General features: G+C 40.1%; 6 protein-coding genes across 9 annotated transcripts; 4 read left to right on the forward strand and 2 right to left on the reverse strand.

Moving 5' to 3' along the window:
• Positions 1-3,246: 3,246 nt before the first annotated feature.
• sona (SON DNA and RNA binding protein a) lies at positions 3,247-15,754 on the reverse strand. Its single transcript, XM_083921316.1, has 10 exons — positions 15,621-15,754; positions 13,771-13,862; positions 12,914-13,121; positions 12,338-12,414; positions 10,469-12,217; positions 8,210-8,537; positions 7,472-7,983; positions 6,806-7,293; positions 6,565-6,657; positions 3,247-5,345 (listed from the first exon to the last, which is right to left on the reverse strand). The coding sequence occupies exons 2-9, from the start codon at positions 13,796-13,798 to the stop codon at positions 6,583-6,585; spliced, it is 3,465 nt and encodes a 1,154-aa protein (XP_083777442.1). The 5' UTR covers positions 13,799-13,862; positions 15,621-15,754; the 3' UTR covers positions 3,247-5,345; positions 6,565-6,582.
• A 1,749-nt stretch (positions 15,755-17,503) lies between these two features.
• ercc1 (excision repair cross-complementation group 1) lies at positions 17,504-21,317 on the forward strand. The gene is made up of 9 exons (XM_083921422.1): positions 17,504-17,617; positions 17,704-18,102; positions 18,353-18,456; positions 18,708-18,807; positions 20,212-20,288; positions 20,546-20,645; positions 20,824-20,895; positions 21,029-21,097; positions 21,178-21,317. The coding sequence occupies exons 1-9, from the start codon at positions 17,558-17,560 to the stop codon at positions 21,238-21,240; spliced, it is 1,044 nt and encodes a 347-aa protein (XP_083777548.1). The 5' UTR covers positions 17,504-17,557; the 3' UTR covers positions 21,241-21,317.
• A 1,017-nt stretch (positions 21,318-22,334) lies between these two features.
• prmt2 (protein arginine methyltransferase 2) lies at positions 22,335-27,824 on the forward strand. The gene is made up of 7 exons (XM_083922135.1): positions 22,335-22,578; positions 22,676-22,885; positions 24,248-24,409; positions 24,750-24,914; positions 25,035-25,210; positions 26,862-26,991; positions 27,081-27,824. The coding sequence occupies exons 1-7, from the start codon at positions 22,498-22,500 to the stop codon at positions 27,219-27,221; spliced, it is 1,065 nt and encodes a 354-aa protein (XP_083778261.1). The 5' UTR covers positions 22,335-22,497; the 3' UTR covers positions 27,222-27,824.
• A 40-nt stretch (positions 27,825-27,864) lies between these two features.
• Positions 27,865-50,804, forward strand: sacs2 (sacsin molecular chaperone 2). The gene is made up of 8 exons (XM_083922126.1): positions 27,865-28,228; positions 33,967-34,012; positions 34,585-34,672; positions 36,922-37,033; positions 37,658-37,804; positions 37,913-39,344; positions 39,614-39,702; positions 39,815-50,804. Exons 2-8 carry the CDS (start codon positions 33,984-33,986, stop codon positions 50,740-50,742), a joined length of 12,825 nt encoding a protein of 4,274 aa, XP_083778252.1. The 5' UTR covers positions 27,865-28,228; positions 33,967-33,983; the 3' UTR covers positions 50,743-50,804.
• LOC310953178 (uncharacterized protein) lies at positions 28,225-30,591 on the reverse strand. Its single transcript, XM_083922134.1, has 2 exons — positions 30,454-30,591; positions 28,225-30,084 (listed from the first exon to the last, which is right to left on the reverse strand). Exon 2 carries the CDS (start codon positions 30,021-30,023, stop codon positions 28,917-28,919), a length of 1,107 nt encoding a protein of 368 aa, XP_083778260.1. The 5' UTR covers positions 30,024-30,084; positions 30,454-30,591; the 3' UTR covers positions 28,225-28,916.
• A 2,461-nt stretch (positions 50,805-53,265) lies between the features above and the next one.
• LOC310952983 (THAP domain-containing protein 6-like) lies at positions 53,266-60,644 on the forward strand. 4 transcript variants are annotated; one of them, XM_083921870.1, is made up of 9 exons: positions 53,266-53,297; positions 54,099-54,212; positions 55,952-56,144; positions 56,317-56,418; positions 57,766-57,867; positions 58,165-58,372; positions 58,722-59,136; positions 59,336-59,481; positions 59,578-60,644. In XM_083921870.1, exons 2-7 carry the CDS (start codon positions 54,133-54,135, stop codon positions 58,817-58,819), a joined length of 783 nt encoding a protein of 260 aa, XP_083777996.1. In that variant the 5' UTR covers positions 53,266-53,297; positions 54,099-54,132; the 3' UTR covers positions 58,820-59,136; positions 59,336-59,481; positions 59,578-60,644. The 4 variants fall into 4 exon arrangements, with proteins under 4 accessions (XP_083777996.1, XP_083777997.1, XP_083777994.1 ...); XM_083921871.1 differs by having other exon boundaries at positions 58,722-58,865; XM_083921868.1 differs by having other exon boundaries at positions 58,722-59,481.
• The last annotated feature ends 1,389 nt before the right edge of the window (positions 60,645-62,033 follow it).

A 62,033-nucleotide genomic window follows, 5' to 3' on the forward strand; every position in this document is an offset into this window, starting at 1 on the left:
AATCTAGTTTAATCAAAAAGCTTTTGTGTGCTCTTTGGGTATAGGTGTTATTTGGCCATATCTATTAATGTGTGTGTGTGTGTGTGTGTGTGTGTGTGTGTGTGGCTGCCTTGTGTATCCTGCGTTGTTGTGGGGGAGTGTTGGTTGTGCATTATTACCACGTGTCCAATGCAATCACATGGACAGCAGGGGGGACTGAAGAAATTGCATAGAAACTGTGTAGATACCGTACTCCAAGCATTGTCACAACATGCTTGATTTAGATGCCTTACATACCATACCACTGTCACTTTTTCTGCTGGGAGTTCATTAACACTAAAGTATCCTCCTCAAGAGTCGCCATGTTTATTGTTAACATCATGCAAAACAAGTGGAATCTTCCAGTGACATGCGTGGTACATATGCAGGTAGACAGTACATTGGCAAGTGGTTAAAAAACAAGTATAGATCTGGCTTCAGGGCGTTATTTGTCTCATCTCATTATTTGTGTTTTCCCATTTTGTTATGTTTTCCATAAATATATTGTTTTGAGATCTTGAAGGAACCGTATTGTGATGGGGATTTTGAGAGTCCAATGAAAATATCACTTTTATTTTGCACATTCAACACTCCCTCTAGACCCCAATAATTTATACAGTATAAACCCCCTTGTTTTTCCTATAATACTATACTATACTATACTGTACTATACTATACTATACTATACTATACTATACTATACTATACTATACTGTACTATACTATACTATACCAAACATGTACTATACTATACTCAGCAACCAGAGGAGCCTGTTAAGTGGAAGGCTGCTCCTGCCCAAGTGTAGGACCAACAGGTTCAGGCCATCACACTTTACAACTCCTCACTCGGGGGGAGGAGGAAATAAAGAGGACAGAAGGGAAGGGGTGGGAGCCGCTCACTGTGCAACTAATAATCTACTCTTACATACCTGGACACTTATCTTCTTCTTTTGTGCGATGACTTTATCCTGCTTACTGCTCATTTCTGTCATATACAGTCGTACATATTTTATCTTATACATTTCCTCTACATTTAACTTATCTGATTTCATTTTCCGTGAATTTTATTTGACCTGTATTCTTACAGAATTGAAGAGTTTATTGTATTTTTTTACACTTTCTGTATTTATTTAGCTAAGAGTATATTGGTTATCTTATACTGTATTTTTATACCTCCCTTGTGTTTTTGCATTCACCTCTTAATCTTACATAATATTGTGAACGAAGAAACACGTTGCATGCACAGAGTTGGATTCACAGAGTTGCATTCACTGCACTTCACTTCTATTTCTATAAGAGATTTTAAGAAAATGTTGATAATGATTAACGTGGTCTTCCAAACTTGTTAAATCTTGAATACAAAAAATGTTCTGCAAAAGGCACAAAATTGAATCTTATCCTGGTTTCAACCGCAGAATAATCTTACACGTGTTAATCACCATCAAAACAAGCAAACCAGTAAAAAAAAATGAAAGATAAAAAGGGCTGAGGCATAGTTATTTATTATCTATTTGTACTTTTCTTTGGTGCTTGTTTGAAGAGTATAAACTGCTCTGGTCAAACGCTCATTTACTCAATATGGTAATGAATGTATTTTTCATCTGATTGTAAGCCATGACAATTTGGATTTTAAAGCCCATTATGAGAACTAAGGCGAAAACTCTCCCTCCAAGTCAGTAAGCAAATCTACAGATTAAAGCCGCCTTCATGAAGACTACCCGGGTCGCTCCTCTCTGCTCGATATCTGAGTAAATCAGACAACCTGTAAACTGGAAATAAAGTGTTTAATGGGTCTAAGCCCTAATACTTTACTTACTTCACCATTGTTCCTACACAATCTGTTAGAGCTTTACATTGTGGTGTTTTAAGGACCTTTATTTTGATGGAGAGGTTATTTATTTAGGGCTCTGACCTCGATAATAAGAGTACAGTTGAAACAAGGAGAAAGTGCACCACTTGTAGGAGGGTTTCATTAACTGCATTTGTTTTCTAGCATTTTCTGAAAGGACGTTTTCATTATCCAAGCACACAGAATGGCATGGTGATAGCCCACCTTAAACCCTGAGATAAAACATGTACGTATATTTATCCAACTTTATATTTCCCTAACACGGGCAAACGCATAAACTGCCCACACACAGGCACACACAGTTTTGCAAATCGATAAATTGTACAGCACATGTTGTGCTGTTGAGCTCCATCTCTCCTGTGGAGGCTTTCATTATAGACATGAAAGCTGGTCTCCCACTGCTGAGCAATGCACAACTGGGCCAATGTCACTGCACTTAACATTTATTCTATGACCCCCTTCACACCTGGCAGTGCAGTCTAATTTTAAACAGAAAAGTCGTGCACTATGTCACACAGTAGAAAAGCTACTTTATAATGTGGATTCAAACTGACTTTGGGGGTGAAATGGGTTGTGTAGTGAGCTTGGGTTCCCACACATCCTTAAACATTAAATTGAAGGACTCTTCGAGCCAATTCAAATTTAAGGACCCAACGCAGTTTGAGACACAGATCAAAGTTAATTACTGTCACAACACTGTGAGAATTTTTTATAATGAGATAGCAGGCTTTACAGAAGCTCACAGACAATTAAAGAGAGAGGGGGGATTTACTGTGTGAACACTTTTCAAATGTGTTGAGTTACAGCGATGGCAGACTGTGGTCTCGCACAACAAAACAATATATTGTGTGAGTGATAGAGACAGAGCTGGAGAGATGGAACGTAGCATTTACTAAAATATAAGTACTTATACTGCTATTCTTATACAAAGTGCATAAATTCAAGCACTATCAATGACCCATGTCTATTTATGTTTATTTTCTTAAAAACTTTCACTGACCCCTCAGCTTAATACTAGTAAATTATAGTTAGGTAAGTTCTGATTAATCATTTACACTTTTACTTAAATTGTTTTTATATGCTTTCCTGGGTTGGTCGTCTTGACAGACGGCTAGGACCTCCTCCAAAAAAACAGTACGGGATGAAGAGTGAAACACATTTTGGTCTTAAAATACACACACACATTTCAACATTCTAATGTAATTTGAAGCAATGTACAAACTCATCGGTCGTCAAATTATGATTAAAATTGACTTTCAAAATACAGTTTCGGTCACTCCAATGGTTTAAGCCGTAAAGTGCAGTAATGTATTATGAGCCTGATTAAAAGTGAACACGGCACATAAAAGCACGAGTATATACAGATCATTGAGGTTTTTAATAATCATCAACACATTTATGTACAAAGCAGGCGACATCATATTCAAATGACCCAAAAAAAAGAAAAGAATCCTAAAATGCATTTTCGTATTCATTAAAATTGGTAAAAATTACCTCAGGGAATCAATTCAACAGTTCAACAACGCTTTTGGTACAGTTACAGTTTCATAAAACCTTAACAGATTATCTTTCACAGTTAAAGAGCCCTGGGTGTGGGAGGTCAACAAAGGAGGGATCCAGCGTTATTCCCTCTCCAATGAAAATATATGAGCGATGAGGGCAAGATTCCTTAAAAACCTCATCCCTGCCAGACTTCCCAAAAGCACCAAGTTCGTCTTTGTTCTTCAGTTATCCAACGGGGCAAAAGTATTTAGTGAAACATGGATGCAGCTAACACAGAAGACCCACTGGGGGCTAGAAAACATCATATACATGTAAAGCTTATTTTAAATGTGTCAATGGATTAAATGAGTAGGGCTTGTTGGTTTTTTTGTTTTTTTTAATCATGTTTGCAGTTATCCATCATAATTCTCTCATATCTGTCACCAGAATATTATGCCACAAGATGTGTAAATATTTGCTTAGTTTCTTTCTTCCAAAAAAAAAAAAAAAAAGCATCTTAAGACAAAGAATCCGATTGTCGAATACAAACATTTTTAACAATAGCACAGTTCTGGGCATGCTCGACTTTCTACATTCAACTCTATAAGGACTTAATTTGTCACCCCCGCACATTAGCATGAATTATGTTCGAAATACATGCTTCTATAAAAGCCCCCAACAGAAATTGTTTTAATAATGTAAACAGCAATTGAAAGGCAAAAGCACATCTAAAGCATTTTTAAAAGGCCTATTGTTTATTACGTATTCAGTCGTAAAGTGAATGAAAACCTCCATTTACAGTGACGTTTAAGGGAAGTTACATTTTCACCAATATGGTTTGTTATCAGGCAAAGAAAAAAAAATGCTACATTGATATAGCTAAAGCTTGGTGTCTCATGTGTCCAGTCAATCAAAGTTGTGATCTGAATCTGGGAATTATGGGTATTATGGTAGGATTACTTTTGTATTAGTTCATACATTGTTTTTAGGATAATACTACATGTTCTACCTTTAAATAACATTATAATGTGCTGCAAAACACAACACTGCATGTCAGGATATAGGTGTTAAACTTGTGGCATGTGAAATGTATACTTTAAATATACAACAAACATGTTTCCCAAAAAAAAAAAACCCAACAAAGCCCAAATGAAAGGTTAGAGTCAAAGATTAAGATGAGGTTGGTGCCATTTAAAATTTGGGGGGGGGGGGGGGGGGGGGGTCCACACCCAGGACAGTGCTAACTGAATTAGTTGAATTTTTTTGAATGAAGACGATTCTCTCTGTCATAGCCCAAGAACAAACCTCTTTGCAGTCAATATATTGAGTTATCAATTCCTTCAAAATATATCAGATCTGGCAACCTTACCCAGGAGTCACAACATGTAGTCACTCTCTTACACGCTTGTGAAAAGAAATCACACGTGAGGATCTACCAAAACTTTCTCTGCATTATTTTTTATATATAAAAAAGGGAATAGAGATAACCAAGGGGGGATACAGCAGAACAAGGAAGTCTCCACTTAACACAATTCTTTAAGAAAGCAAAAAAGTAAAACAAATTTAGAGAAACTAATCTTTTACAAAAACACCTGCGCCACTAGTTAGTTTGGTTTGTTTCCTCTTCAGTCAGTGACCGCATAAATGAGCAGCAACACTGAGGTGGTGAAAGTCACTATATACACACACTAACAACTGACGCACAGACTCAGACTCACTATACAGTCATTCAACTGAGCACACGTCAGTGTGTTCAGTTTACTCAGTGGTATCACAGGTGAAAGTCTGCCAGTCTCTCTCTCACACAAACAGAAACAAACTAGGGAGCTGGGTGGGAGAGGGGCGTGTGTGCCTATATTGTAACTGTGACAGCTCAAGTGTTCTTTTTCTTCTCGGTGGTTTATGATGCTCAGTCAGCTCATCTGGCCGCAAAAGGGAACTGTGGGAAGGAAGTTCCTCCTGTAAAGCGTTTTTTACATTTTCCTTCAGGGAGTGGCTGTGTGCAGACAAAGAAAGAGAAAAGGTCAAAGTTTGTTCACCATTTAATGTCTATAGAGAGCATTTGGTTTAATGTAACTACACCATGTCCATTTAATATCATGGGGAACAATACAGTGAGGGGAAGGCTGAGGGCATTTTCCCTGTTAACTGATGTTTTCTTTCGTGTTTTCTGTGTATATCTATATATTTTTCTGCATCCGCTAAGCACAGAATCACCGGAGGGCTGTTATGGGCTGAATTAAGACATCCAGGATAAATGAAAAGGCTAGCCTTGAACTAGTCAGGTCTGATCATACTGGCTTAATCGGTTGCACGTACACCAAGCCAGGATGAGAAGCGGCGGCTACGTCAAGCAAGGTGTAAGTAATTCTGTTGAGTGTGCGTTCACGGATTTCAAAAGGGAGGCTGCAAGGTCGAGCAAAGATTCACTGATGCAGACACAGAAAAGACACATGCAGCGTTCTTGTCTGCATTCAAACAGCAAGAACTAATGCAAATTTATGAGGAAGTGAGGCATGTCATCAGTAAAAAAGAAAATGCAGCCGCTATTATTGAACAAGAAGAGGGGTGACTGACAATATCGGACTGACTGAAGCTGTTTGAATACGTTCGACTGAACGCCCCAAGCTAATCAATGATAGCCACGACAGGCTGTTAGCGTCTCTCAGGAAAATCGACGTTAATAGTCCATACAGAAAAAAAAATGTCTCAAATGGCTTATTTGATGACCCAATTTGCCTGAAAAGACCCTGGGATGATTTTACACCGGAATTTCACTTTAATCGCCAATGGAAGAACAAGGAGGAATATTTCATATTTTTTCATATTTCATACATGAAATGTTTTCACAATTTCTAAAATGTGGACTGAAAGGTAAAGCAGAGGACTAAGCCCTTAAGTGATAATAGTGTGGAGGAATACAGAAGTTGATATCATATTTAGCAAACAAGTATGTTGCTACTGGATCAATGATCAACTGGACAAGGTTACCATTCATTTAATAAGCTTAAAAATATAAAAGACAAATGTATAAATCAGTTGCTAAAAAAAATATCACTCAAATTTTGATCAAATAATATCAAGTTTGGAAGCCATGCTAAGGGGCTTTTAATATCAGTGATTAAAAAACAAACAATTTCCAATAACAGACTCACTAATATAAAGACAAGGACACAGACAGAAAAAAAGGGAAGAATTAAGATTCAAAACTTTACAGTGAGGACTTGGCGGTTTTAGCTTTCGTCATCTGAGACATGGGGTCGAGCAATGGCCATCTCCTCCTTGCTGTTTGCAATCATCTTGCACTTCTACAAAACCAGAGAAAAACAAAATCAGTTCATTTGAGGTGGCACAGTTGTACTCAAACATCCTGTAGAACACAACCACATGTTATTGTTATTATCAAACATGTGCACTCAAACAAAAAACACACTTTAACCTAGTCCCCCAACTTACCTCAGTAAGCTCCTTGATGGTGTGTATGTTAGCCTGCTGAGTGACCTTCCTCTTTGCTTCCTCGATGTGGTCCAGGTTAAGGGTTGGCGTTGGAGGGGCGAGACATGGGGGAGGCTTGTTGGTGATGGTAGGAAGCGGGGCAAGGGGAGGCATGGCCGCGAGGGCACCCATGTTGGTCAGGGCAGCTGTCATTGTAGCTGCTGTCATACTTGCCATAGCGGCGCTCATGGTCATGTTTGACATACTGGGCATTCCTGGAATACCGGATAACCCCATTGGACCCATGTTAGGCATATTCGGCATGTTGGGCATCCCCATGCCCATTGGGAGAGGTAAAGGTAGAGGTAAGGAGAGGGGTGTAGGAGACGGAGCGGGTAGAGGGAGCTGGAGGATGGCTTTCGGCCGAAGACTCTCAGGAATGGGCACCCCTGCCTTAGCACACATGGCAGCAGCATTAGCTTTGGCTATCTCCAGTAACTGATCCTTATCTGAATATGGAGAGGGAGGGGTAATGCAAAACAGGGAAGAAAATGCAAGATTAAGCATATGAGTTGTATGTATAAACTGAAAACAATTCCTACAAAATTTAAACCGTGAATGTTCATAAATGTAATGGTGTGTTTAGTTTAACAGTCTTAATTAATAGTTACTATCAATATGCTTTACCCAGTTCAGTGAGGCGTGGAGGAGTCTTGCTGGTGCTGCGTCGTGTCCGGGAACCTGAGCGGCGCTGTTTGCGCAGAATGAGAACTGGAGAGTGACTGGGTTCCCTTTTCCACCTGTCACGTCTATCGAATGAACGACTGCGAAACACCGGGCGTCTCCCTCGACCCCTCGACCTAGACCTGCGCCTGCGATCAGATGAACGAGACCTTGATCGCCTGCTTCTGTCACCTGACCTTTTCTTTCGGCCTGTGGAGCGGCTCTTGGATCGCTTGTTTCGGTCTGTGGACTTGGACCTCCTCCTCCCACGAGCATTGGGGGACCGGGATCGTCTCTTTCGAGTCGGCGAGCGGGATTTGGATCGCCGGATCCTGGTTCTTGTCTTGGAGTGTGATCGCTTACGCCAAGCGGGGGAGCGTGATCTCCGTCGCCGGGCAGGACTCCGAGATTTAGACCGTCGTTTCTTCCTTTCTGATGGAGAGACAGATTCTTTTTTCCTCACAGGAGACTTGGACCTGTGAAAAAGTGAATGACACAACTGATGAATAATTGTAAATACGTATACACAATTACACCTCCTAGTGCGGGATACTGTTAGCATTGGGTCTGGCCTTTCCAGTCTCTGTTTAACAACGTCTTTAACATTTTAGTTCCTTTTAAGACCTAATTACATTTTATCTTTTTTGGACCAAACCAACCACAATTCGTGACGTGGGATAGGTACATATAAACACAACAAACCTGGACTGCTTCTTTCTGGATATAGACTTGGACATCGATCGTTGAGGTGAAGGAGTTAAGCTTCTCTGTTGTTTAGAGACAGTTTTAACTGGAGAAGAAGAATCCTCTTCTTCATCTGAGCCTTCTGAACAATCTGACCCATCTGGGCCAGTGCTAGGCTCCCTGGAACCAGACCTGGAAACAGCATGTTCATTGGATGAGCTGGCAGGCTCCTTCTGTTGCTCGTCATGGTTAGGAGAAACCGTCTGAGGCTGGTCTTGCAATGTATCTGAGGAGCTTCCAGCATGAGGGCTGGAAGCAACTGATGAGGACACAAGTTTCCAGGCACCTGCATGGTACATATTAAGACATGTTAGGCCATTTCAAGGCAACATAACACAAACTATTGGGGATTTGAATTTACATTTTTTGGAGTTGATACTTTAAACTCTGTATACACCAGAAGTACATTAAAAATAAATATACAGTGCTTAATAAAAATAAACAAGTTAGGTCTATTTTTGGTTTTACCAGTCCGCTCTACAAGCCTTAAGTGGTTTGATTTTATGCAAACCGGCATTTTTCATTATGACACATTCTAGCAAAGTACTACTCCCACTTGGCCCAGATGATCTGTGCCGTGATCATTTTTAAATGGCTTTATAAAGAGTTGTCAAGACCGCCTTTTTACGCTCGTACATGTGCAATTATGCTGAAGCTCATCGGGGCCGCCGCAGGTCTAGGCATGGTACAGTTGCACTCATATTAGTCAAACGAACTAGACTTTAACCATGAATCATGCTAGGGCTGGGTACGTATGGTACATGTGAGTAGACCCTAATCCCTAGAGTTTTGGCTTAAGTGCCTCTATCCTGGAAATTACAAAAGTATAACCATGGTTGAGTGCAGTCCCTATGCACATTTATAACAAGTGTGTTAAATTAAAATACTTTGCGCTAAAATTTCAATATTTGGAACTGAATCCATCAACACTCCTAAAATACCCATATATCAGGGATGTAACAAATCAAAATCGGTACAAATGTGAGACGATTCACACCGGGTGACATAAAAATTAATCTTGAATGCGAGAGAAGTAGGATAATACTTTCTCCTTTAGAAATAGGTTTCGTTATCTTAAAAGAAAAAGGGAGAAACCAAGGGAGGACTTGGTAAGTGGCAAGTAACATTACTTCCAAGAAGACCCATTTTCTGCCGTCCCTAAGTCGACCGTTTGTGATTTTGACAGAAGTGAACTGGAAAAAAAGCTGTATTTGGTCCAGCTGTATGTTGGCAGAGAGCAACCTACTGTAGCGGAGGTCAAGTTACTTTTCCCATTAAAGCCCTGATCATGTATACGAGGGGAACTTCAATAATCCGATCATTCCCTAAACCGGGGTAAGGCCAATTTAATGGCATTTTTGACTGTCTACCACAACCGACAAGTGGACATCTACATCCATGCAAAGTTATATCAATAGAGATTTTATGTTTTGATGTTATTTTGATGTGGGATTTGTTATTACTTTTTTTTTATAAGACAAAACACTGTTTGACGGTGTTTGTTTCTTTTTTTGGTCAAGATTTTATATTCTTTTGTTAATTAAGATAATGATTTACACAAGTTAACTTGTGAGACTGTTTCTAAAGAAAGGAGGTATTTTTTTGTTTAAGATGGCCATTGAAGTTGCTTTTTAATCTGAGGACACAAACTGAAAAAGAGTTTCAGTAAAGAACCTCTAAAAATGTTTTTCTTACGTGCAAAATATTCTTTTATTTGGTGACAATTTGTCTGTAGCTCATTTTGATTTCTAAAAAAAAGATTGTGAGAAAATCATATCAAATCATGAGTTGAGTGTATCGTTACATCCCTACCATATACGTATTTATTAGTTTTTAACTGAAAAGAAGTGATTTGGGGGTTTAGTTACCCCATAAAGCAATTCTTTGCACAGCACGTAGTAAATATTTGAACATGTACAACGTTGCCCTGCTCAGATGTCTCAACCACTTTCCCCTGCCTGACACGCCCCTCTCAAAGAAAAGTATAAAAATGCCAGAAAGGTAAAAATTGCTTTAAATGTAGCCTAATGCTAATTCATCATTCAGCTGATTTATCACTGGTTGGGTTTTTTTAGGGTGATTTATGTCATTTTATCTTGCTTATTTTACAGTCTGCCTCTGAAGAACAAAAGTGAGCTGCTGCTCAGCGGGCAATCATCACAATATCAATAAGTTTTTGTAGTTTGCTTAAAGACAAAGCAATGAAAATTGCCTGACCTGCTTTAGCTGAAAATCCTCCACTTTCTCCAGCTGCTGCTGTCTGCTCTGCCTTAGGAGAGGAAGGCTTCATCTCTTTAACAGGAGAGGGAGATGCGGATCTAGCTGGGGAGGAGTTGTCTGACCGCCCATCACTTGACACAGACCTGGAGACGGATTTAGACTTCTTCCTAGGAGATTTGGACCTCCTCTTGACAGGAAGTGGTGAGTGCGACTTTGACCGATGCCTTCGAGACAACGAGCGAGATTTGGAGCGCCTGCCAGACCTTGGTGGAGAACGATTTTTCCTAGCGGGGGAGCGCCGTCGGATGGGAGGGGTTCTTGATCTGGTTCGTTTGCGGGGACTCTTGGATCTGGAGCGTCGGGTGCGTTTAAGGACTACGACAGAACGTGACCGAGTCCGCCTGCTCCTGCGGATTGACTTGGAGCGTGAGCGCCGGGATCTGGGGGGTGGAGACCTCTTACGTCGAGACAAGGATCGACTCCTGGAGCGCCTACCTCCTGTACGCCTTGCCTGTGACCGTGACCTGGAGCGACGAACAGGGCGTCTTGATCTAGAGCTCGAACGACGAGTTCTAGTGATGGAGCGTGATCTTGAACGCCTGCCAACTGCACCACCTCGTCTAGGTGAGCGGGCCCTGGAGTGCCTTGTTCCTCCACGGGGACGTGACTCTGACCTTCGACCTCTCCTTGGGGACCGAGATAGAGAGGGGGACCTTCGTCCCCCGCGTTTGGGGGATCTTGACACCTTTCTTTTAGGAGAGTGGGAACTTCTGCGCCGTTTTGGAGAAACAGACAATGAACTCCTCCGACGTTTAGGAGACTTGGACTTCCTTGGAGACTTTGAAACCTTCTTCTTAGGGGTGAGTGAGCGAGAGGTGGAACGGGACCGACGTACAGCTCTCTTGGGAGACTTTGGGGACGGGGAGAGTGACTTTCTTCTAGATTTAGGGGACTGAGAGCGAGACTGAGAGCGGGACAACTGCAAACTCTTTAGAGGAGTTGAAGACTGTTTTCCCTTTGAGGTTGACCTGGAATGGGTTCTTGACCGTTCCTTCATCGCGGCTGCTGTTTTCCCATCAGACAGCTCCCTACTAGGACTAGGTGTTGGTGAACGACTACGACTTGCCCCAGACCTCTTAATGTCTAAGGCCCTGGGAGGGGAAGGAGACCTGGACCTGGATGAATCGCATTCCCTGACATTTTCCTTCTGAACTGAGTTGGCCTGATCTTTCAGGCCTGCGTCATCTCTTGGGTTAGCACCTTCCTGTTTAGGGATTATGTCAGGGAGTTCCTGGGCATGGCTGAATGTACCATCAGCATGACTACCCTCTGTCTTAACCTTAACTGTTGCTGTTTGTATTATCTCATCCTGGGCTGCAGAGGGCGACATCATATCCTTCTCTGACAGACTGGTGTTATTGTCTTTCCCTCCAGATGCGAACATGTCCATATCCGACATCTCCTCTTTCTTCACTCCAAGCAATTCAGGTTTCTCCACTCGTTTGCTTTTTGAATGCTGTTTGAACACTGGTTCTTGCAGATCAGACGCTGCAGCTGGAGTGTATTTGCCATCACCAGCCCCTTTCCCTCCTTCACCATCAGACTCAGAGCCTGAGGCTGAGCTGCTTTCAGATGGGGAGCGGGACTGAGATTTCTTATCCTGCTTTTCTTCTTTCTTCTTCTTCTTTTTCTTCTTCTTGGCGGCGTGTCTTTTGTGTTTTTTGGATTTTGTATCTCCCTCTGTATCTGTACGATTTAAGAGGAGAAGTGATATTAAAAAAGTGAATAAAATATAAAAGTCAATGGATTAAAACACTTACTTTCAAAGAAAATGTTAAATTATGTTTGTGTGTGAGAGTCTCCTACCTGTAACTCCATCTCTTTTGCTTTCCTCCTTCAGGCCAGCTTGGTCTCCACCATCTGTAGCTGCTGCCAGCCTGGCACTACAAACAAGAAAAAAGGAAAACATACAGTTTTTTCTAGTTAATGTATAAAATGTAAGTTCCCAGTACAAACAAAATAGTAGGTCTCATCAGTTTGAGGAACGTTCAAATTCTTGTTTAGGCATATAGTAGAATATGGTAAATTTGGATTTCAAACCATATTCCAGACCATTATGTGTGTGTCAAATATGGTTTGGTGCTACACTATGTTAACATTTTCTGTTTAATCATCATAACATCCAAAGATTCCATTGCAGCGTATTGTTTGATTTGTTTGATAGAAATGCATTTGTAATGGTAATTTAATCTGAGCAGCAAAAGATATAAAATATTGAATATACAAATATATATTAGTAACACATTAAAACAAAGTTGTGCGTACTATTAAATATCTTATTTTGTTAGTTACTTGTATTTTACAAAAAAAACATGAGGCTGTAGAATACATCTACCAAGACAGATTTGATCTGCACAATGCATTCAATTTAGTTCTTCTGACCTGGCTCTGGTGGTCCTGACAGGCCTCTGTGGCAGTGGTGGCTCTACTTCCGACTCAGCGCCAGATTCTGAACTGCTCTCCTTCTCCCCCTTCCTCTTTCTCTTCTTCTTCTTGCTCTTGTGTTTTCTGTGCTTCTTGTTCTTCTTGTGGGGTGGCTCATTCCCTTCCTTGGCATTCATGTCTTCTTTCTCAGGTGCCTCATCTTCACCTGCACAGGGCAGCCAGTAATTCAGATTACACAAGTATTTGGCAAATCCACATGTACGAAACTTGCACATACCAAATCCCCTTAGTGTATAAAATGTTCAAGGAACACAAAGCGCAAAGCAATACATGGCTAAGGGGCATTTGGCAGATACTGGTTAGCCTATAAAATGCAGTTTTTTCGTCACAGATGGAATACCTATAATCCGTCGCATTTAAAACCGTACTGTTATATTTGTGACTTGGTTCTCTAATGAACCTGGCTAATGTAGTTTATTTCTCCTATCAATATAAACATGTAACTGAATCAAAAGAGAATGCCTAGCGACATCTGTCTGATAGAGTTCAAAATATAAGAAACCAAACCAAAGTGGGTAAAAATTGTGAAAAAAGCGAGACATTAGATCGATTGTATTCCTAATGTATTCTTTATCCATTTTGAAATTTAGAGTTTCTTATAGCCAGACAAATTAGTTATGTGTTAAGGATGTCCTCTTACCTTGTCTTAGCTGACAGTGAGGAAGGGTAGAGTACAGCCGAAACTGTCAGCTAAGAATAGGTAAGAGAACATCCTTAACATATAACTAATTTGTCTGACTAGAAGAAACTCTAAATTTCAAAAAGTGAGACATTTATTTGTCTTCATCACTCACCTGAGGGGATGTCTACTGCACATTCCATTGCTTCTTTGCCCCTGATTTTTTAAATGCCCTTTTTCACTGGCGTGCCGCTCCCTCGCTCAACACTGGTGAGGGAAACAAAGGTATTGTTATTTTAAAGCCACATAGGCATCAACACAAGAGGATGTATACTTCATAGCCATGCTACAGCAAAGTGTAAGTAACGGGTAGGGGAGCATCTAAAGCTGGCTGCCAAAGACAAAAATACATGTCTTACCAACACTCACTGAGATATGGCCAGAGGTACAATCATACTGCCCTACAAAGCCTAAGTGCAGTAACTACAAAATCACTAGTAACATTAGTTCTGCACAGTTTTGGCCCTGAAAGTATGGAGGTTCGAAAATGAATTCAGATAAAACTCATACCATGGCAAACCAGTCAACCATCTATTTGTTGGGAAAAAATGTTTTGTAGTTAATGCACTTTGGCTTTGTAGGGCGACATAGTATTTATGGGTATGGCAGACATATAAGAGCACTTGTAGTACAAGTCAATGGCACAACCATCTAGGATCGAGCATAGCTGGATTGCTAAAGCAAACAAAGTTCGTACATAACTAAGTTAGCCAAATTTTCTCAACTCCAAATCCACAATCTCTCAAAGATATTTTATTAAATCAATATTTATTTTACTATTAGCCCTAAGCCTACCATGTAACTACATACTGATATGACTTTGTTTTTATCAAGATTTAAAAAAAGACCTAAGTCTGAGCTTGACTGAAGAAGGTAGTACTTCAATGGTAAAATTTCCATACAGCCAACATTGGCTCTGCTATTATACAACCTGACAAACGAGAAGCGCCGCTACTCAAACATTGGCAATAACGCAGTTCTCAAACCACGTAAAAATATTTACTTGCGAAAACAACTGCCCTGCACTGAACAATAGTTACTTATTCGAAAACAACAATACTTAAAATTGTAAGACTCTCGAATGAGGACTTGTAGGCAAATGTATGCATACCTCTGTATGTACTGTGAAATCTTGCACACCCCATACTACCATACTTTTAGCATATCCTGCACAAAACTGGACAACTTTTATTTGTTTTTAACTGTTAAATTGCACATTTTTTATATATGTATTAGTATCTTTTTTATATTTTGATATGGTGCATTTTCTATTTATGTTTTTAACCACAGTGCTTTGAGTATTGTTTATTTCTTCTTAATTGATGTACGCACTGAAAACGTACTTGGCAATATACTCCTTTCTGGTTGTGGTTGTGATTCTGAAAACCTCTAGCTAACCTCTAGCTAACGTTAGTGAGCGTGACCACTTCAGTTAATGCTAAAGCTACCGTTAGCCATCAAAGGTTGCCGACCTGTATTCTATAGATCGAGTAACGTGAGCTAACATTAAGCTAGCCCATACTATAAGTGTTCAATTACACTTATAATAACTATCGATGCGTATTGTGAGGTCAAAGCTTCGTGGAAAAAAGAAGCAAAAAAAGTTTCCAGCAACAACAGAGATGAGCTAACACGTTAGATAACGCTGATCAATGTCAGGCCTGCACTGCCGTCATTATTCATTCACAAATCACTCACGTTACAGCTAACTTACGATATCTTAAGTTAATATAACAATGGATGGGATTTATTTCACTTAAATCGTAATTGTTTTCGAACGCTTACCACCTCGGAAAACGTATAAAACGAAAAAAGCCAAACTGATGCCTGCACGCCGCCACACCATTACCGCTAGTCACATTAGCATGCTCGTAGCTACTCAACTAGCACATTTAGCTGCTAATTGTTTCAACAAAGCGAGCTCCTTCGGTCTTCACAGCTGTCGACCTTGTAGCATGTATTTACCCAGTTTATAGTCAGTGGGTGCAGTCTCCGTGTAGAAAAAAATGCCAGATAGCTACAGTCCTCTCAATGTGTGAAACCAAAACAATGGTTGAATGTGCTAACCCGTAAAAGTTAGCCAGCTACCTTATCCGCCATGACGGGAAAAGGTTTCCCAAAATGCCATGCTGCGCGGTTTGAATGGCGGCGTCACCGTCTCCTAGGCAACTACGTGCTACATAATGTATTTTTTATGACAAGAAAGTCTTTGATTGTAAAAAACTGTACATTTTGTACCTATTCATTTTATGTGTAAAATTATTCATTCACAAATTCAAATGTTCTAAAAACAAGCCACGAATAAATCAATTTAAAATAGAATTCGGACATTAGCCTATATTCAAACATAACATGGACTTAAAATAGCAAACCAAGGAAAACAACTGAAATTTGTAATGCCTTACATATTTTATTTTTCATGGTACCCCTATGTATATAATTTTGACTTGTTCCGTTCTTCTCTATTTCTGTATTTATGTGTGAAAATAATTGTATGGTGAAAACAAAAATATTTCCTGTTTTTTTGTCTTTATGTGCACATTCATATGTACTGTATTTCAAATCAGATCAGATATAATACATATTTTTGAAAACTATATCAAATTTGACACTAGCCTACTTAATAAAAACACTAACTACTTTTTTTTTTATAACAAACTAGGTAAATCCTCTTGTCACGGTTGTGTTCAAATGTGTGTAAATTATATCTCATTTAATGATTTTGTATTTTTGCACTAATGTCCCGTACTTTTCTTTGTTTGTAAATCCTGTTGTTTCTTGCGCCAACGTTTGACAATTTGAATGTATCTGACAAGTGAAGGTACATTTGAAAGACAGTTAATGAAAAAATGATCATATGTATTATTCCATGTGATAATATATATGATCTTATCTCTTGTACATCAGGTGTTCGTGCATGTTATACAATATATGGTGCACCTAAAGTTGCTTTTGACTTTTTTCATATACATAGACTGCATGGGTTTGCTGTTTTTCTATATCTAGTGGTAAACATTCCTTAGTTCAGCTTTATTTCTTTAAGTTGAAATTCGGCTATAATTTTTTTTTCTTCGAAATTTCACTCCATGCCTGAATTTATGGATCTGTGTTTATTGCCCCCTTTATTCATGCCTAGTTGATTTGTAAAGATTTGTAAAGTTAAGGTTACAAGATGTACTTTTTGTGATTGGGACACTATTGAACATGTTTCTGTAGATTATTTTCATGTTACTTCTTTTTGGTTTGATTAACAGAAGTACCTTTCAAACTATTTTGTAAAAAATGTAATACTAAAAAAGATGTATTTATTACTAATTAACAATCCCAAATATTCTCCAGATGAATTTACATAATTAATTTGATCATTATCTTAGCAAAAATACCATATAAATAAAAGGTTTTAACAAACTACCCTCCTTTTTATTTTTAAAGATTCAGATTTAAAAAAAAATCCACTATGGAAACCTAGAACTCAAAAATAATAAATTGGCAAAAACTATTAGATATTCTAGGCATTTTCAGATTTATTCCCTTAGTTTATCCGGTTTTGTTATTCCCACTTCCCTTTCTATGTTTTCGCTACTGTCTTTGTATATTTTATTCATGTAATTTCTATTTTCTCCATTCAGAAATGCATTGCATTGTATTGTGTACAACAACCTGTATGAAAAGTAATGTTTATATTGAATCTTGAACAAAAATTAAAAATGAAATAAATAAAATAGAATTCTGATCCACACTCCATTTCAGAAGGTGGCGGTAATGCGCACTAGAAAAGTTGTTTGCCCACCGCCGTAAAATAAGAAGTAGTAGAAGAAGAAGAAGAAGAAGAAGAAGAAGAAGAAGAACGTCGGTTTGTTTTTAATTCTCAGTACTTGGAAAGTCTTCATCAGCTCAAAGACATGAAGAAGAGGTTTAACATCAACCTGGACGACTCTGCTTTCGCCAAAGAAAGAACACCGGTGGGTATTTTGCTAAAGACGCGAGTGTTTGACCATGATTTATCTAATTTCTCGACTCTCAGATCGGTTTCCCATGTGTATTCCAGCCAAAGCCGCAGTTTCAACCTTCATCTAAAGGAGGACCCGTTACCTCAGCCTCATCTGCAGCAAAGCCCGTGGACCAGCCTCTCTCCTATGCAGAATATATCGTCCAGAGTAAAAGCAGTGTGACGGCTGCTCCCGCGCAGAGAGAGGGTCCCTCCGAGCCGCTCAGGACTGTAGGTGCTGGAGCTCCTGATCTGAGGCAAAGCGAGCCGGATTCAGTGTCAGGAACAGTTCAGCACTGTGATGAAGGGACTGAAGATGGATCTGGAGGGGCTAATAAGAGCGTGGAGACACAGGTGGCTGGCACAGACCAAAAAGAAGGGAACTGTCAAAGGACGTATACAGTCCAGGGTCCAAAACCAGTGGGGTCCGGGAGCAGCATCATTGTCAGTCCTCGACAGGTAACCACCAGCATGCATGCGCCTCTTGATTTGGGCGACATAACATATTATGTTTGAGCAAGAAACCAGGAGTTCTCCCCATCCATACATCTATCCTCTGCACATTCTGATTCTCATTCAGTTACTAGGTTTACTTGGTAACTTAGATGGTTAATGCTACCGCCCATGTTTCTTTGTTTTCAGACTTGTTAGACTTGCTCAGCAGTTGATATCTCATTGCATATTTTGTTTCCACATTACATTTGTTTAGAGGGGAAATCCCATCCTGAAGTTTGTGAGGAGTGTTCCTTGGGAGTTTGGAGATGTTGTACCAGACTATGTCCTGGGCCAGACAACGTGCGCTATGTTCCTCAGGTGGGTTTTTGTGCCTTGGGAGTAGTGTGTATGTGAGATCCAGAAGGGTTGTTTGTATGTTAACGTAGTAGAGGAGGAAAGGATGTGTGCTCTGTTTAGTTTTCGTAACAGCGTGTCATGCACTGTAAATCATTTTTGATGAGCACAGATTTGTTTAATGAATATTTGATTTGCAAAATGCCCTCTCTCATTTGCTTACCCCCCTCTTTTTTTGTTTTCGCTGTGATGTTGGTTGTGGTCGTGTCCTAAAGTCTGAGGTATCACAATCTCAATCCAAACTATATCCACGACCGTCTCAAGCAGCTTGGACAGACTTTCACCCTGCGAGTGTTACTGGTACAAGTAGATGTGGTGAGTTAAAAGGATGATTCAGGATCAAATCTTTATATTATCTTTTCAATATTATCAATTATAATAATTACTCAATAATATTTATCAAACTCTAAAGATGGGGAAGACCCGTATCAGATCTACAGGACGCTTATTTGCATTTAAAAAGGCTTCATACATGCTGCATCAAATCAGTTAAAAAGAAAACACATGTTCTAAAATCAAATCGAAATCGGATTATTGTTCCATTTATCAATTTGCCTAGAGAGAAAAAAGTATAATTACTATTGTGGTACACTCCAGATATTTCAAAACCTTTAAATACTGCTCTTGTGAAATCTACATCTGAACTCCTTTTATGCCAGGAGTGAAGATCGGCTTCTAGATTCTGTTTAAAGTTTCCTGCTAAAGCAGTTAAAGACTGATTCTTAAAGCGCAATACCAGCGTAAAAGCATCCCATGGTCTTTGTCGGCATTAATATACATCAAATATGCCATTGAGACATTTTCTTTCGTTGATCACCTATTAACAGAGAAATCCCGGAGCGTCGGTAGCAGCGAGACATGATACTGCTAATGCTGAGTAGCTCGGGCAGAGCGCTGAACCATCCAAAACGGCCTTTTTAAGCACTAATATTGCTCAAAATAGCACCAAACCTCTGCAGTAGCATTATAATAGTCCCTACACAAAAAAATCAAGCACCAACAACCTAGTTAGCCAACCCGGAGTTTATTAAAAAACTATTTTACAATGCTACACCCTTTAGCAGCCGGCTACATCCTTATTGAGAGGCAGTCTATACAAGTCGATTACCGAATACACTGGAGTCCAAGGTGGAGAGTTGAAGTGAACTCCAGTGCATCCGTTTGCATGTGTGAAAGGGTTTCTGGTAAACTGATAATTCTGGTAGCAAAATCATAGAAGCAAATTGATAACAAAAATTGAGAAACAAAAATACGCCTAAATTTCTGTTGGCTTGTTAGTTAGCCATACCAGCTCTCGGTTCGATAACGTCATTTTCCATTCCAAAGTGCTGACAAGGATCAGAACAATTCAGCAACATTATATTTAACAAAATGAAACAGCCCATACAACACACTATACTGTTGAAGGAGAGCTGTATTGTAAGCTATCCATGCAGAACAATTAATTTGTAATGTTTCCTTAATGGGATTTGTTTCACTAACAGTGGTGTAATTGAAGTCTGCAAAGTGCAGCTGGAGGCAATCTTAGCGCAGAATGTAGGGAAATATAAATGCCAGAGTTGACAAATACTAGATACTGTATGAGGAAAAACTCAGATGTTGTTAAAAAAAAAATCTTTTCAGGACATATCTACGTTTGTGCAACATAGAGATGTCTCTAGCCCCAAGTTCCATTTATAAGGCTTCAAAAGTAACTGCGTTTTTTTCTCACTGACATAGAAAGATCCTCACCATACGTTGAAGGAGCTGGCTCGCATCTGCATCATGGCTGACTGCACACTCATCTTGGCCTGGAGGTGAGACCTGCAACAGTTGTGTTAAATGTGTTATTCAATGCATATTTTGGTTTGTAATGTATATTTAAAGTCTTTTCAAACTTCAGGCATCTAATTGTAACATTCATAAGATATGTTGTTTTATTCTGACTTGGATCAACAGATCTTTTTTCTTTTGATCAGGCAACATTGTGCCTGATAATGAACTTATAAACCAAAAATGAAATACATATAATGAATAAAACCTAGCTAATATTTTCCTCATGTTCATTTGACAGTCCAGAGGAGGCAGGGCGTTACCTGGAAACGTATAAGTCATACGAAAAGAAACCAGCAGACTTACTGAAGGAGCAAGTCGAAAAAAACTATCTGTCAAAGGTGCGTGTGTTGTTAATGTGATCATTTTGCCAATTTGGAACATATGGAAGTCATTTAAATGTGATTGACTGAAGAGAGTTTGAAGCAGTCACAAATAATGTCAAGGAAAGAGTGGGAGATTAAAGTGTTTTTCAGTTTTTGAGCAATACAATGCTCATTTGGATGGGTTTGTTTTAAGGTTACTGATTGCCTGACCACTGTGAAGTCTATAAACAAGACCGATGCCATCACCTTGTTGTCCACTTTCTCAGTGAGTACCACTACAGCGAGAATTCTTCCTCGTATTGCTGTTATACTATCGTCAGTGGATATGCACAGACATATCCACAGGCTGTTTTCATGGCGTTCTCTGAGATGATGGATTTTGTGCTTTTTTTTCCCAGTCTGTTGAGGGAATCATCAGTGCCTCTAAGGAAGACTTGGTTCTCTGTCCGGGCCTTGGACCACAAAAAGTGAGTAAAAATACATGTGCACCATATGAATATACAGAAAGTAGATGGAACATTACCATGTTGTCACTTTGTGCTTGCAGGCGCGGCGACTCTATGATGTGCTGCATAAACCCTTCCTCAAGTCAAAGACAAAAGACAGCTGAAACATCTAACCAAGGGTGTGTGACATGCTGAGTTGGTCACTGTGTAGAACAGCATGCAAACACACACTTCAGAGGAGTGAAACAAATGCTACAAACACTCTTGATTTACTGCGATGAAGAAAGAAACGTGTCCGAGACTGAGAATTTACTGGGGATTTAAGGTCTTCAGGTGTGAACTCTTTTGCTGTTAAAGCTGCACACTGGTGCTACGCTGTGATTTATTGTTTGATATTGTGAATTGTTGAATTCATTTTTTTATGAAAATAGATATTTGTGATATTTGTATACTATGAAGTGTATTGTTAAGTCTTTCTTACAGTAACTGTGTTTTCAACAACAGACAACCAGTGGGTGTTTAAATGTGTTGCTTTTTTTTGAAGAAACTAGGGATAAATTATAAAAATAATAAAACATGTATTTTTTATATGAAAACTTTTAAACTAAGCTCTTTGGTGGGGGGATGATACCATGGACTGTATAAAAAAGGGTGATACCCCACCTTGGGCTAACACTAAACTGCTGAATGTCTGTACTCAGTATACATATGTACTTGAATGACTGAGGTACCTCTTTAAATATGAAGAAGATCGAGTAACGAGTAAACTAAAAGCAGTAGTGCTTGTTTTTAAGTACCGGTAGGCTAAGTCCCATCTATTGGAGAGCGCCGTGCTGCCTTTAAGTGCTCCTTTCACCATTTTACTGTGAGTACTTTGAAATAAGCTGTAAATTGGGCTGTAGCAAAGAATGTAGCCTAACGGATGCTATATGAAGACTAACAGAGAGGACAGCGTGTCAAAAAATGACAATGGTGTCAAAATATTGAAGAAACTACTTCATACGCGTGATTCTGGTATTATAATGAAAGCCAAAAGACTATTAAACAAGTTAAAACAAGAACAAACATTTAACAGCAAACATTTGATTTGCCATTACTGTGTGACACACTCACGCGGTCGCGTAAGCTACGGAACATCTCTTTTGGACCGTTAATACACATCCGATTTATAGTTCTGATATTTCCGACAGCACGTGAAGGTGCGGTCACGGCACCTGACGTCAAAGGAGGAAGTGTTCGTCGCAGTTGAAGTGTTTGGTTGTAAGCGGTCTTTTGTAGTGTTATCATCATGGTTATCATGCATTTCCTAACACGATAGATGCCCTCTCAGCTATCCATAACTGTACCGCTCATTTCACAAAGGTTCTTTACACATATTGTGTTCAGCTAGTTTCTTTCAGTGAACCAAACAAAACAACAGCATGCAGGCAGAGAACCAGGATGATGCATCTGTTGAAGAGTATGTAGCCCTGTCTAGTTTCAATGGAAATGGCAGCGACCAGGTTAGAGACCCACAAGGAGGCTCGGCGAGGCTAATAACCGCACACCTTTCTCCACCGGAAAGTTTGAGTTTGTAAAACTTCTGTGTTTGTTCCGCAGCTTAGTTTCAGCAGCGGGGACAGGCTGCTACTTCACGCCAAGCCCACATCAGAGTGGTGGTGGGCAGAGCTGCGTGGGGTCGTAGGTTATGTCCCTGCCAGCTACCTGCGCCATGGCCAGGATGCTGCTGCTGCTGAGGTAGAGGAGGAGGACACCTCTCTGGAGGACCCATGGCAAGATGAAGAGTACTTCGGCAGTTATGGGACACTGGTTAGATCTTCGAATTAGGGGTCGACCTATGTGGGGTTTTCTATGGCCGAACTTCTATAAATGAAGTCAGCTGACATGGATTTTTTCTCTTTTCCCTCTATCTGATACAATATAACAGTTTAATAATACAAATTATACCAAAAAATGAATAAGGGATTAGATTTCTCAGCCATTTTAGCAACTATTGAAAAAATCAAAACAAACAAAAGTACGAAGTTGGTACATTTATTTTTTTAGATAAAAAAAAGGACATTCAGCCTCTTTACATGGGGCGGTATATTATATTTTTTGAAAGTAATTTATTCCATTACAATGTAATATATTTTGCACAAAAATAGTTTATCAAGATAATTTGGGGAATCGTTTATAGTAGCCTATGATAGTTAATAGTAGTAATCAGAATGTTTTAAGCATCCACCCAAAACTGTCCTAAAGCATGTTTTTTGTTTGTTTGTGACACTGTCACAAGGCGAATGGCCATAATCTTAGTGACTGAAAAAATAAATACTAGTAATCATAATAATAACGACTTTGTTTACTCATATTACACAGTCTGTGTGATGAGCGTGCACTAAACTAAGCAGATAATCGGCTTAATCTGCTCATGTGTTAGTTGATGCCGATAATTTAAAAATAGCAAAAATCATCACTGATTAATCGGCAGGTCGGTCTACCTGCACCTTAAATTATATTTTTTTGCATTTCATCATAGATGTATTGGCATATACTTTATTCATAGCCTAGTTAGTCTCCAAGTTTCGCATGCTGATAATTTAAAGGGGGACTGTGGCTCAGGAAAGTCAGGCAAGTCCATTCACCATCACCAAAGTATAAAACCCCCACACAGCCATGCATTTCAGGATGGTAGTTAGAAAAGATGAACATGTAGAGACCTGAAACATAAGGCGATATTGAGTGGTGAGAGAGAGATCTGAGTGATTCAAAGAATATCTAGACTAGAAATGTTGGAAAATCAAACCTGGAATATGTGAATTAGATGTAAATTTGTGCCGTTCAGCTATTAATCTTCAGGCTAACCATGAAGTGTTTGTCTGTTTTGATTTCACAACAGCATTTTTCTCAGTGACCTTTTCATCTGATAATTCCACTTTTCCTCACTCTGTGTTTGCCTGTCAATCAAAGCAAACTAGGAACATACATGGATACGTGATTGGTTGTTGATGAGTGGACAGCCTACTGCATTTTAAAACAATTATTGAACTATTGGATTATTTCAGAATGTATTTCATCTTTATTTATTATATTACACCTGGGTCTTTATAAAAATACATGCAAAACTGCCTGTACCGTGTAAAATATTGTACAATAAGTTACGGGTCATGACGTTTTTTTATCACACAGAGGCTTCACTTAGAGATGCTGTCAGATAAGAGCCGCACCGAGGCGTACCGCAAGGTTATTCTCTGCAACAGTGCTTCTCTGAGGAATAAGGTGGTGATGGACCTCGGCTGTGGGACTGGCATCATCAGCCTGTTCTGCGCTCAGTTGGCACAACCCTCAAAGGTAAAATATATCTGATATATACTTTCTTAACAAAAATGTTGTTGAAATTAGACCACATTTGCATAAAGAAACACCCAACTTTAATGAAAAAAAAAAAGATTTTTACCCAGAAATGTAGTTTAAAGCTCTGAGTACATCTCAAATGTACAAAAACCCCAAGAAAAATAACCTGAAATATGACAAATGTGATCCGAATCTCTGTATAATGTACCAAACTGCTCTGTTTACTATCAGGAACACTGTATATACTTCCATCTGCTGGACAACGTGTGTTGCTACATGGTATAAACAGCATGGTGTATATAGAGTGTCTCAGTTTACATGTGGTATTGTACTATAGGTGTATGCTGTGGAGGCAAGCTCCATGGCAGAGTACACCAGACAGCTGGTGAAGCAGAATGGCTGTGAGGAGGTGGTCACGGTGCTCCAGGGACGAGCCGAGGAGATCGAGCTACCTGATCAGGTGGATGTCCTGGTGTCTGAGTGGATGGGGAACTGCCTGCTGGTAATAATGACACTGCTGCTATTACTAATAATACACGTATTTGTGTGAAGATTTGTTCTACTTGATCTTCACTCTCAGTGATATACCACATTATGTTTCTGTCTCCTTCTTTTGGTCTAGTTTGAGTTCATGGTGGAGTCAGTTCTACTGGCCAGGGACCGCTGGCTTAAGGAAGGCGGAGTGATGTGGCCCTCATCTGCGGCTCTCACCCTCGTGCCATGTCAGGCCAACAGCTATTATGCAGAGAAAATGGCCTTCTGGGAGCAGCCCTATGGCCTGGACTTCACTCCTCTTCAGTAAGTCACATGTTCTCACTTATGTACAATAAATCAGAATCATAGAAAGCCTGAGCAGCAGATTAAAGCCCACTGACACCCCTACACTAATTAACACAAGGTGTCTCGATACACAAAGTATATCTATCACCACAAATACAACATTACAATAAAGGTTTAATGTCATAGGACTTTTTCTTATATAACCTTTTTATTTTGTATTGTTTGCACAATTTAAAAACATTCATAACAATTACAACAACAAAAAAGAAACATAATAGACTGTGCAGGACGAGGAAAAAAACCCAGGGGGCTAATTTAATCCTCCACCAAAAAACAATTCACAAAGTTATTGAGGTTTCACAATTCAGCAGCACGCAGAAAATAATAGAAGTGATGGTAAACTTATGACAAAATAAGTTTGGTAGCAAAAACAAGAAAGAACAATAATAATTTCCATTAAAAAAAAAATATATATACACTTTTTTTTACTGTACATCTGAGTAAAACATAGACAACAATACATGAAGTAAATAATTTACAAAACAGCAATTAGATGCTTTTTAAGCATCTTTTGTAACACTCTATCAACATACCTTTATTAGCCAAATAGAAAAAGTCATTCCATAATTTGGTTTCCCGAAATCTTATTGACAATTGACCTCTATGAGTGAGAAATTTAGAGGATGATGAATATGAAAGTAACTGAGTTTGCTTTAAAATAAGACCTAAACTGGTCTGGAATATTCCCTTCACTTAAATGTATTTTGTAAATATAAACACATGTTTGAAAAATATTTGTCATAAAGTTTCTGAAATAAAGGGGCAGATGAAATATGCGACTCTGATCGGGTTGCAATCCGAACAAAACGTTTCTGGAGGACCAAAGTTTTGTGAAGAGTAGTCGGGAAAAGTACTCCCCCAAATGATATTACAATATGAAAGACAAGGATAAATCAAGCTGTAATATAGTGTGTGGATACATTTAGTCATGACGAGATGACCAACCCTCCTTATTATACCAATAGATTTATTAATGTTTTCACTAACCCAGTTAGTAATTTTTCACAAGGACATGTCAATGTAAATGATTTTATTGCATGATATTACTCCTCTGATTTGTATTATTAAATCTGTGGGTGTTTGAACCAAGTTTGCCTAGTGGTGTTGTATTGTGCACAAGCTCTGCATTTGTAATTTCCATCAGGGATTGATATGATTGCAGGATCACTAACGTTAGCTCCATGGGTCGGAAGCCCGGGTTCTGTGACCGTCCATCCACCGGTGGGGCGCCAGGAGTTGCACATGCCTTAATGCAATGCAATGCAATGTTAAACAAAATATTTTAAAATATCATATCAGAGTAATCCTCAAAGCAATTTCAGTCAAAAACAACTGGACTGGTTGTTTGTCTAGGAAGACTTTTCACCTCTCATCCAAGAGGCTTCATCAGTTCATGTACGCATCTGACCGTTTTTTGACTGAAATTGCTTTGAGGATAACGATGACCTGGACAAATGAGAACATTCACAGGCTCATATCAGAGTAGTTTTTTAAGTGTCTGGAGTGGGAATTTGAATTCTATTTCACCTTTTCCCTGTTCACTCATATAAGATATCTGTGGCAGCAACTTCATTTCCCCATGGTGCTGAATAACGTTTCCTCTGTGCAGGCCCTTGGCACAGCAGGAGTTCTTCACCAAGCCTAAGTTCAGCCACATCACTGAGCCTGATGACTGCCTCACTGCTCCCTGTGATGTCCTATGCCTTGACATGTACACTCTGCAGGTCAAGGACCTGGAGGTATTGGGTGTGACTTTTTGTAGTAGGGATAGGTCCACCCACACAAGTGGGATGTGGTAACTAAGAGAGCCCTGTGTTTCATTTCTCAGGAAATAAAGGGTCAGTTTCAGTTTTGTGTGAAAAAGGCTGGAGTTTTCCACGGATTCACCGCCTGGTTCACTGTTAATTTCGAGAGCCTGGAGACGGGAGGTGCAACAGTGGAGCTAAACACCGGACCTAACTCTGAGTAAAACAGCAAAAACACTTTCTCACACTGTTGTGCAGTGACAACATGGATTATAATGTGCTCCTGAGCCCTTAAAGCACATTTTTAACAGCTCATTCAGATAGTTCAAATGATAAGAAATTTGGGAGAAAAAAACGATACGTTGGACTATATAAACATTGTCTGAGTATCTCTACTTTGTCTTAAAAAAGTCAGAAACTGGGGTTTCCCGGTGGCTCAGTGGTTGGAGCAGGAGCCCCATACTAAAAGGCTCAAAGTCCTTGTTGCAGCAGCCCAGATTCGACTCTGACCTTTGGCCCCCATGCCCCCCCCCCCCCCCCCCCCCCCATTTCCTGTCAAAATACTGTCCTATCTCAAATAAAGGCATGAAAAATCATTAAAATAAATAAAAAAAACAACTCAGAAACTGCAAAGTATGACAATATTAGGTAGACTCTTTTCTCTCCAGGCCAACACATTGGAAGCAGACTCTGTTCATGCTGGACAGGCCAGTTAGTGTGTGTGCTGGAGACTCCATCAGTGGAACCATTCTCCTGGGCAGGAACCCTGTCTGGAGACGCCACATGACCGTTACCCTGCACTGGAGCATCAACAGAGGCACACAGGAGACAGACAACTGCCAGGCAAACATTTAATCTTCACTTTGTACTCTCTTTATCTGATTCATGTACTAGTGATAGTTTCATTATCTTTTACAGCATTGTGGTTACATTTGTGACTCTCGTGCAATGTGATTCTGTTACATAAACTAGCCTCCCAAGAGTCCCAACTTCACCTTAGACGGGTAAAGGATGTCCTTAAGAGTTGTTCACTTGTTTTTTTCTCTCTGCCCATAGGTTGGGAGAAAGAGTTTCCCCATGTGGAGGTGACAAATTCTCAGTGAGCGGTGGAGATTCACTGGAGAACAGTGATGCATCTTCTGTTGAGTTGACAGACAATGAGGTATCAGCTGGGAGCTGCTCCTGACCTGGAATGAAGTGAGACGCTCCAGCCTGATTACTTTGAGACCAGGTGATCCAGCACAGTATGAATAATGTTATAATAGCAGATTTACTAAGAAGAAGTTACATGCCAAGATTGAATTGTAGAGGATTACTATAACTCAATGGGCTAGATGGAAAAAGACACTTAGAAGACAATGACTGATGACTGAAACAACAAACTGTGTACGACCAACGTTTGCGGTCTCAAGGTGCATCAAAGGAAATGTTTCACTCCTGCATATTATGCTTTTATTTTTGTTTATACTCTAAGTCCATATTGTGTTAGGCATTTGATATACATTGTTTGTAGTTTTGTTCAAGTACTTTGCATGAAAATAGGTTTGTATGGGTTTAAGAAAACAACATGGACATAAATTAAAATGGTTAGAGATATACTTCATTCAAAGATCGGACTGAACATGTATACCAATGAATAGCCTCATGAGCAAAAATCAGTATTGACAACATTGTGGTACTGAAAAAAACAATGAACCATTCCAAATAAAATAACTTATTTTACACAAAATAACTACAATTAGTAAACTTATGTTTCTATAAATAACCATTTTGCTCTCTGCCCCTCATCTATGATCATTTGTAAACGTGTAACTTTTCAGTAATTGTGTTTGTTTGGGATTTATTTTTTAAAAGTTTAATCAACATGACACCTCTGTCCTGCATTTATTATTACGTCTCTGTGAATGCTCTCCTCTGGGTCAGGGCTCTGTTTTACTCTTTGTTTTTGCTCTAGAGCGTGTGTTGACCTCTGAGGATAAAGGTTGGGTGGGTAAGGATTCAGGAGATAGAGGTCTGGAGAGTGGGACAAACAGGGGAGCTTTAACAACTTTGTCTTTAGCCTCCTTTACCTTTAATACACTTTTATCCCTTTTCTGCCTTAAGTGTTTATCGCAGTGGTTCACAAACGTGTCCAGCTTGACAAAGGTCTTGTTGCACACTTTGCAGTGATACGGCCGCTGGCCTTTGTTAAGGCGTATGTGCAGTCTGATGTATGATGAACGCACAAAGGTGCGGCAGCAGACGCCACACTTCAGATCCTCAGGGCTACTCTGGGTCTGGGTAAGTGCCGGTGCTGACACTGGTTTGGACTGAGCAGACACTGGTTTGGGCTGTGCTGACACTGGTTTAGGCTGTGCTGACACTGGTTTGGGCTGTGCTGACACTGGTTTAGGCTGCCCACATGACTCCTCAGCCTTGTGAGAAAGCAGGTGTGACATAGAGCGAAAACCCTCACCACACTGCTCACACTTGTAGGGCCGCTCCCCCGTGTGAATTCGAACATGTGCCAGGAGCCCAGCCTTCTGCGTGAACGACTTGTCACAGTAGGTGCACTTGAAGGGCTTCTCTCCTGTGTGGAGCCGCTGGTGGGTCTTCAGATGAGAGGCGCGGACAAAGGCCTTACCACAGTCCGGGCATTTAAACGGCCTGTCCCCGCTGTGGATTATCTTGTGTGCCACCAGGTGGGAGGACTGGTGGAAGTACTTGCCACAGGTGCTACATCTGAACTTCCTCTCCTTGTTGTGAGAGACCAGGTGAAGGGACAGGTGGGCGGAGGAGATGAAGGTTTTGGAGCACAGGCTGCAGCTATGAGGGTCCAGGCGGATGCGGCGGTGTTGACGCCCGTTTGGAAGGCTCCTGGCTGTCTGGCAGGATGGACATTTAGAAGGACTGGCTGCTTTTTGCACACCTTTCTGTTTGGGAGGGGCTGGAGCTATGTTTGAATCAGAGTCAGGCTGTGGGAGGACACATCCGCAGTCTGAGCAGCGCCCAGCCTTTTGGTCTTTATCACTGGTTTTATCCAACATGGTGCAGTCTACAACCAGAGTGGGGGAGGGGCTTTCATTCTTTGACACATCAGAGGGACATCTGAAAAGTGATAAACACATGAAGTTATACTTTACAGTAGTGTAGCTGAGGGTAGACGTTTTATTACAGCTGATAGTACTCATACTGATTTGTATAATGCGCAACTAAATCACGGGGATTTATCTTTATATTACGGGCAGTGTATCGCTGCTGACGCCATACTGTACATCAGTGCACGATAACACCAAAGCTGAGCTGGCCAAACAGGAGGACGATAATCAACATGCAAATCTCAAAAAACGAAACAGAAACACATTCGCTTTCTTGGCAACCGATCAGCTGTATTGTACAGTAGTAGGCCGTGCTTCGCCCTGAACAATGGCGTTATCCGATGCGAGGAAGAGCACACAAGCAAAAGACTTTACATACCGTTTTCATGCTTCCGAAAACGTTCTTAACGTAATTCTCTCGTAAGCGCAGTTAAGCATGATAAAGACACGGACGTGTAACTGGGGATGGTGGGAGGTCGCACTTCATGTCCTGTGTTTTCCTCCCACACCGTGAGCCTGCAGGGTTTTCCTGCAAGAAGCTGCCCGTTTTTGATACTGTTGACACAGGCTGCAGCATCATCTAGCGAGTGGCGGAATAACTGTCTTATAAAGACACAGTCCTTACACACCAAAACTAAATCACCTCTGACAAAGCACTGCTTTAGTTATCCAACATCAAACCCGTGTGTGCATAAATCCCAATGATACGGTGGCCTGTAGTGCATTTAGGTGCGTAGATTTGATTGTTGGTTGTAATAATGTGGGAGTATAACGGGCAAATACTTTAACACCAACATAACTCGTAACTCAGAAGAGTTTCGTTTCATCCAAGAAGAGCCGACCCGTGATTAGATTTTTCCGATCTAAGTTTCGTTTCAGCAAAACTGGCACTTCGGTGGAAAACGAAAGAAACAGTGTGTGTGTGTGTGTGTGTGTGTGTGTGTGTGTGTGTGTGTGTGTGTGTGTGTGTGTGTGTGTGTGTGTGTGTGTGTGTGTGTGTGTGTGTGTGTGTGTGTGTGTGTGTGTGTGTGTGTGTGTGTGTGTGTGTGTGTGTGTGTGTGTGTGTGTGTGTGTGTGTGTGTGTGTGTGTGTGTGTGTGTGTGTGTGTGTGTGTGCCTGGAAAGGACGCGCTGAGGAGATGGGTTGGACATCGGCAGCCTTTATAAACAGCACTACTGCTGTAACATCAGTTTCTTTGGCAAACTTGGAAACAGCGGACTTGAGGCGACTCTTTACAAATATGACTGAGGTAGGCCTGCTGCTTTTTAGGGTTAGGTTATTTGATCCTGTGTATATAACTCATTAAATGTTGATTTTGTATTTCTTTTAAACTATTGAGCCTCTCTGTAATGTATTTATTTGTACAGTTGACAATATGCTATTTTGCTATGTATTTCTATTTTTCCGTACCTCCATGAATCATGCATAAATGATGATATTGTAGGATTAATGCATGAGGATGATCGATCACTTGAATTAATTTTAACCAAGATACCGGAATGCGTGTGGTTCTTGTCATCGCCAACCAAGCGTGGCGGCTCAACGCAAAAAAACTTTTCTTACTGCAGAATATACTGTGCCCTGCTGTAGTGACTGGTTGGCCGTAGTGCTTTGTGTTTTGTTCCGTTGAGTTTTGATGTGTTCATTATTATCAGTAATACTGATGCTTCTTGGTGTCATTATACTCAAACTTCTTGAACTATTAGGATATATATTTTTTTATTTATAGGTAACTTTTAGGCCTACTTGTGTTCTACTTGTTAACAGTCATCAATTGTTTGTACAAATAATGCTAGTCACAAAATATAGAGTAAATAGATTTTTAAACACAACACACAACATTTATCTTTATTTATTATTGGGGGGGATTTGTCACAAATCATCAAATAGCATAGTGAATTTCACAGTTCTGTCTTGTTTCTGATTGACGATTGAAAATTGAGAGTAAGACTGGATGTAGAACACCTAAGTTAAGCCTAAAAACGCACAGTAAATCATTGTTCTGTCTATGTTACTATGCACTTGGTTGTAGTTTCTATTATACTGTTGTGTGACTGCACAATTACCTCACTCCCCCCTCAGGGTTTTCCAGGAAGCTCTGTAAACCGGTCTTATTTGTTTTTGCATATTTTACTGGTATGAATAATGTTAAAGATAAACTTTACCCAGTTTAATCCAGGTCTGTGTCAGGGAAATGTGTGCATTGTGTTCAGTTGAACTAATTATCATGACACATGGATTGAGATGGGTAAGAAAAGATTAGGCTACTTGTCGTCTGTGTGATAGAAGACTATAAATCAGGGCGGATTTGGGTACATAAATTCATCTGAGTAAACTTTGAAGTCATATTGTTAAAGGGTAGTGTGTCGATGGTCTTAAGGATGTGCACAAAAGGCAGTTGTGAGGCAAAAATTAGATCATGATGCGATTCATTTCTCCACCACCAGGTGTATTTGGACATCTGTGCAAAAATTATGAAAACATGTAAAGAAAAGGAAAAAAATAAAATAAAATAAACTTTTTATACAAAGACTAAGGTTATTATAACCCAAACAAAAACACTTAAATAACCATGGTTTTAAGCAACAATGCTTTACATAATATTTCACTCATCTGCGGGTACAGGAGCTCCCTAAAGAGAGCCCCCTCACAACTAAAACACATCCCTTTTATATGGTAGACAGAACAATCCCTAATGGGTAGATATCATTATACTGATTACAGAGAGGGGTTTGTACACATAATCCAACAAATATGCATCAAACAGAGTTAAAAAGTTACCTACACTAAATATTAATACATCAGGCCTCAAAGTTAATATACATGAATAGATACATGCCACTACAGTCACAGTTCATGTTTAACCTTTGTGTCTTGTGCGTTTCTCCCCCCTTACTTTGGTGCTCCCGACCAGCCTATTTTTACATTAACGCAAAAACCATTGACCATCACCAAATAATATTTAACTACCTTTTAAGCTGTAAACAATGTCTAAGACTACTGGTATACATTAATAACTGCAGTTAATATCGGTAGAATAGACACAGAAATTGTAAATTGTATCCCAAATAGGGGGTCTGTGAGAAGATATGATACATTTTAAGATAAGATACGATACACATTTGTCTTGGACTCCAATGCTGTCACATAAAGCTGCTTTACTTAAAATAAATAATACAAAAACAGACAATGCATATATATAGGCCATGGGCCACACACCGTCCCTCCCTACTCGCTGTATTACACCATGGGTCATGGTCAGTAGAAATATTGCACAATTTGTTTGGCCCTGGAGGCATTTGGGATCCTGATTGAGGTGGGCAAAGATTATTCCTAAAGCGGTTCAGCCGGCAAGTGGGGACTCTGTAGCATCGTAGAAGCTGATATTCTGTGTTCTGAACATGTCTGATCAGATAGTATTTTGTATTGGAAAGTGTGATTCACGTAAGGTGGATAGGCACATAAGCACAGTAAAAGTGTGTGTGTGTGTGTGTGTGCGTGCGTGCGTGCGTGCGTGCGTGCATGCGTGCGTGTGCGTGCGTGCGTGTGTGCGTGCGTACGTACTGTACGTACTATCTGATGGATGAACACATTCTAGGGTCACCCATTCATTTCCTATGGTGTTACAAAGTTGACCAAACCACTCAAAATTCAATGAAAGTGGTGATCTTCAATTGTATATGTTCAATTGCCACACATGCACATTTAATACAGGACATGAATAAGGTTATTCTTTATGATATTGCCTACTTGTTTTTCCTAGTGTAAGTGTACACTTAAACAGTTCACAGAAACTGATCAGCTGTGTGGCAGCAGGATGTGGCCAACACTGGTGTATTAAAAGAGAAGTTTGTTCTGCAATGTAATGCACTGTACTCTGACTCTCTTACAGCATACAAGCCAGGGAGGATGAGTTCGAAGACAAAGAAAAAACCTCGGTGAGTTGCACCTCTACACACCTATACTTCATACGTTTCCATTTAGGGAGGTTTTGGCATAGGGCCTATGCTAAAACTTTACCTTTTTATATGGAAAAAAAAAAGTTAAAATAATCTGTAAATGCTGGTTCCAGATCTTTGACCTTCCTAAGCACCATCATGTTGTACACAGCATTATTGTTGTAGCCTATCAAACAGATGGATATATATCACTCTGAGAGATCATGTTGTCATAGCAACCATCTGTGTTACAAACTTAGTATTTAATTGACAAGTCCATCCTGCAGGGTAGGTTTGATGAATAGAAGTTCAACAATTCTGTTGCATATACAAATATATGCATACTTATGGATTATGCATTTAAATCCTTAGTATAACTTATAATGAGTCTAAGATAGAGGTTGTATTTATACGATTCTGGTTTAGTCAGGGCAAGTGCTGTGTATGTGTAGAAATAAGAGCTTATTTGCATGACTGATTATACACAATAACAACACGTCATATCATTTTTTTAAAGTCCTGGAGCAGCCACATCCTGTGTTGATTTCAGTCTTTAATCCTGCTTTGTTTAGAACGGCCTTCGGGGCAACAGCACCGCCTTTCATTGACTACTTGCAAGACATCCTACGTCGATATCCGGACGGTGGACAAATTTTGAAGGTGGGTATTATGCTCTGTGGAATATTGGTTTTAACTAGAAATAAGCCTCTATAACTGTTTTGTCAAGTTCAATAATGGCTCTGGTCTAGAAGCTGTAATAATATGGTATAACATGTCACTTAACTTCTTTTTTTGTTGTTGAGTAAAATAGTGAAACTCAACATACAAAACTTCAGGGCAGCTTATGGACACAAACATACACAAACTGTATATTCAGCTACTTTCACAACAATATTGTAGCTCCATGTATACAATGTGGTCTGTGATCCCTCGTCATTCCCTTCAATAAAGACATTCACTTTAATGGAGAAGGCTGTGTAGAGCGAACACAGGCGGAATTTTCTTGTCCCTGATCCTTGTAAATGGAAACTTAGGAAGCTACCCCGACAGGGAACTCTCGCCTTAGCCCCTGGTGGAAGAAGTATTTCCAGACGAATGTTATACTTTAGGGCAGCACGGTGATGTGGTGGTTAGCACTGTCGCTTCACAGCAAGAGGGTTCCTGGTTTGAATCCTGGCTGGGACCCTTCTGCGTAGGTTTTCTCCGGGTTCTCCGGCTTCATCCCACAGTCCAAAGACATGCACGTGTTAGGTTACTTGATGACTCTAAAGTGCCCGTAGGTGTGAATGTGAGTGTGAATGGTTGTCTGTCTCTGTTCGTCTCTATGTGCCCTGTAATAGACTGGCGTCCTGCCCAGGGTGTACCCCGCCTCACGCCCGATGTCAGCTGGGATCAGCTCCAGCCCTCCCGCAACCTCCCGCAACCCCGATAGGGACAAGCAGTTGAGGATGGATGTTATACTTTTTAAAATAAAGTAACAAAAGCAAAGCAAAATAATAGCAAAAATAGCAAAGCAAAAATAGCAAATAGTCATACATACTTATGACTTGTCATTGGGTCTCTATTAATACGGTACATCCCAGTAATACACCCACCAAGTTTTTGAGACCTGCAAGGACGCACAAACAGACACACATGGACAGACAAACCGCTCTCTATTTATAGCAGTGAGAGAGTGAAGGATGAGAGAAGAGACGAGATGACATGAGAAGACATTTAATATCTTCTAACCGATACATTGCATTTTTCTTTAGATTGCTGCTTGCTTATACACACTATTTTGGAAGCTTTTTTGTATTCGATTACTAATCATGTTGATTCTACTTAAATTTATTTTGACTCCTAAAGAAAAAGGTGATTTTATTTGATTTACAGACATTTTGGAAAAAATATAATATCACTTTTACGTAAGTTTTATTTGACCCTTTCTTTTTAATGTTTCTGCATCTTCTGCAATAAACATATCATTTGGGTTGACAGGTTGGCTAAGTAGTCCTTAATGTTGGAGTAAAATAACTACATGTAATGTTGTCTCCGACTGCTTAAGACTTACAGGCTGCTCAACAAGAAAAATCTTATATTGACACTGAGGAATTCGGCATTTGTTTACTTTTTAATTTGTTTGGTGTCTTCAGTAGTAAAGTTAGTAACACATATAATTACTATTATTATGAATATTTAAATATTCTTTTGCACTTAGTTAGATCTGGTATAAATATATATATATTTATTTATTTATTTTTCTTATTTGTAGATATGAGCTTTGTGGCAAGCCTGTAGAGTTTTAAAGAAGGCATCCTTCCCGTGAAAGCAAACAATTGAAGTCTTTTTCTGTAACACTGAGCTCTGTGTTTTTTCTTGGTTAACAGAAAACATTACAAATTACAAATTATGTACCTACTCCATCAATGGAGCTTACTAAAGAAAATTGTACAAATTTTACTTTTTGGTACTTTACGTAATATGGCGCAAGGCATGCTCCCCTAAGCATGGGTTTGAATGAACTGAACATTATAAATCACACTTATTGCGGAGTCATTAAATAGGACCTCATTAGATTTCACCTACGTTGGTGTACTGAATAAAATGATAGCTCCATGTATATTGACTGTGTATCAATTCCTTACTGTAATTTCACGTTTTTAAGGCTCTACATGCTCACATATGTTTTTAATTACTCTGGCTGAGTAGGCCTTCAGTCTAGTGTTAACTAGGTGGTGTCACCAAACACTACGTACTAATAGTAATGATAAAGGGGTATGTTGTAAGTGAAAGCACCTGCATAGGTTTACTAAGGCTGCGCAAGGGCTTGGCACAGTGGAAAAAGGGCAGAGGAAAATGGCAGTCCTTGAGTGTTAGTTTTGGTCTGCACAGTTCTGTTAATGGTTATTGTTTTTATTTGTCAACAGGAGCTGATTCAAAATGCAGATGATGCTCAAGCCACAGAAGTGGTGTTCATCCATGATGAGAGACGCTATGGCACTGAGAGCCTTTGGACTCATGAAATGGGAGAATACCAAGGTATGCAGGATGTTCAGGGAGTAGCCATGCTCTAGGGTGGTTATTAACGCGATCAGCAGTCTGATGACAGTTTGTTAGCGTTCCAGCAATAAGGTCCAATACTCAAACATCAGCTCTGGTCCCTTTTGGAGTTTGTATCTTGTGATTGTTTTCATTCGAAGTTTCTCCCCTAATGCACCGTCGTTGGGCAAAGAGGATTTGTGTGTACTGTTTTTTTTACTACCACAAACTTATGAACACTCAATGATTTAATCATCAGACGTAAGGCAGTCTCTTCAATACATTGGTTTCATTTACAGTAGACTTGGGTCACCATATTAGAGAAAAGACCCTAACATTACTATATTATTTCTAAAGGAGCTTTAACTGTACCTGTTTTAGTCAACAGTGTACAGTGTTGAGACCTTCTGGCAGAAATTGCCTTGTGTGCTTATTATATGTTTACAACCTCAGCCTCTTATACATAACATATTGTATACTTAGCATATCCACCACGATTAATGTAAGCTGGGGCAGAATTCTAAATATATTTAGAGAGACCGGAAATAATTTATAAAAAACAAAATCATGCATTAACTTAATTTCATAAGCACTTCTGAACTATTTTTTTTTGTCTTTGCAAAGGTCCTGCTCTCTACGCCTACAACAATGCAGCGTTCATTGATGATGACTGGAAAGGAATTCAGATGGCAGGGAGGAGTGTCAAGCGCAATGACCCAAACAAAGTCGGGAGGTTTGGAATCGGCTTTAACTCTGTTTACCACATAACAGGTGAAGCACCGTACAGATACACACATATACCTAATAGTTTAAGTTTTAGTTTTTTAAAAACATGCATAGTAAACTTACAGGACAATATTTGTTTCCATTTATTCACAGATGTGCCAAGTATATTCAGTTCAGAGCACCTTGGCTTCATGGACCCACAAGAAAAAATATTTGGAGAAGGAAAAGGAGGTTTTCTGTGGTCTTTGGAGGATGAAGAACACCAAGAAGCTCTAACGACTATGCATGATCAATTCCAACCATTTCGAGATATAGTTTCGCTTGTAAGCAGGCAAGAATGGTCAAGAGTCATCATGGAGGATCAGCACTTTGACGGGACAATTTTCAGGTTCCCCCTGCGGAAAAAGGCATCTGATATTTCAGATAATCTATATGACTCTGACAAGGTGGTTGAGCTTTTTGACAGCTTCATTGCAGATGCAGACTTAAGCCTTCTGTTCCTGAAAAATGTGACCTCTGTGTCCTTGATACATATCGATGCACACGGCACTGTTAACACCAGACTTGAAGTGAAATCCTCAGTCCCCACAGATGTTGTTCTGGAGTCAGAAGACAAGTCAATCGTTGAGGGTTCAACACGGTTCAAATTGATAACCCTCAACTCAGACAACCGCAGGGAAACAAAATGGCTTTTGACAACATGTACCATGAAAGAAGGCAATGAGGAAAATCTTGATTCACTCTCAAAAAAGTTGAGCTTTTTCCCCCAAGTTGACTTGGCGTTCCCTTGTGGTGAGAAGAGAGACTGTAGTGAGAGTAGACTGAGCTGCTTTCTCCCCCTCCCGAACAATGAATCCAACAAGACAGGATTCCCAGTTTATGTCAATGCGTGCTTTGGCCTCACAGACAACAGAAGACACATCAAGTGGCAAGAGGAAGACCAGAAACATGATGAACATGCTGTGTGGAATGAATTGCTGATGAAGGAGGTGCTCCCACAGGCATACCTCATGATCATTCAACATGCTGTCCGACTTGCCCAGCAATCTATTCTGCCTGTCTCTTCAGCGTACAATCTGTGGCCAGATATCGCCCAGATAAAGCACAAAGAGAGATGGAATGACGTAGCTCTGGATGTTCTTCAACACTTATTCAGAAATAATGTTCCTGTCCTCTCTCTTGCCAGAAATGAAAGAGAGTTCATCACTTTAGAAGAAGCTCTGTTCCCCTGCAATGGTCCAACATGTCCTGACATTTTGGGCGCCATTAAAAGGACTTTGGTTTCCTGTGGAGAAAACCTTGTCACTTTACCAATTAGTGTTGCAAGAGCTATAAATGAGACCTATCCACACCTCAGCACCCTAAAACATGTGACTCCAACTTTACTAAGGGACATTCTCCGCAGGATTGGCATGCACGTCATCTCTAAAGAGGACAAACTCCATCTTTTGGAGTACGTTTTGAGCGATGGACAATACAGAGAACTCAGGGATCTCCAGCTGCTTCCACTTAATGATGGCTCCTTCAGATCTTTCACAGACAGAGAGGAGGACGCTGCTTTAATTGACAGCAATGAATTCCCAAGGCAGGTTTTTAATGTTTGGCATTATTCATATTTAACATTCTATAATACATAGATTAAGTTATAATTATGTACTGTAATTTAAAGCAATTGCATCCATACTAAGTTAACATGTTGCCAGTTCCCCAAATACAATCATGATCGTTAGTACTGTTGAGCTCACACTTCAGTATAGGCCTATTATTTGACAATTATTATTATTTTATTTTTGTTTAGGCTAGTTTGTGTTTTGTTTGTTTTTTTTTGTTTGTGAAAATGTCCTTTTTTTGCAGAGTCTTGCTACCATACTGCAAACACCTCTTCATCCCAGATGATCTCAGTCCAGCCTGCCTTGCCCACCTGAAAGAACTGGCCAGAAAAAGTAGGAATATCAACTTATAGATTACTGATTTAAAAGAGAAGTATTTACATCTGCCATCTGCATGTTTTCACACCACATTTATCTCCCTCTCACTTTTAAATCTATTTTTCAGATTTATTCAAGGTCATCAACATTGACGCACACCAGGTGGCTGAATATACAAGGAGGTATATGCCACAGGACTGGAAGCAGATGAGTCCAGGGCTTGTTACCTGGGACATCAGCAGCAGCAAACATCCACCTTTAGAGTGGCTCCAAGAATTCTGGAAATTTCTCAACACTCACTTCAAAGAGTTAAGTAGCTTCACTGGAATGCCATTGATACCAGTCAGTCCCCTGTCTGTCGGTCAGCCTGTATCACTAGCAAGACTAGAGCAGAACACAACCCTAATTTTTCAGAAAAGCAAGCGGATGAACCTACCCAAACAAATAACTCAGTTGGTGAACAAAGTCGGTGGAACAGCAGTGAGAGGAAACGAGTGGCTCAAGCATGAAGACCTAGACTCTTATGTGCTGTGCCCATCTCCAGGGAGTGTCATGAAAGTCTTGGTGAATTTAGATTCTCAGAATCTCATTAGAAAACTCAAGACTGTCTCCTACAAAGCACGAGAAGAACTGAAAGATTATCTCTCTCGTCTAGATTCCATCTCAGACACTGAGAAAGATTTACTCGCAATGTTGCCTGTGTTTCAAACAATGAAAGGATCCTGTGTTGAAGCTCAATCGAAGCAGGCTGTGCTTCTAATTTCTGGTCTAACAGTACCCCCAGAGTTCCCCATGCCTGATTCGGTTGTGCAGTGTGCAACTGAGGCTGATCGAAGACTGTTACAGCTACTCAAAGTGAATCTCTTGGACACAGCAGAAGCAGCCAATCTCCTGATTGACTGTATTGAGAGCAAAGCTTGCAGAAAAGAAGACACTGAGAAAATCATGACTTGGATTTTACAGCATGGTGATATTCTTTTCTCTCAAAATCAGACCTTGAAACGCAGATGTAAACAATTGAGCTTCATTGAAGTTAAAGGAGAGCTGAAAAAGACCTCAAGCTTTTTGGATCCAAGAATTGAAACCTTTAAAGTCATTTTTGAGTCTGATTTCTTCCCTCCACCTGTATACACTCACACATCTCAGATGCTTCAAAGCCTAACAGATCTTGGATTGCTCAGTAAAGAAGTAGATGTGTCACCTGAGCACTTGTTGCACGCCACCACATTGATTGACAAACTGCATGTTGACTCTCAAACTGAGGCTCTCAATAGAGCTCAGGTGCTCATGAAGATGTTGAACTCAAATGAGCTACTCTCAAAGTTCTCTCATGAGCAGCTTAATCGCCTCAAAATGCTAAAATGGGTCCAATGCGCTCAACCTGGGGACAATTCTCAGGCATGTTGTTTCTTCTGTCCTGAAGAAATAAGACATTCCATGTATGGGGACATTGTTGGGCATGTAATGCCTCTGGTGGGAAAGTTCAGTGACAAAGTTAGCAGCCAACTTGGTCTCAAACGTCTACCTCCACCTGAAAAGGTGTTAGAGGATTTGTCAGTATTGAAATCAAAAGCACAGAAAATGGCTGATCCTGACACAAATGTAGATTTCAAAAAGAAATTGCACAGCATTTACAAACACATGCAAGACCACATCTCTGAATTTTCAACAGTGATAAAAAAGGACACACCCTGGCTGTGGAGCCACAAAAAGTTTGTATCACCACAGAATCTGGTTCTAGACTACCCATGTAATCTTGATCTGAGCTCTTATATTGGGAAGGTGCCAAAGGAATTTCTGCCGTATAAGAAGTTGCTCCAGGAGTTTGGCCTGAGAACATTGCTGTCAGATACAGAAATTGTTGGCATTCTTCATTCTGTCCAGCAAACCATTGAAGGAAGGCAACAGCCATTTGCAAGTTCCTCTGAGGTTAGAGTCTCAATAGAAATACTTAATTGGCTGTGGAAAGAGAAGAAGATAGTTCAGGACGACATCCCAGTGCCAGTCCTCATAGAGAGTGGACAACATACCCTTAAACCACTGTCAACAGCAGTCTTCTGTGACGTGAGCAAAAATGGATTGAAAGAGTTTGACTACAGCCAGGAGGACATTCATGTTTTACATGAGGAAATCCCAAAAGCAGCTGCTGAATGGTTTAACATCCAATTCCTCAGTACCTACATCCTGGATCCAGAGTTATTGGGGATAGAACAGTGTGGACAATCTGAACCGATAACAACAAGGATTAGAAACATTCTTAAAGAGTATGATGAAGACAGTGACATTTTCAAAGAGCTCATTCAAAATGCAGAGGATGCTGGGGCAGAAGCCTGTAAATTCTTGGTGGATTTCAGAGTGCACAAAGACGCTCCTGAAAGTCTTATTGACCCTGACATGACCCTTTGTCAGGGGCCTTGTCTTTGGGCATTTAACAATGAGCAGTTCACAGCAGAGGATTGGAAAAATATTGTCAGAGTTGGCTCTGCCTCAAAGGAAAACAAGGTGGAAAAAATTGGAAAGTTTGGACTTGGATTCAATACTGTGTATCATGTGACAGATGTTCCTTCTATCCTCAGTGGCAACAGTCTTCTAATACTTGATCCAAATGTAACTCATCTCAGAAAGCACATCAAACATCAAACCAATCCTGGAATCAAACTAGATCTCTCTCAGCAACGACTTTTTCAGTGGTTTCCTGGTCAGTTTGGACCATATGAATGCATTTTTGATTGTAATTTCAGCAGACAAAGTCTCCCTGAACCCTATCCAGGCACTCTGATAAAACTACCTTTCCGGACTCAAGAAGAGGCTGACAAGTCAGAAATAAGTGCAAAAGTGTACCATAAAAACAATATCATTGCTTTCCAACAGCACTTTACTAACAATTCACAAACCCACCTGCTGTTTTTGAAGAACGTCAATGCATTATCTCTAGAAAGTATCTCAAACAATGCCTCAACTCCTCCAAGAGATGACGAAATAGAGACTGTCCTCACTGTCTCCAAAACAACTGTGAGCACTATAAGGATTCCTGATGAAACCAAGCAGCAGCAGGCTGAGAAATCATTGATGAAACTTGATGGAAAATGCAAAGAGGTCATTGACTGTTGCACAATCAACATTGTCCAAATAACTAGTCAGCAATCTGGTGTTACTGAAGACCAGTCCTGGCTCCTGTACAACTGCTTCGGGACGAGTCAGTCTTTGCAAATGGCCTTTCAAGAAAACAAGCAAGCCACATTTTCTTTGCCCATCGGGGGGGTTGCTGTACCTTTGCAAAATGATCCAGAAACTGGAAAACTGGCCTCATTACAAACAGATCTTGCTGGACAGGCATTTTGCTTCCTTCCTCTTTCCATTCATACAGGTCTTCCAGTCAGTGTAAATGGAACATTTGCTGTGACAAGCAACCGAAAAGGTCTTTGGGAGAGTGGGGTGAAACGTGAATGGAACAAAGCCCTTCTTCAGGATCCTGTGGTGACAGCATATGTTACTGCACTTTTGGCACTAAAGAAAATGTCTGAAAACAAGAAACTGGAAGCTTACTGTTATCACACCTTTTGGCCTGATAGAGAGAAAGTGAGTGAAACTTTTAAGCCTTTGGTTGATGCATTGTACTCTGCCATTGCACAGCACTCCATTGGCCCAGAGCTCTTTAGCGATGGAGAACACTGGTGCTCAATGAGCAGTGCCATATTTCTACATGAGGGCATCGAAGAGAATAAAGACATCAGTGCACTTGCAGTGCAGGTGTGCAAGAAACATGTAAAAGCACCCAACCATGTTGTTCCTCTTCCACTGTGGTTAAGAAACAGCTTCAAACAGTCTGGCCAAGAAAAGGTTTTACAGAACAGAACATGGAACTGGGAAAGGTTTTACCAAGAAGCAGTGTTTAACAACATTGGTACCATGGACCCTAAAAGTAGAAATGCTCTTGTGCTGCATGCCATTGACCTTAATATCAAAGAAATTGACAAACTACTGGTCTGCTATCCATGCATCCCCACAAAAGGCGGACACCTCCAGCATATCAACAAACTTGTGAATCCCTCTGGGAAAGTGGCCTGTCTTTTTGAACCAGGAGAAGGACGCTTGCTTGGTGGTGACAAAAATGACTTTTGTTCCCCCAAAAGGATTCAACGCTTGTTGGAACTAGGAATGGCAAATGATGATCTCGAAATGGAAGACATCACAGAGAAAGCAGGTTCACTCCTCAAAACCTGGAGCACTGACAAAAAGAAAGCATGTAGACATTTGAATTGCCTTCTTGAACTTATGAAGAATCACATGCATGATGAAGACTCCCTACACTGGGAAACACTGAGGAGGACTGAATTTCTCCCAGCATTTTCCCCTGGGGATACAAAAAGGGAAAAAAATGTAACACTTAGAAGGCCCACTGATATTTTTAGTGACAAATGCTCCCTACTCGTGAACATGACACAACACGTGCTGGATCATACGGATCTGAGAATACACAACACTGATCCAGTTCTGCAAATGTTGGACGTTCATGACAGTCCTGGACCTGAGAAAGTTCTTCAGCAGCTGCAAGAAGCATGTGAGCAATCTCAATCCATTGACAAATCCATTCTTCACAAAATAGCATATGAATGCTATAAGTTTCTGGATCAGTGGCTCAGTGATTCTGGGGATTCCACATTTATTTCACAGAGGGCAAAGTCATTCCCATTCATTCTTGTTGGCAGCAGATTTGTAAATGTGAACCGTGTAGCTGAAAATGAGCTATTTGAAGCGAAACCCTATCTCTATGTACTTCCGCCGGCCTTAACTGGTTTCAGGAGGCTCTGGGAAAGTGTAGGTGTTGGAACATGTTTTACAACCAGTCAGCTTCTAACTGTGCTCCAAGAATTGCACTCTCGATATGGTAACAAGACCTTACCAAAGGGTGACCTATCAATTTGTGTCACAATTTTAAAAGGCATATATGAGACCAAAGAGAAAACAAATGATGACTGTCCGATACCCAACGAACATGGCGTTTTACAACCTGCAAATGAGATGTTCTACAATGACAGTCCATGGATGCCAGTTGCTTCAGATGTCACATTATGCCACGAGGAAATCCCGCGTGTCATGGCTCGACACTTTGAAATCAAAACTACCAGGCATCATACCCTGCAAAACCATGTAGTTGAAAACATTTCCCCATTTGCTTTCCAGTTTGAACAGCAGGAACAACTAACTGTTCGAATTAAAAACATCATTTCAGCCTATCCATCAAAGAAGGATATCCTTAAAGAGCTTATCCAAAATGCTGATGATGCAGAGGCAACAGAAATCCACTTTGTTTGGGACAGACGACAGCAGGGCAAAACCAAAACATTTGGGAAGAAATGGAACCAACTGCAGGGTCCAGCACTGTGTGTGTTCAACAACAAGGTGTTTTCTAGTGCTGACCTGGCTGGCATTCAACAGCTGGGAGAAGGAGGAAAGCACAAGTCTCCAGGGAAGACAGGAAAATACGGCATAGGATTCAACTCTGTTTATCATCTGACTGACTGCCCCTCAATCCTCACTGGAGATGATATACTCTGCATCTCTGATCCCAATAAGAAATACATTGAAAGTCATTCAGACAGACCACCAGCTGGCACTGGCTATAAGCTAGCAGACACTTTCAAGAACATGTACATGGATGTCTACGAATCCTTTCTTCCAGACAAATTTCCTCTAAAAGAGGGCACCATGTTCAGATTACCTCTAAGGATGGGTACGATGGCAAACAGCTCTAAAATATCACAGCAGGGAGTCACTGACCATGACATGGAAGAACTATGCTCTGCACTCTCTGAAGATCCTGAGGGACTGATTCTGTTTCTGAAAAACATCTGCAAAATAAAAGTTCATGAGATCGATGAACATTCAAAGAAACTCAAAACCATCTACGAGGTTGAAAAAACTCAACCAGAGAAATGCAGAGAAAGAAAGGAAGCGTTTGTAAAACTTCAACAAAATGCTCTGCAATCTGACACCCCAATCACACCACACAATGCCATTTATGAAACCATAATTTCAACCTCAGATAAAAGTCAAACTAAATGGATCATTGCAGAACAGTTTGGGTCATTAAAAAACAGTGGTGACAGAGAACTATCACTATCAGGCAAACTTCCCCAAGCAGCAGTAGCAGCGCTTGTGAGCTCAAAACTCCCCAAGAATCCATCCCGCCCTATGCAATTTAATGGAGAAGCATTTTGTTCCCTTCCTTTGCCAGGGAAAACTGGGCTGCCAGTGCACATCAATGCAAACTTTGAGGTGGATTCTGCCAGGAGAGGCCTTTGGAAAGAAGATGGGCAAAGCCTAAAATCTAAATGGAATGAATCTTTGAAACAGCATGTCATTGCTCCACTGTATGCAGATCTCCTTCATTACATCAGCCGTAGCCTTGCAGAAAAGAAGGCCCATCCTGCGTCTTGCTACTTATGTTTTTGGCCAACTATTTCCCAAGATACTGGAACAGATTGGCATGGATTGATACATGAGGTATACAGGTCGATCAAAGAAAGAGGCCTTAATGTGATTCCAGCAATGAGGACTTCCACACGTATGATTGCAGGCCGAGAAGTTAAGGAGTACTCTTTTGACTGGTGTAACATCAGAGAAACTAAAACAACTAAGGCACCTTACCTGACATACTCAGCAAGTGATGAGATTAATCCCATTCTGGAAGATCTTGGAATGAAATTGGTTCCATGTTCCATGCAAAGGGTTTGGAAAAGCTTCAAATCCGCTGGCGTCGAAGTGAAAGATGTGAATCCTTCAACTCTGCAGACTTTCCTGAGAGAAAAACCTCTCAATGACCCAACCCTAACAGATGAGGATTTACCACTGCACATAGCTTCCACTCTGATCAGAGATAAAACAAGATGTTCAAAGCTCTTGAATTTCTGTTTAAAAGATTTCGACTTGAAAAAGATCACCAAGAACAATTCCAGTTTACTCAATGGGCTTCCACTTCTTCTCACAAGAGATCAAGTTTTGAGAGTGTTTAACTCCAAATCTCCCAAGCTAATATCAAGATATGACATTCTGTTCTCTGGCTATGAGGACCAATTTGCAGATCATCAGACAAACAAAGACCACATTAATGCTCTACAAAGTTTAAGCCTTGTCAATAGATTGACAGTCCCCTGTGCAGTGAAATATCTGAAGCCATTAATTCAGAAGCTTCTCCTGAACTGTGGAGTTGATCCACACAGTGGCCTTCATGTCCCAGACGAGACAATGTTGAAGTGGTTGAAAGTACTTTGGATGTTTTTAACAGGTGAAATAAAACCTGCAACACCTGGCAGTAAGGAACAAGGTCTGACATTAAGGGATGTGAGGCAGTTCTTCAGTGAATGCTGCATTTTACCTGTTGTGTGTCCAACGTTGAAGAACAAACACTTGCTGCAAACAATGAAAGACATGCCGAGTGTGATTCAGTTTGCCTCAGAAAGGGACATATCAAACATCCTCTTTAAACTGGGTTTTATGAAGCTTGACAGTGCATTCTTCTCTGAGCATGTAGGCATACATGTATATTCACTTCTACACCCTGAACTTATGGATGTCAATGATAACAGCGCTGTGTTGGACCAGGTCTTCAACACTAACCACTCTCAGTTTTCCCAGCTTTCCATTAATGAGATGAAAGAGCTTCAGGTTTTCCTGCAGTCTGGAGCATCCAAGTCCAAGGACAAACAGGAGTACCTGAGAAAGCTCAAATCCTTACCATTATTTGAGACAATACATGGTAACCGAGTGAGGATTGATGGACCCAAAGAGGTATTTATCCTCAACAGCTCATATTTAAAGACATTTCCAGATTTGTTCAACCTGTCTGACAGAGACACTATTTTTCTCCAATGCAATCTGGAGAACTGCAGTCTGTCACAAATATTGACGATTCAAACCCTGACTGATTTGGACTATTTCATGAGGTTCATTCTGCCTGTTGTACACACACTCACAGAGATGCAGCTGCTTCACTGCCTTAAACTGTTACTGTCACCTCAGTTCAGTTATTTTCAGTACAAGGACAAAATCCTCTCTTCAATGAAGGCAGTGAAAATGATTCGCAATTCTCAAGGTAGTTTGGAGACTGCATCATACTACTTTGATGAGAGTGTGGAGCTATACAAGAAAATGTTGCCCCAAGAAAGATTTGTGCCAAAAAGATTTTGGACTGAGTTGTGTGAAGAAAATTTAGAAAAGACACAACCAAAAAAATTACTCATAGAACTTGGAATGAAGCATGTTGTGTCAAAAGATGAGATAAAACATTTTGCACAACAATTGGAGTCGGAAGCAAAAGGGAATGGTCAACTTGAAGAGTTGAAACTGAAGTCATCATTAATTTTCAAAGCAGCCTTGACTTTAGTGAGTAAAAGCGAAAACAAAGAGGAAAGGTGGCTGGAGAGCATCGCTGACATCAAGTTCATTTTCCCTGTGAAGATTCGAGAAGAACTGTGCAACTATCACCAACCATTCGCTGCTGAGAGGACCGCTGTTCAAATCAGAGGATCTTTGATGGAAAGTGACCCAAAGCATCAAGATCTGATCTGGTCTTCAATGCCAATTATACATCTAAAGGTTTATAAGTCAAATAACCTCCTGGAAATGATGAAAAATGCAGGAGCACACGAACAACCACCATCACACTGTGTAACCAGTAACATGAGAAATATCTGTCAGTCGCCCTGTAAAACTGACAAGTTGATCAAAACCCGTGCAAGTGCGTTTCGAAGTGCGTATGCCTACCTGCAAGCAAGCGGGTTTGAAGGACAACCACTGGCTGGTCTTCCTGTTGTGCTGGTTGAAAAAGACAAAGAACTTGTGACGACTGATGATACGTGTTTTTCACTCCCCCATGAGCTTGAGTTCAGACCGTATTTATACAACATTTCTCCGCATGACGTCCTGTTTGCAGAGTTTTTCAAGAAAATGGGTGTAAAAGACCAACCCACTGCAGTGCAGTATTGTAATGTTCTTTCGGCGGTTTATGATGACTGTGATGATGAACTAAACCCAAACCAACAGGTAACTGTGAAACGTGCTGTTGAGCAGTTTTTCAGGTTAATCAAAACTCAAGGAGAAGCATGCATGTCCCTTGTTGACAACGTACAGACACTGTATCTTCCTGCAGTAGATGGTAAATTGTACCCGTCATGCACACTCTACTACAATGATACAGTATTTGAGATCAAAAGGTTAGAAGAAGCGCTCGGGAATAAGTTCCTATTGCTTGAGACACTCGCTGAATGTCATTTGGACACGGACATTTATGAGCATAATCGGTTGCTACAATTGCTGCCTCAGACATTTAAGCCCAAAATGCTGTCTCAGGTCACCGAGGAGAAAGTCGTGGAAGAACAAATGCAGCTCTGCGAGCTTGAGACTGACTGTGAGTTTAGTGGGTGGTTCGACAAACATCTGTCCTCACAAGCATTTAGACATGGACTCATTTGTCTCATCAGAGATCAGTCTAAGGGGGAAATAACACAAGACGAAGCAGCTGATATGTGCAACAAGACTTTTGGCAGCATTCAGATTGTGTGCTGCAAAAGTCTGAAAACCAAGCTTTGGGTGACTAAACAGCCACTAGACAAAACTGCCACTGAAACCAATGTGTTTGTCAGACGAGGGCAACAGGGTTGTATCTTTTACTTGAAACACAACAATGACATCATTCCCAAGGTGATAAGTGGTGTCAATATGACATTGGCAAAGGAGATGAATGCTCTTTTAGGGAACATACTGCTATCAAATCACCTCCTAGTCCTCGGACATCTTCTTACATGTGACAGTCTGGAAGATGTTCTGAAAACTCTGGCTGAGTGTGGGATCCACGACAGTGCTGAAACTGAAAGCCTTCTCCTCAATCCACCAGCCCCTGGAACCGAAATTCCAAAGAAATGGCATGATGCTTTAGACATGAACATCCTCAATAACTTTGAAGAGGGGGAATATGTTGGCTACAGCACTAATGACAAGTATATCTATGCAGTGATTGTTGAAGAACTGCCGAGGCTGGACTCTGGACCATATTCACAGAGATACAAAATAGAAATTGGAGAAGATGAGCCAATTGAAGTCAGTTGTCTTGACCTGTATCAATTTAAGAGACAGAAAAAGCCAGCACCTGAAGGGAAGACTTGGACATCTGCCGAAGCTTCCCTCATGGCGCTGGTTCCACTACCAGGAGCAGTGCCACATTCTTCCCAACCATCAAGTTCCTCATCAACAAGATCTTTACCATCTTCCATTGACGAAGCTAAAAGGGAAATTGATCAACGTTTGGCAGAGATCTGGACTCTTTCTGCGGAGGAGAAGCAAAAAGCCATCAAACGTCTGTACCTCAGATGGCATCCTGATAAAAACCCTGACTGCCCACTTCTTGCCACTGAGGCATTCAAATACTTGCTGAATCAAATTGATGAGCTCAGCAAAGGTAAAAGAAAAAGTAAAGGCACAACCGCAGGCTCGTCCCATGGTTCGTCCTATCACAGCAGAAACACAAATTTCAGAAACTTTTATCAGCAATGGAATCAGGAGGCTAGGTATCACAGAAGTGGCAGAGAGAGTTTCTCCAGAAGCAACAATTACTACAATTTTTGGACCCACAATGAAAATGTCCCGAGGCCAGACAGAGCGGAGGCCCAGCGCTGGTTTAGACAAGCTCGCTGTGATCTCAACGCAGCTCACAAAGACGTTGGTGGGGCCAGTACAGAGTGGTGTCTGTTCAAAATCCATCAAGCAGTGGAAAAGTCTCTCATTGCTGCAAAGTATAAAAGAGATGGTCAACATCCCACCAACAGCTCCATTTCAGCCCTTGCTGCACAGGTTTCCCTCTATAACCGCCAACTGAGAGTTCTGCCTCAAATTGTGGAGAATCTGAAGATGTTGGGAGTGGACGCCAAAAAGACTCAGTATCCCAACAGTCATCCATCTCCCCACATTCCAAATGGACAGTTCAAACCAGAGAATGCAATGTTAGCACTGGACGAGGCAGACGCACTTCTCAGTAAAGTAGAGGCATATGTCAGTTAGGGATTCAAGACAACCAGACACATCTTGTTGGCAGAGATTTAAGGTTTTTTGACATTTTAAAAGTGCTATCAGCCCTATTGTGCATTACTATAAACAAAGGAACAGTATCATTTCTTTAACAGGACAGACATAAGCATGAGGACAGTTATTCTGGAGTGACAAAGATGAAAAATGTTTTATTGCGACTCATTACTGTAAAACAATTCATGTCACCACGTGTATTTCTAATGTAACTGTAAATATCAAAGCATTTGTGCATCGTTGGAAACATGAGTACTCAGTGAGGACCAATACAATAATGGCTTTATTACTTTATGCAAGTACAATTGTTAACAGGTTTTTTTGCAATGTTAACATTTAAAACGACTCATATCGGACCAATAATCTCTTTATTACTTTGTTATGAAAATAAAAGTTGTTTTTTTGCAATGTTAACATTTATAACTACTCATTTAGGACCAATAATCTCTTTATTACTTCGTTATGAAAATAAAAGTTGTTTTTTTGAAATGTTAACATTTATAACTACCCATTTAGGACCAATAATCTCTTTATTACTTCGTTATGAAAATAAAAGTTGTTTTTTTGCAATGTTAACATTTATAACTACTCATTTAGGACTAATCATCTCTTTATTACTTTGTTATGAAAATGCAAGTTTGTTTTGCAATGTGAAAATACAAATGTTAAAAGTTTATTTTGCCATGTTGTAAACATTTTTATGACTTCTAGGCTACATGGAAAACTATCATATCTTTATTACTTTCTTATACAGTTGTTTTCTTTTAGCAGTGATGTCAACATTTATGGATACTCACTGAGGACCAGTATAACTTCTGTGTTCCTTTGTTCCTCCTTGGTTACAAAATATCTTGCCAAATGATTGCATTGTAAAATTAGCCAATTGGCTACATTTACAGAAATGTTGATTGAGTTGTTCTTATAAATAAATTTTATTAAATTGTATGCTGTTATCATTTCTAACTACTCACTGAGGATCAATACAAGCACTGTACACATTTTTAATGATTATGCAAATAGCAAGTATTTTCTTTCTATTGGGCTGCAAACCAACTGTTGTTTGAGGAAAGATTACATTAAATTAAAGGGAAAAGTGACAGAACATCTTTGTCATATAACATCTGTAAAAGTTGTTTCACAAGTCATAAAAATCAGTACAAGGTTGTGGAGGTATTTTCAAATTGAACTTTAAAATACATACTAAACCTGCACATATGATTTAAATGATTAGGTTAAATGATGATTAGATCTCTTCTTGAATCGTAAATATTTACTTAAGTATGTTTTTAGATATTTGTACAAAGAAAGTAAAACCAAATCAAATTTAAAATTGGTTCAAAATTAAGCGAAATAAAAGGGTAGAAATATTTTGTTGTTGATTTTAATGGGAATTAATACATGGTTGAAATGAGTCTAAATAAATGTGAAAATCAAACCACATCACATTTAATTCAAATTGGTTCAAAATTAGGCGAGTGTCTGTCATTAAGTCTGCATTTCTCACATACGCTTTTTAAAAAAAAACTTTATTTATCATTAAATAGTATGAATAATTGAAAAAGGAACAAAAAAACAAAGCGTTAGACATTCCAAGACATGACAAATGCACACATGGAAATGATACGAGGACAAATATTGTCAAAACATTTAAATAAATAATATATAGTAGAAAAATAATATAATAATATAAGGAAATAGAAGTGGCAAAATAAGTCAATAAATGAATAGGTCTAATAAAAGAAATCAATTATAAAAAGGAAATATAAATAAATAAATAAATAAATAGAAATATACAGTATGTAGGGCAAGTTATAATTCCAGACAAATTCACTGAATGTAATTTTTTTTTTCAAAGATTATTTTTTGGGCAGTTTTTTTATTAGATAGGACGGACAGGAAATGGGGTGAGAAAGAGGGGGGTAGGACCTTCAACCACTTTACATGGGGCAAGTGCTCTAACTGCTCTGCCACCGACCGCCCCACTGACTGTAATCTGAATAAAATTCAATAGAAGATAAACATTTTTTGTAGGATTCAACATATGACAGACTCAAAATACATTTTGAATCCAGTTAAACACAATTGGGTTGCCTTGGACATTACGACTTCATGCCTGGAATTTACCCAGTAATATGCAGAGATTAATTATGTTAAATGTATTATTGTAATAAGTGATACCTAACTGTAGTTTGATCAAAAAGATTATTTCCCTAATCTTTCCAAAAGGTGACACAAAATGGCCACTTGTAAAATAAATGGATGATACTTTCTCCATCTTTTTTTTGTTTGTGTTTTACAAAAGGTACAGTCATCAATGTCTCACATACACTGTGTACCTGCACACTAGCGGACGGTTCGCCTCAGGTCGGCCAGATTTGTCCAAGTGCCGAGCCGTAGGGTTCAAAGCGGGGCGTCCGTCTGCACATGCGCACCGCAGACCGTGCATTCACACTGTGGTCCAATCATGACAAAGCGCCGCCATCTTAGAACAGGGCTAGCAGAGGCAGCGGTGCATCAACCTACGAAGGAAAGAGGTACTCCTCAAGCTCTAAGTAATATAATTCGCTGAATTTAGGAACGATATACAAACGTGTTACTTTGTCAAAAACGCCACATATGTAGCTATGATACAGGGTGCTTGGATATCTTTTTTAAAATGCTGGTTTTAATAACGGTCACCAGACGGACAGTTTTTGGGCTAAATTCTATCAAACTTTCTGTTTAACCTTCGGATATAAATTATGGTGTAATGTTTAGAGTTCATTTAATGGTGTTAAACTAACGTCTAACCTCTTATATTTGTAACCACATATCGTTTTAACGGCCCTATTTAGCTTTGTGTTTACAAGAGTCGTCAAAAGGACGCTAACACAGGTGAATTAGCCGTGTGCTACTCCCTACGCCCTAGTCGCCCCGGTCTCCTCGCCGTAAACACTGGGAGCTGCTGGTCGACCACAATAACACCAATGCTGTCGAAACATCCAGAAACGTCCTGCAATCCTTCACACTAAAATAACAGGCTTTAAAAGCTCCAATATATACCGTAAAGTCTTCTCAATTTACATTTTTAATGTAAAACCGCGTCGCCCAAACGTTCTTGCTGTTTTCTTTCACCAAGCTCACTTTATTTTACTAATATGACATGGAAATGTTCAGATATGAAACTTCACTTGAAGATTGTTAGAAGTGTGTAAATTAATACTACTCGCACTTCGGTGGTGATCACCCAGTAAAAGCACCACGAAAAGACCGGAAGTTGCGTCAGCGAGCGGCGTCCGGCTGCTGACACACTCCCTTTACCCAAATATACAAACTCTACTTAATGTTCCCAGCAGACGAGCTTCCGACGGCAGGTTCGTGAGTGAAAGGATGCCGGACTTCTGTGCCGCGTATGGGTGCTCTAATGAGAGGAGCATGGAAACCAGATCTCGCGGGATCACTTTTCACAGGTAAGACGGAAGTAAAGGATGATCTACAGGGTGAGCAGGTTGTTATAAAGTGAACTAAACCCTGACAGGACCAACAGTAGCGGTAAGGCGGTAGTAGGTCCATAGGTAACTGGGCTGGAAACCGGAGGGTTGCTGGTTCGAGTCCTTGTGTGGACCATGAACTGAGTATGGACTGGTGGCTGGAGAGGTGCCAGTTCATCTCCTGGGCACTGCCGAGATGCTGTTGAGCAAGGCACCAAACCCCCAACTGCTCGGGGCGCCGGTCACAGGCAGCCCCCCCGCTCTGACATCTCTCCATTGGTTGCATGTATATAGGTCCTGTCTGTGCATGAGTGTGTGTATTACTGAGTGTTATTTTTGTGTGTGCGTTTGTGTGTGTGTGTGTGTGTGTGTGTGTGTGTGTGTGTGTGTGTGTGTGTGTGTGTGTGTGTGTGTGTGTGTGTGTGTGTGTGTGTGTGTGTGTGTGTGTGTGTGTGTGTGTGTGTGTGTGTGTGTGTGTGTGTGTGTGTGTGTGTGTGTGTGTGTGTGTGTGTGTGTGTGTGTGTGTAAAATGAAAAATAATAGAGAGAATTGAATTTCCCCATTCGCGGGACTAATAAAGGAAATTCTTCTTCTTCTTCTTCAGACCCCCCTCAGCTTCGAGTCTGGGTCCTAGTTTCCATGATTTAACCAGTTTAAAAGACAACAGACGTGTTCTGCCTTCACGTGCTACAGAAAAGATGGTCATTAAAAGTGCTTTTGTTGTCGTAGTGAAATGAAACTCTGCCGACCCACAGATCCTGACCTGCTTGCTAGCATCTGCTCAGAGTATTGTAGGTACTAAAAAATGGCCTAATTCACCCAAGGTAAAATAAATTCAGTTCAAATGAATAAACAATATTTATCCTGCTGCTGAAACTCTAAGGAAAAGGTTCAATTATGACAGAACACAAAACAGTTCTGGAAAGATGGTTAAATATTGGGATTAACAATTCTTTGTTTATCAAATTTCAAGTGATGATTTATATGGATGGTCTGTAAAAAAAAAAAATAAAAACATTTAAAACTCAATAACATCCCTAAAGGTATGCTTAAAACACCTTTGTTGAAATGTCAGCACCTGTGATTATTTAAATTTATGTGATCTTGCTAATGTGTTGTAAGCTTGTACTGTTTCAAATGCAAGCAAATGTTTCCTCTAATGCGTTTTTGTAAATTGACGTGTATTTCAACTTAAAATGTACAGGAAATTGTGATATGAAATAAAGTTTGGGAAAGAAATCTGCTCTGAGTAGGTAAACCAAAACACCAAGGAAACCAAATAATGGTATTTTTAAAAAAAATGACACTTGTCTGTAAACACGTGATATATTGTCTATGCCACAACATTGTATAGGCTACAAAAACGATCCGCTAAGAGCAGCAGAAAACGTTTATTGGCGTGCAATGCTTACCGTTCACGACTATTGAAAAGGTCAATGGTTGTCTCGTTTCAGCAACTCATGTATCAAAATATTCAACATGGTCCCCAGTGGAAATGACCATGTGAGGGGGTAATTAATGTGCAATTTTCACGTCAACTTTTTGTATTAACCATATTTTCCATAGGACACAAAGGCTCCACTAGACTGCAGTGATTAGAATACCGCAGCCAATAGAGCTAATAAATATATAGCTATTATAATTAGCTATAATAGATGGAATCATTTTTTTGTTGTAGACAGTTCTTTATCTCTTGCTACGTTTTTCACATGTTTAAGGTTTCCCAAAGAAAAGGCTCTGAAGAGACAGTGGGAGCTGGCAGTGAGACGGAAACGTTTTGTGGCAGCCGAGAGGTCCTTGCTATGCAGTGAGCACTTCAAGCCAGATGACTTTGACCGAACAGGGCAAACCGTCAGGCTGAGACATGGAGTCAAACCATCTGTCTTTAACTTTCCAGTTCGTTCACGAAAGGTATGTGAAACAATTCATTCATTTCTATGATTCATATGTCCATGCATGCATTTGATAGCTACTTAATGCCACACCTTTTTAACCTTTTTTTCCTGTCTGCATGCAAGTACACTACACTTTCCGATGCCAAAAACTTTTTAAAAATGTTGTGTTATGTTTTGTGATATTTTAGCAAGTGCCATCAAGGACAACAAAGGCTGTAAGGAGAGCAGAAGAAAGCCCTCCAGCGGACTTGCCTCAGTGTCTCCCTGAAGCTGAACATCAAACTAATGTTGTGAGTATTTGCATGTAATATTTTTTAACACATGAGCGCATAGAAAGCCCAGGTCATATTAAAACCTGTATCACATTGCCACTCATTTTAGACACACTGAAATACACACGAGTACACATTAAAACATAGTATGTGAAATATTTAATTAATTTTTACGATTCATATGTGCATGTAAGCATTTGATAGCTACTTAATGCCACACATTTTGAACCTTTTTTTTTTTTTTAGGGCTGTAGGATTGTATTGATTCTGCGTTATAAATTGATATTTTGTTTCCACATAAAGTATAGTTTTTTTGCCCGCAAGTATCGATACATTAAGTCCCATTCAAATCCCCCTGGAACTCTGCTCGCTGCCCATTTCCTCCGCGTTCGCTCTGCAGGAAGCACTATTAGGTCAACCTGCCGCTAGTGTCGCCGTGGAGCATTTCTAGCTGTCTGTCCAGCAGAGATGGGGATTTGAGACTTGTGCACAATCTCTTTATCTATGTACCTTTTGGAGCATTAACATCAGGAGCAGAAAATCATTCTTTTCAACATTTAGCCTTGTTAAAAAAGGTAACAAATTCACACAGATATAAATGTACTTAATATTATTTATTAACAATTAAAGTGTACATTAGAAGCAAAAAGAAATAAATAACACTGCAAACAGATATTTTAAAATGTGATATAAAACCCTAACTGGTGTTGCAAACATAGACTTGAAGTGACTAGATCCCTGTAACTGTATTGCTTTGTGTGATATTAATAGAAAAGAAATAATTGGATCGGAGCGCTGGATCAGCCTCATTCATCCGATATCCGATCCAGCTTAATACTCAATATCGGAGCCGATATCCGATCCAGCTTAATACTCAATATCGGAGCCGATATCCGATCCAGGTATCAGATCAGTGCACCTCTAATGGGAGCAGCAGACTGTCTTTTTTACACTAGATTATAAGGTGTCGTTTGTTCAATTATACTATACGGTTGTACAACTCTATTTTATTATTTATTAACACCATAAGAGACTTGATTAGGACTTGCTGCTTCCCTCAGAGACCTGAGACTTGACTCAGACTTGCAAAAAGTGACTTCTGTGACTTGTTACTATCTCTGCTGTCCAGTCAGAGCCATATATTGTGTAATTGATTCTTTCAGTTTTTATTAATTCAATCCCAGTCAATCGAACTCAAGATGTCACCGAAATCCCACTGTATCTTTAAAATCTTTCAGAAAATGAAAGCGTATAGCTACAGCTCTACTTTTTTTTCCTGTCTGCATGTTCAGGAATAAAGTACTCTACACTTTCCGATGCCAAAAACTTTAAAAAAATGTTGTATTATGTTTTGTTATATTTTAGCAAGTGCCATCAAGGACAACAAAAGCTGTAAGGAAAGCAGAAGAAAGCCCTCCAGCGGGGTTGCCTCAGTGTCTCCCTGAAGCTGAACCGCATTCTAATGTTGTGAGTATTTGCATTAAATATTTTTTATTCTATAATATTTTTTAACACATGAGAGCATCAATGCCCAGGTCGTAATAAAACCTGTATCGCATTTGCTCTCTGCCACTCATTTTAGACACACTGAAATACACACGAGTACACATTAAAACAAACTATAGTATGTTATGTCCCCGTCAATAAGGCGCTCGTATCCAGGGTGCAAACAGTGGGATTGAGGGAAGAAAATGAAGAGTCAGCTACATCAGTGAGTGAGGAGTTATAAACATCATTATATATTTTCATCCCTCTTTCCACTAGGACCACAATTATGCTTTGCCCGCGTCACCCGCTGTTCTAAAGGCCAGACTTGGTGAAGCTCTGGCCAGAGTGGAGACTCTGGAGCGCGAGAAGAGGAACAGCATGATCCGGGAGCGAAGGGCGAGGAAAAATGTGCACGCTCTTCTCGAGTATCTGAAGGAGAAAAACCTCGTAAATGAAGAACTGAAAGACAGGCTCAAATGCTCAGGTAAAATGGAAATACAAATTTAGATACTTTATACGGGTACTTTATGCTTATAGTCTGTTAAACTCTCTGTCTTAATTAAGGTGATTTTAATGATTTGATTTGATTTCTTAATTTAAATTGGGACAATGCAGATTAACGAGTAACAAAGTCACACATGTAAATGTGCCAGATTTAGGCTCATTTTCATCTGCAGTCCCTGGCAGGTTGACAGCATTTAAGAAAACATTAAAAAGAAAAAAAATAATTAAAAATTAGTCCAGATTATGGCAGCATGTCTGATTTTTGAAAAGCCATTGTATTATATATGTGGAAAAGGATTTCTAATAAGATAATTCTTACTGAATTTCAGATCTTCGGGTAGACCTCCTGGCAAAGAAGAGCCATGAGGGCACCAGCACAGGAGATGGAGAGCAGAGCAGAATCAGAGGAACGCAGGGTCCGGGATGATGAATGGAGATGGAGAAGGTCGGACATGGCATGAAGGGCTTTATGTGTGAGGAAAAGGAGTTTCTATGATGTATACAGTATGTGTATGTGATATGATGCGTCTTGTTTATTTGCTGTCTTTTTTTCTTTTTGAATTGTTTAGGGTTTTTCAGGTCCTACAGGTGTCAATGTTACGTATGATACAGCGTTAAAGCCACACAGGTGTCATGTATTGCACGTTCTTGTTTCAAGCGGTCCCTGTTCCGGTTCAGTAATGTTCCTAAAGATGGTTCAGCATCCTAAAAGAAAATGCGCTTTGCCAACCTACGAAGCATACGGTAATTTTCTTCCTGGTAAATTGGCCGTACAGTTTACCCACAATGGATGCCACCTAAGCAAAAGATCTATGACTGTGGCTTTCCCTGTCACCCATTGCTGTTTCACACAATTTACCTATTTTAATAAACAAAATTCCTAGGTGCTTCCTCAAGGTCACTTTTGTTTTAATGTAATCGGGGAAATCTTTTTCTTTTGAAGGTACCTGTCTGTCATCGGGTTGGTGATCAACACTGACACCCTGATGCTGATGATTCCTGAGCTGCTCCAAGTCCAGCGGTATGTCTGCACCTACCGGTTCAGCCAAGATCACTTGGAGCTTCTCTTGAATTCAATCAGAGCATCAGGTAGGGTTCACAATTCACAGCTTTTTAAAAAAACAATTAAAAAAAAGATCTTTGATGTAATGCAGTACATGGGTGTGTGTTGTTTTTTTCCTTAAGGGGGCTGGAACAACAATCCCTCTGCTGGCCAGTACCAGGGCATCTTCTGGCGTCTGATGGTCCGATGTGGTGTGGTGTCTCACCAAGCGGGCTGGATGTGGCAGCACAGGATGATGCAGCGTCTCTGTCTGCTGTCGAGATGTCCTCTTCCGAAACTGCGGACCAACTCTCTTCCCCGTTTGATAACTTTGCAGCCCTCGTGTGTGACCACAGCTACCTTCCCACGCGCTTTGGTGGTCTTGTGGACAATGCTCTGGTCTAGATCGCAGGGTTTGTGGTCCGGCAGAAGACTCTCTTTTGATGTGTGCCGAGCCAGCCTGGTGACAGACGGCGTACACGCTTCACATGATAAGAGCTACCACCTGCTTGTGTTTAAAAATAATGGTGGTCTGATGATTACATCCGAAGGCACAGTGAAGGTGGTGAGAGCAGCTGAGCGGGTGATTTGCCAGGTCCACTCAGGGCAAGCTCCTAAAGTGTCAGTGGTCATGCATGTGGTCCGTGAGGAGACTGGCACAGAGGATCTGCTTTTTTGCTCAGGGAATATACTGGATACACACAATTTGGCATTGACAACCACCATTCTAACCTACTTAAACTAGTGGTGTCTGTCGTCAGAACTAGGCTGCACCACATTGCAAAAGTTGCCTCACTCAAATACCAGAGTGGCAGCACAAGAAAGAAACCGTGCAAAACAGTTCTCTTTCAGAGGTTTTGGCTACAATTCATGAAAGGCTTGTAAATAGTTCTCTTGGGGGATTGTTAATCTTCTTGAATATTTCAAAGTTCTGCCACTTAACGCTCTGGTAATTCAAAGAACCTGTTAAGTTGGAATATTTGGAATCAATCAACTTGTTTTATTCAGAGATGGTGACGCTGACCAGGGGTGGTGGGAGTGTAGGAGCAGGACAGCCACGAGGAACAGAGTTCTCCTCTGTGTCCTGCAGTGTGCAACAAAGTGTGAGTCAGGGGAGCCACTCAAAATATGGAAAGAATGTGATGGATCCTGTAAGTTCCTGCGAGCTGTTCTGACGCTCTGATGTTCAAAAAAGGGTAGAGACAGCAGATCCTATGTCTATAATGATGATAGTGATATAATAAAAATAATATATGACTATAATAATAGCAACAATTGTCTGTCTCTGTATGACGTTTGACAAACCCTGTGAAAATAGCTCGTAAACTGAGCAAATTTCTTCTATTTTTCTTCCATCTGTAGTAGGAGTGAGTGGCCCTGCTCCAAGTGACCACCCTGTGGGCACGCCGCTCTAATGGGCAGCAGCAGTCAATGTGGTGTCTGTATATACTGTACGTCTATGGGTTGACATGCCATAGACTCTAGTTTGCTTCGTTGATAATAGATGATACCCAACAAGTAAGGGATGGATGTGTGCAGTTTTTACAAGGAGCTTGAACTGAAATCCATGCTCACTCAACCTCAAATTATAGCATTTGGAAAACGTGTCCTTAGTGAACAGGACGCCTGGATGTTTAGTTGCCAGTGAAGTCAAACATTTCAAGTTAAAAGCACTTTTTTTTTTTATTCATTAAGAAATCATGTTATGAAAATAATGACAACCATCCACATATCAGACAAATGTCTCTTTCATTATTTTAACGACAAAGGTTCGCTCTGGAGGATGCAACACCTCAGCAGTCACCAGAACAGAACTGTCTTCTCCTTGTGCTCGGAGTGTGCTTCGTCTCATCCTGGAAGTGGCCGTTCCCCCGCTGTTCTTTCGCACTATAAAAATGTTTACAAGGCATTTTTTTTGTCTCTTCCCAATGTCCACACGAGTACACATTTCAAATCAGTTTTGGTTTGTGAGAGAGGAGTTCACATAAATACCAGATTCAGTCTTTGTGTTATGTTGTCGTCCCCTCCGTCTATTAATAATTTACACAAAACCTGTACATACTTACAGCAGGCTGGAGCCTGTTTCTGAAGGGATGTGCACATAGAAAAAAGAAGCGACATACAGCGAAGTGAGTCTTTACAAAGTCAATGTGATCAGGTGGGAGGTCAAGGTGTTAGGAGTATATTAGCCACCTATCTTCATACAGTACATGCGACTCATTCAACCTTACACTCGAAATGAGGCTATAACATTCTGCATCAAACCCAACTTCAGTTTCTTCCAGTCTTGCTATAAAACACATTCAACACGACCCACAATAGGGGCAGACATTTTTTAAAACATTTATGGAGTAGGTGTGTTTGTAATAGCTGATGTTATGATCAAGTGTACTCATCTTAGCCAAAAAGATAGAAAGACTTTGGGTGCAATAAGAGCAGGGTTTAAACATACCTAACCTCCGTCTGCATATTCCCTCCCTAACAGCCGATGAACTTCACAAAACTAAGTCAAACAGGAGCTGGGACAGGAAGAGGCGTCTGAAAAAACACTTAAGGCTTAATTCATATCATTTGGCACGTTACTAATAGTAAGCAACGA

Source organism: Echiichthys vipera (assembly GCF_963691815.1).
Source record: "Echiichthys vipera genome assembly, chromosome: 10".
Classification (NCBI taxonomy): Eukaryota; Metazoa; Chordata; class Actinopteri; order Perciformes; family Trachinidae; genus Echiichthys; species Echiichthys vipera.

Coding starts and splice junctions, on each gene's coding strand:
- sacs2 (XM_083922126.1), top strand. CDS start 33,984: ATGAGTTCGAAGACAAAGAAAAAACCTCG. Junction 37,034..37,657: donor TGAAATGGGAGAATACCAAG/GTATGCAGGATG, acceptor GTCTTTGCAAAG/GTCCTGCTCTCTACGCCTAC. Junction 39,345..39,613: donor GACAGCAATGAATTCCCAAG/GCAGGTTTTTAA, acceptor CTTTTTTTGCAG/AGTCTTGCTACCATACTGCA.
- LOC310953178 (XM_083922134.1), bottom strand. CDS start 30,023: ATGTTGGATAAAACCAGTGATAAAGACCAAAAGGCTGGGCGCTGCTCA.
- prmt2 (XM_083922135.1), top strand. CDS start 22,498: ATGCAGGCAGAGAACCAGGATGATGCATCTGTTGAAGAGTATGTAGCC. Junction 24,915..25,034: donor GGATGGGGAACTGCCTGCTG/GTAATAATGACA, acceptor CTTTTGGTCTAG/TTTGAGTTCATGGTGGAGTC. Junction 26,992..27,080: donor TGCAGGTCAAGGACCTGGAG/GTATTGGGTGTG, acceptor TTCATTTCTCAG/GAAATAAAGGGTCAGTTTCA.
- LOC310952983 (XM_083921868.1), top strand. CDS start 54,133: ATGCCGGACTTCTGTGCCGCGTATGGGTGCTCTAATGAGAGGAGCATG. Junction 54,213..55,951: donor CGCGGGATCACTTTTCACAG/GTAAGACGGAAG, acceptor CACATGTTTAAG/GTTTCCCAAAGAAAAGGCTC. Junction 56,145..56,316: donor TTCCAGTTCGTTCACGAAAG/GTATGTGAAACA, acceptor GTGATATTTTAG/CAAGTGCCATCAAGGACAAC.
- ercc1 (XM_083921422.1), top strand. CDS start 17,558: ATGAAGAAGAGGTTTAACATCAACCTGGACGACTCTGCTTTCGCCAAA. Junction 17,618..17,703: donor TCGCCAAAGAAAGAACACCG/GTGGGTATTTTG, acceptor TGTGTATTCCAG/CCAAAGCCGCAGTTTCAACC. Junction 20,289..20,545: donor ACACTCATCTTGGCCTGGAG/GTGAGACCTGCA, acceptor TTCATTTGACAG/TCCAGAGGAGGCAGGGCGTT.
- sona (XM_083921316.1), bottom strand. CDS start 13,798: ATGGAATGTGCAGTAGACATCCCCTCAG. Junction 12,415..12,913: donor GTCAGGACCACCAGAGCCAG/GTCAGAAGAACT, acceptor TCTTGTTTGTAG/TGCCAGGCTGGCAGCAGCTA. Junction 6,658..6,805: donor CCATCAAGGAGCTTACTGAG/GTAAGTTGGGGG, acceptor CTGGTTTTGTAG/AAGTGCAAGATGATTGCAAA.